Genomic DNA, 64,400 nt, shown 5'->3' on the forward strand with positions numbered 1-64,400 from the left:
GATGACTCTTGTGGGATCCAGCTTTGTCAGTGTCAGGGTGCTCCTGCAGCCAGCAATGCTCAGCAGCTCTTTGCACAGGCACCAGAATTTTGGTTGAAAGCGCCTTTGGCAGGCACAGGGACAGAGGCCACACAGCCTTGGGAAGCCACCCAGTGAAGCCTGTGCTTACCTGGAAAGGACTGAAGGGCTGTCCCAGGAAGGCCCTTGTAGAACGGGGACTGTCTCAGCCCTTAGGAAATCGGGCTGCAGGTGGCACTCCCCAGCTGCTCAAAGCCCCATTGTGGGGGGGCTGTGACTGAGGGCAGCGACCCTCCTCCCCTGAGCAGCTTTTTTCTTGCAGGCAGATCATAAGACCGATGTTTCTTGGGAATGTTGCTCCTTACTGCCTGAGCAAAGGACATCCCCACGTGTTCCCTGGCCTCAGAAAACTGCTCTAACCACAGCAGAGGTGTCCATCCCTCAAGACAAGCCCCAGCCCCCCAAGCTGCCAGCAGCAGGCACAAGCTCCAACACCAGCTGGGAGGTGGCCAGGACAGCACCTGCTCAGAGCTGCAGCATTAGTACCTTCTCCAGAGCGTGGAGAGACCTCTTCCTTCAGACTCCACCCGTCCTTCGGCTACCACTCGGTCCCTTCGCTGCAGCAGCCGCATCGCATTCTCAGCCCCACTGGCTGCTGTTCTCTCTTCAGGGTCAGACTCCACAGGCTCCCCTGTCAGGAACAGCAGCAAGGACAAATCACAGGCTCGTGCTCTCCACACTCCCAGCAAACCCCATGGCTGACCCCGAAGCTCAGAGCCGGGCCCACACTCTGGCTGACGTGACGCCAGGGAGGTTTCAAAGCCATCACACTGTTGACTTATTTGGAGGGAGGCTCCTGTCCCACAGCCCAGCTCCAAAAGAGCTGCCCAACCCAGCTCTGTTGCTGAGAGCTCCTTATGTGGGAAGAGACTCTCAGCCAAAGCCATCAGTCACCTACTGCTTTATGGTGAGTCCAGTTCCTAATCTCACAGCTGGGAAAATACCACACATGGTTTTTAAAGGAAAACCAACCCCCATGTGCTCCTTGCAGCTTTGCAACCCATGCGGCTGGTTGGAAGGGAACAATCCAGGAGCTCCTCACTTACAGGAACTCCCTTGGTTACAGCCCTTGGAAAGGGATGCTGGACTCGACTCACACTCCTGTTCTTCAGGGCAGTTCTGAAAGGAATCACAGAATCACAAGGTTGGAAAAGACCTTTAAGATCATCAAGTCCAACCATTCCCATCCTAAGATAAACCAGATCCTTAAGTACCTCATCTACCCTTTTTTTGAACACATCCAGGGAAGGTGACTCAGCCCCTCCCTGGGCAGCCTGTTCCAGCCCTGACAACTCTTTCAGTAAAAATTTTTTTTCTAATGTCCAATCTGCCCTGACACAGCTTGAGCCCATTGCCCCTTGTTCTATCTTCTGTCACCTTGCTGAAGAGACCATCGCCCACCTCTCTACAATCTCCCTTCAGGTAGTTGTAGGTGGTGTTAAGGTCTCCCCTCAGCTTCCTCTTCTCCAGGCTCAACACCCCCAGCTCCTTCAGCCACTCATCATAGGATTTGCCCTCCAGCCCCTTCCCCAGCCTGGTTGCCCTTCTCTGGACTCACTCCAGGACCTCAATGTCCTTCTGATGGTGAGGAGCCCAGAACTGGACCCAGCACTCGAGGTGCAGCCTCACCAGTGCCCAGTACAGGGGCACAATCCCCTCCACAGACCTACTGGCCACACTATTTCTGACACAAGCCAGGATGCCATTGGCTTTCCTGGCCACCTGGGTGCACTGCTGACTCATATTCAGCCTGCAGTCACCCAACACCCCCAGGTCCTTCTCTGCCTGACAGCTCTCCAGCCAGTCTCCCCCAGCCTCTAGCGCTGCAGGGGGTTGTTCTGTCCCATGTGCAGCTCTGCACTTGGCCTTGTTAAATTTCATCCCGTTGGTCTCAGCCCATCGGTCCAGTCTGTTCAGATCCCTCTGAAGAGCCTCCCTACCCTCAGGCAGATCAACGCTTCCTCCTAGTTTAGTGTCATCTGCAAACTGACTGAGGGAGCATTCAATCCCTTCATCCAGGTCATTGATAAAGATGCTGAACAGAACTGGACCCAGGACTGAGCCCTGGGGGTGCCACTCGTGACCGGCCTCCAGCTGGATTTGGTTCCATTCACCATCACCCTTTGGGCCCAGCCATCCAGCCAGTTTTTAACCCAGCTGAGGATCCACCTGTCCAGGCCAGTGGCAGCCAGTTTCTCAGTCAGAATGCTGTGAGAAACCCTGTCAAAGGCTTTCCTGAAGTCCAGGCAGACACATCCACAGCCTTCCCCTTGTCCATTAAGCGGGTCACCTTGTCATAGAAGGTGATCAGGTTAGTTTGACAGGATCTACCTTTTGTAACCCCATGTTGTCTAGGCCTGATCCCCTGGCCATCACTCATGTGCTGCATGACAGCTCCCAAGATGACCCTCTCCATGATCTTCCCCAGGACTGAAGTCAGACTGACAGGCCTGGAGTTCCCCAGATCCTCCTTCCGGCCCTTCTTACATGTGGGCGTAACATCTGCCAGTCTCCAGTCAAGTAGAACTTCCCCAGTCTGCCAGGATTGCTGGGAGATGATGGAAAGGGGTTTGGCAAGCACATCTGCCAGCTCTCTCAGTACCCTCAGGTGGATCCCATCAGGCCCCATTGACTTGTTAGTGTCTAACTGGCCAAGTAGGTCACTAATCATTTCCTCCTTAACCATGGGAATTTTGTTATTCTTCCCCTCCCTGTCAGCCAGTTCCTGAGGATGAGCACTCAGGGAATACCCATCTTTACTATTAAAGACTGAGGTAAAGAAGGAATTAAGGACCTCAGCCTTGTCCTCATCTCTTATCACTAATGTTCCCTCTGCATGCAATAAGGGCTGGAGATTCTCCTTGCCCCTCCTCTTACTGTTAATGTACCTATTGAAGGCTGTTTTATTCTCTTTTACAGAACTGGCCAGTCTGAGTTCCAGTTCAGCTTTAGCCCTTCTGACTTTCTCCCTACATGATCTCACTGAATTCCTATAGTCGGCCCAAGACACCTGCCCCTTCTTCCAAAGCTCATATTTTTCCCTCTTTTCCCAACGATCTTCCTGGATCTCTCCACTCAGCCAAGGTGGGAAAAGGAACCCCAAACCCATCACACAACGTACAGTGCTCCTGCACAGCACATTTGGGTGTGTTTGCTTGCTTGCTTAAGGAATTGTGAGGCAAGCCCTGCTCTCCTGCTCTGCGAGTTGATTTGTTTCTCGCTGCCCCCACAAGGATGTTTGTCACCCATCTATTTCTCCCCCTCCCTCCTCAGGACATCTGCAGGCCTAACACAAAGCTGTCACTCACTGAGCAGATTTAACCTGTCAGACAGTGAAAGAACAGCAGCAGCTGTAGCACCAGCAGAGATGTAAAAGCACAGCAGCTGAGGCGCTCTGGGAAATGCCATCTGCGGGACAAGACAGGTGCCCAGGCATCAGCCCTGCTAAGACACAGTCCTGGGAAACAGTCACAGAGAAGGCAGAACAGAGAGAAGTGCCAGAAGCAGCAAGAGCTCATCCCTTGGCTGAGCTGGATGAGCAGCAGCCACAAATAGCATGAGGCAGGTGAGGAGGGAGAAAACATGACCTGATGGCATTTGTACAGTTGCCACTTTAAGGACCTAGGACTAAACAGATGTTGCAGTCTCCTCCTGAACATGCTGTAGCTTACCATTTCAAATCCAGGCTCTGCTTTACTCATATGGTGAACACACTCAGCTCTGGATCTAAGAAGTGCAAGAAGAAAGAACTGAGTTTATAGGAAGTCACAAAAAGGAAGCAATCTTGCACCTGGCTACACCAAGCAGGCCGTTAGAAATTGGGATTTTAGTAGCCCTGGCCAGCAAGACAGACACCCTGAACCCATGTTTGTGCTCAGGCTTCAAAGTCTCTTCTGAGGAATGAAAATCCGTGCTCCTTCCAGCACCTGGCTTTCTGCTTTTTTCCTCAAACCCATAGGCAACAAAGAGAGGGGGAAAAAAAAGTGCTATACAACATGGGGATGAGCAGCCAGTGGGAAAGCTTGCAAATCCTACAAGGGAGCTGACACAGAGAGAAGGGCAGGCAGCAAAGAACCACCAAAAGGCCTGACAAGACTCAGCCATGGCACAAGACGATGCCAGAGGAAACTCTGGGCAGAGGGGCACGAAGTGGAGCCTGTGGGGAAAACCAGCCCTGGCTTTCCCCATGGGTAACATTAACCCCAAGGAGAGAGGCAGGAAGCCCTCTAGGGAATGGCACAGGAATCAGGGAGCATATGATAACTGTTCTCCCAAGACAGGCAACGCTGCTCAGATTCTGTCACCCAGGGCAGAGAAGGGAGAAGACACATGGGGCAAAGGACTACCCAGGAATGACAGGTGAGGGAGGTACCAGAGCCATCAAAACTATCAACACGTGCCCTGCACGACTCTCCTGTGCTCAACTCACCCGTCCACACCCGGCTGTGGGCGTGAGGTCTCTGCTGCCACTTCCACTCTTCTCTTCACCACCTCATGCACTGCAGTACTTTCCAACACTTCATTCTTTCTCTTGGTCTTCAAACCACTGCAAACCTGGGAGTGACAACACTTGATCTGGACCATTCTAGTCGAGAACAAACCTCAGACTGGTCAGAGGCATTCAGATTTCACAAAACCGCTCATGTCTACAAAACAGGAACCAAAACACCCTTCAGGAAAAATTAGCTGCCCTGCTCAAACAGCACATCAGCATGGAGAGGCCATATAGAGGAGGGTGCTTTCAACAAGCAATTCTGCCTTCTGAGACATCCCATTTGCTCTGTTCCTAGAGGGGGGCCTAGGAAGGGGATCACCAGGAATGGCATGCCAACTGCTTCTGGGGAATCTGCCCAGGACATCCTCAGCACTAACCCACTCCATCTTCAGGCACTTCCCCGTGCTGAGAACAAACCGAACCTGAGCTCTCATGGAGCAAAAGCTTTCCAAAGAAATCCTTTCGCTTTGTTCTTTACAACACATACAGCACAGAGGAAACAGCTCCACCAGCCGGTGGTGCTGACCTCAGACAGACTCTCCCAGTGAAGGAACCACGGGACAGCTCAGCTCAGACTTGTAGAAAACACCCACAGCTGAAGCCAGCAGGGCCCACGGGTCCTGAGGCAGGATGTCATTCAAAGGCCCAGGGAATGGCCAGGAAGATTTCTCTTCACCGGGATAGCTCGAGGGGAGAATTCAGTGCCACCCTGCACTGCCTGGCTGACACCCGCCAGCAGGAGGACTAGAGCATCGTCGACAGAGATTCGGCTCCTCCAGGCGGCCAGAAGGCAGCTTAAAGAGCACCGCAAAGCCACAGACTCACCAGCTCATCGCCGTCCTCGTTTACTTCTTTACCTGGAAGAGAGGTAACACAACCCTGGGTCAGTACGCAGACCGCACTCCCTAGATCCAACCTAGAAGTCCATTGCTACACTGCGTCTCACTTGCTGAGAACAAGATAAACTACTCAGAAACAGTGCTGGGCTGGCAGGTGACATGCTGCAAGGGAACAACTGCAAATGCAGCTCTTCTGCAAGCACGATTCCTGGCGGTGAATGCTGCATGTGAAGAAGCAAGGCAGGACAAGAGAGACCACACTGCTCTGCTCCCTCTGCACGCAGCTTTGCTCCCTCTGATTCAGAGACGACACAGGTGGTGAAGGGAAGGGCAGAAGCAAGACAGAGATGACAGGTGCTTCCAGAAATGACCCAAACACAACCAGAGCCACTTACCGTGAGGTAGGGCTTGCTGCAAGGACTTGGGTTCCAGATACAGAGTGCAAACGTAGGGGTAAGGCACAAGAGGGACGTTCTCGTGTCGGAATCTCACCTTCGAGACTCTCTCCCATTTACTCCAATCTGGGGGCGACGATAAGACTCAAGCACACGGCACCAACATTTCTGCCAGCTTCTGACAGAAGAGGGCAACTTGGGGACAGATCTGGACCCCGCTAGACAGGAACATCGAATCAAGCAGCACCCAGCAGGCACCAGTCCTCAACCCTTTTCTTTGATGGGTAGGAAAGGATACAGGGAAAGACAGTGAAGTGCTCTGTTGAGAATGGGTGCAACTGGCCAAGATTCCCAAGGACGACTCGAATCGCTTCCTGGAGAGGCCAAAACAACAGTGGAAGGCAGAATGTTAACAGCACTGGCACGATTTCCCTGCTGAATGGACTCAAGGCTTGGGGAAAGTTCAAAGGTATTTTACAGTTTGCTTGAGTCACAGCACAGCAGGTTCTTGGTGCCTGGCTTTTCCTGCTCCCCGTCCTCACCCCGCTCCCTCCCACCGCCTCAGAGTGCGCTGCCCTGACAGACTCATTGAAACTGAAGTGAATGAGCATCCTACTCCTGAATTTGCACAGAAGCCATGCTATGGAGAGTGGAGTTGTGCTCTGAGATTGAACAAGGTTTACACTTCAGAAGGCTCCTTGTTGCCAGCAAAATGCACAGTTCAAAAATACGCATATTCCCCTTCTTCTGGGGATTGACCTGATGCAGGTACAAAGGAACTGCAACTCAGCCCCAGCAAACTCCTGCTTTGCAAACGGGAAACTTCTCCTAGCAACACCTCTCAATAGTTTAAAAAGTGAAAAAGAGAAGTAAAACCACAGTCATTTCCCAAGTCAATTGAAATCAGCACAAGTTCTGCAATGACCTTTATAACTCGATTACCAGAGAGAACAGATATTACTCTGAACATGGTTAAAAGCTCAGTAAGGAGCATTGTTAAGCAGCCAGTACATGGGCCTCGTTTCCTCAGGAATGGCATCTTCTGTCTCAGCAAAAAGATCACAACAGCAGGTGACAACACTCAGTTGTCACCAGGCTTGGTCACAAAGTAACGGCATCATTAAAAGAACACCACTGCTTCCCACAGCTTTGCAGCTACGAGGAAAGCACCTGCAATTGGGTTTGAAAGTAGCCACTGCCAAGCCAGCTCACTGGTACTGCCACAGCTCCTGAAAATACAGGAGGCTCTGACAGCGTGTCAAGCCCGAGATGTTCAGAGCAGCCATTGTGCCTGTGCTGAGAGCCAAACCCAGGAAAGTGCTGCTGCAGAATCACCCTGAGCAGCACTGAGAGAGGAGCAGGGGGCCACCAGCTGCACAAACAGGACTTTGCATTTGTCCCCTTTGGACAAGCAGTAGCTTCCTCCAAGTGTTTCAAAGAAACACATTCCTCACCTATGCTCACGCTGCCTGCCAGGGACATTTTTCGTTTACCTCAGGTTCTCACCCTGCACAGAAGTTCCCCGTGATTCTCCCTTAAAAAGCTGCTGGACAAAACACCCTCAGTCCCGTAACAAACAAAAGATTTGCTCAGCTTAGCATTCAGCCAAGGTCCCATGGACCTGCTTCATCTCCTACCTCTAACTCTTTGGCAGCACTTCCAGTGCCGTGAAGATCGGGAGCGCTGTGAAACAAACAGAGAGAGTGAGTCCCACCCCAGCCAGAAAGCACTGCTGCTGCGTTCCTTGTGCAAGCTCCAACAGCAACAAAACAGCATCCACGCTGCACAGAGAAAATACTGAGCAGGCAGATGAATTCCCAACCCAGCATTTGGAAAAAAACACCTGCTGTCACACCAGGATGGTTTCTCATGACATTGCGATGGGTGGGAGAGCAGATCTTTCCAGTCAAGCCTCGGGAACCTCTGGGTTTGAGGTTTTGAACCCCCACACAAGCAAGCGGTGTGTGGAGCTCAGTTGCCATTGGGGTTAAACCACCACAAAGGCTCTAGAGCTTCACAGTTAAAAGCTCATCAAACTTCAAAGCACTGTCTGTCAAAATAGCCTCTCAAGCACTCAAGCACCCGACCCACATGTGGCAGTGAAACTGGGGTGCTTTTCACAGCTCCAGTGACTCGCTCAGGCCAGTGCCCAGCCTGTGCAAGCACAGTAGTGACTCCAAAGTGATCGCTTCGACAAGCAGTGAAAAAAAGGCAGGAGGAGCCCCCGAGACCTGAGCTGAGGGTCTCATCTGAACTCACTGCTGCACACCATCGTCACACCACAGCTTGCCCTTGCAGCTGCCACATGCTGACCTGGTGAAGCTGCCGCACCGGATTTTAAACTTGTAAACAAGGCGGCCTGCATGAAGAAACCTTGTTTCGGGCAACGGACAGGTAAAGGGCTTCAATGGCATCTTCCCTTCTGCCGCGATGCCAGCCTGGGGAAGCAGGAGAGTCAGAGGCACGTTACTAAAAGCCCGCGAGAAGAAAAGGTTCCCTGCCGGCTCCGGGGGGCGTTTGCAGAGAGAACACATTCCCCGCCAGCGTCTCCCACCAGCCAGACCCCGGCCCGTGCCAGCGCCCGCTCCCATCACGCCGGGGCAGCGGGAGCAGGGCCCGAGGACACACCCCGAGCTGACGGCTACCCCGCCTCCAGCCGGGCTGCGCCGGGAACGTCCCCGCCGCCCCGGCAGCCGCCACGGCCTCTTGCCCCAGGCGCTGGCGGCAAAGCCCGGGCAGGATGCCGCCGCGGCCCGTGCCCGACGCCGGGCCGGGAGGGGAACCCCCGGCTGCCGCGGGTCCCCGAGCCCCATCCAAGCCCGGAGAAACTCTTCTCCACAGCCGGTCGCCCCCGCCGGACAGCCCCCAGCAGCAGGCTGCTACTCCCACAGCCCCCGCCGGGCGGCAGCGAAGGAGAGGCCGGGGCTGGCCGGGCCTGCCGGGGGAGGGCCGGGCCCCGCCGTGGACAAAGGCCCGCCCAGGCAGGAGATGCCACCGACCGCTTCTTCAGCCCCGCCGCCAGCCCGCCAGGCCCTGGGCAGCCCCGCCGATGGCCACCACCGCACAGCCCCCAGCTCCGCCGAAGGGAAAGGAGACCCCGCCACAGCCACCGGCCCCGCCGCGACGGCCGCCTGCCCGCCCCTGCCTCAGGTGGGGACGGGCCGGTGCTGCGGTCGGAGCCGAGCCGACCCAAGCGGAGCCGAACAGAGCCGAACGGAGCCGAGTTCAGCCGGGCCTTCGGCTCGGCTGCGCTCGGCTGCGCTCGGCTCGGCTCGGCTCCTGTCGCTCAGGTCGGCTGTGCGGGGCTCGGTTCGGCTCGGTTGCGCTCGGCTGGGCTCGGCTCGGCTCAGTTGCGCTCGGCTGGGCTCGGCTCGGCTCGGCTCGGCTCCTGTCGCTCAGGGCGGCTGTGCGGGGCTTGGTTCGGCTCGGTTCCGTTCGGCTGTGCGGGGCTCGGCAGGACTCCTTGCACTGGGCTCGGTTCCGCCCCTGCGTGCCCGAGCCGGACCGTCCGGCGGAGCAGGTCTGGGGGCGGAGGGGACCGGGAGGGGCTGCCGGTGTCAGCGAGCGGGGTGCAGGGTGCCGGCAGGGCCCGGGGCCGGTTCCGGCGGGGTGTGGGATTCGCTCCCGGAGAGGCTGCGGAGACCCCGTCGGGGCCCGAGGGGTGGGGAACGTCCTCCCGGCCGGTCCGTGAGCAGATCCCCGCAGGAGGGAGCGGGCCGAGGCACAGCCCTCGGTCGTCTGACGCCGGGACCGGGTGCAGGGCCCGGGCCGGAGCGCTGTCCCGCGGGGCAGCTCCTCCTGCAGCTGCGGGCGGAGCCGAACAGAGCCGGTGTGGCCCGAGCGGAGCCGCACGGCAGCCCGGCCCTGGCAACCCCTGCCGCACCCCGCGGGACGGGCGGGATGCTGGCCAGGCTGCGGGGCCGAGGTGCGTCCGCCGCTCCCTCGGCGCAGCCCCTGGGCCGGTGCTGGGGGAGCTGCCCTGGGGCTGCGGCAGGGACAAAGGGGACCCAAGGAGCAGCTCCGGCAGAGGAGACCAGCGATCCCCTTTCACTGCAGGCAGGGCCGGGCGGCGAGTGCCGGCTCCTTCCTGACGCAGCATCGCGCTGCACAGCGGACCAGGACCGGCACAGGGTACGAGACCCCAGGGAACCGACTGCACGGAAGTCCTGGAGGTTCCTCTGCCACAGGAGCGCTGGGAAGAAAGGTGGTGAGATGCAGGGGACAGCTGGAGCGCTGGTGAGGGGCTGCTCCCTGACAATGGGAGTGATACTCAACCAGCTCTTCTAGTAGGGACATCAGATGCCATGTAGCAGCCCCAAAGTCTTTCAAGGAATTTATCCAAGATGTTTTTCCTCCTTCAGAGGAAACTCTCTCCCCCAGGATCCACCCAGACGTCCTCCTAGGCAGCTCCTGGGGTCTTTCTCTTTTCCAGAGGGAGCTGAGATCTTATGTAAAATTCCATGACTGGTAGAGAAAGGCTACCCAAAATCTTTCCCTCTCTTGGAGGTCACTTTATCCTCTAGGAACAACTGAGACTTACCCCAGCAGCTCCAGGAGTTTTTTAGCTTCACTAGTATGTGCCACACATCCTGGTCACTGTCCCACACTCTTTCAGAGAAGCTACCTGAGAAGTCATTCCTACGTTAAAGGAAACTGTCTTTGCTGGTATCCATCAGGACTCCCCAGGGAAGATCCTAGGGTGTCTTCAGCTTTTCCCATAGGTATCAGGGGAACCATCACCAGACTCCCCCAGGGAAGGTAGCTGAGATGTCATTCATCCTTTGGAGGAAAATCTGTCCTGTCTGATCCATGGCAACTCCTCTCAGGCAGCTCCCAAAGTAATTTTCCCTCTGAGAACAGCCAGCTGAGGTCATAGGACCATAAATGCTTGGAGCTGGCAGGTGAAGCCTCGAAAAGCTGGAATCAAAACTCACTGGCCTTGGTGACTATTAAGCAGGTATTCTTTATTGCAGTGCTGGGCACGCAGGGAATAGCTCCTCCTGTTGGTGTCATTATTTCACAGAATCACAAGGTTGGAAAAGACCTTTAACATCATCAAGACCAACCATTCCCATCCTAAGCTAAACCAGATCCCTGAGCACCTCATCTACCCTTTTTTTGAACACATCCAGGGAAGGTGACTCAGCCCCTCCCTGGGCAGCCTGTGCCACAGCCCCACAACTCTGCCAGTAAAAGATTTTTTTCTAATATCTGCTCTGCCCCTGCCCTGGCACAGCTTGAGCCCATTGCCCCTTGTCCCATCTCCTGTCCTCTGGCTGAAGAGATCATCACCCACCTCTGTAATCAAATTCTTATCCATGTAATGATAAAAGATTAGATCAGGATGCGTTTTTCATACTGGAGCAAGTGTCTAGGCTACATAAGCCTGGCACATAGTTGGTGAATTTTTATGCCTTGTGGAAGCAAGACCCAGTAATACCTTTTGAAAAAAAACCCAATCTCTTAAAATTTTTGCATGGTCCACAAACTTGCGGAAGGGTTTATACGCCCCATAGTCAGTTACTCCTGTATTAAACGTTGCAAATGGGCAATTACTTTTCTAAGTAAGTAGCTAGTAATCAGCCCAAACAGGGATTTTCTGTTTTCCAGGTTAAATTTTTAAAGTAAGCTGCCCAGTTTCAATGATTGCTATCAAAAATCCTTTTGCTAAGGAGGCAGCCTTGCTGTCAGTGGACAAACGCATCCCTGAACCCAGAACTGGTGTTTAAGCTGCAAAGGCTGAAGTAGCAGCGACGCGTTCCACTAAAGTGCTTTTACTTAATTTCCAGAGAGTTAGTAACGACTTAGCTTTGAGCTCCAATAGCTTCCCAAGTAGGTAAATCAAAAGCACTGTCAAGGCTTGTTATCAGTTTTCTTTTCTTTGCTCCATAAAAAGGAGGGGTTTTAAAGACTTTCCATAATTTTTAATCACTCTCTTAGCATATCGTGAAGGAGTTTCACTACAGCCTCACCTTTCCTCCCCGACTTCTGCCTTTCCGAACGCTACCAAACCTTCTAACTCCTTTTTTAAGGATAATGTCCTTTACTTGCCACTTTTCTAAAAAGCATAAGAATAAAATTAAAGCTACCTCGTGCTCCATGGAGATTCCATCACGCTGCTGACTCTTGGCAGCTCGTGGTGCTGACTCCTGGCAGCTCCACCTCATGCAGCTCATTCCGCGTTTGTAGCCCCGGACGGCGGGACCCGGCTATCAGGCCAGCTCACGATGAGCCCCTGTTATCAGGACAGTCCCAACCATTCGATCAGACGCACATGTCCGGCATTCACTGATCTGCTCCCCGGTCGCTGCTCCCGGTGCCTTCCCGAACTCTTGCCGCTCTGGATCCGTGTCCACTCCGGAGGACAGGTCCGTATGCACTCGGTGTTCCTGTCCTTTGTAGGGGACAGGCCCGTTCGGGTGCCACTTGCCGCGACGAGAGGGAAGATGCTGCCAATCAATGTGATTGATAGAGCACTTCAACTTCATTGCAAGCACACCCTTCCTTTGATACTATTCCTACCACGGGTTATACTTGTCGTATTCTAATTGGCTCTTAACTAAAAGTTACATTTACATCCTCCACCCATCTTGCAGCCTGGGAATCATGTCTTCTTCTCAGTCCCAGGAACACTGAATCCTTATCACACCTCCTGCTCCCACATCTTGTGACCGTGCTGTATGATACACAAAAATCCGCTGACCGATCATTGACCCTTCTGTTCTCACCAAGACAGCGTGGGGCCTGGTCTGACTGAGCTACACAGGCGACTGCTTGGACAACTCCTCCATAGGCCCATGGCCTTGCTTCTCAAGCCATTCTGCAACGTTAAGGAAACTCTCTTACTGACAAGTGGAGGAGACAGCACACAACACAGCCAGCACCAAAAATAAGGAATTTCCAGCCATGGACCATGGCTACACTTCTGTGGCTGCTGCCCCTGCAGCCAGCGTGTCCGTCTGCCTGACAAGGCAGGTGAAATCCTGACTCTGATGAAATTAAACCCAAAAACCCCACCTGGGCAGCCATCCCACTGACCATCTACAGCATAACCAACACTGTGATCCCCACCATGGAAACATCCCCACCAGATCAAGGTATGGCTGTCAGTGAAAGGGAGGAAGTTTGCCTTCTGTCACTGCCCAGGTGCCACCTCCTTCCCTCAGGACTTCTCTTGGCTCTTTTATGGAGCTCCCCCAGCTTCACAGCAAAAAGAGTCCTCTCTGAACCACCCAATAATTCTTTCAGGGATCATGGAAGTTTGGAATCAAGTAATCAGATATGCTGGTAGGATCCCAGAATGCCGTGGGTTTTTTGCAAGGTGTTATTATTCTGTTTGATTTTCTTACAGAACACCACTCAAAAATGAACTAAACACTAATTTAAACAGACGTAACTAAGCCGTGTCTGCCATTGTGGAAATGTTTCAAATTAAGTCATTCTAAATAGGATAGTGAGGTTTCTTTTCAGGGGATCTCCTAGGCAGAGCTATTTCTGAAGCAGCGCACAGCCAGGGAGTCCAGTCCAGAGGCAGTGGCAGGGAGGAGAGTGCACTGGCCCCAGCCTCCCTGGGTCTTCCTATGACCAGCTCCGATGACCCACATGTCTTGGGCCATCCATCATGCCCAAAGCATTTTGTCAGGCACAGCAACCCCTGTGGAAGAACACCTGCTGCCTGAGGACCTGCTCACCCCAAACTATAGCATCCCCAAGCCTGCCAACACCGTCCTTACAAGGCTGGGACCTGTGGGGAGTGCAGGGAAGGACCTGCCACTGTCCCAAGTGGTGGACTCACATCCATGGGGGAGGAAGCGGGGCCTGAGCACCTCAGCAAATCCATCCAGCAAGCGCAGGGCTCTCGCTGGCAGGACAGGGGTGGCAGAGTGGGAAGTTGAGCCAGGTCTGGAATGAGATGGAAGGAGGGAGGGGGGGATGGCTACGAGGGAAGAAATGGGGTGTATTTTTGGGTAGGGGGCGTAGAGTCTCATTGATGGGACATTTCTTTTGTTTTTTCTCCATTAAAAGCTCTTTGTTTTGAACCTCTCTCTGTCTCTTTGGGAGGGTGAGGGGACTCAGGGGGTACTGGGAAATGAGGTGCAAAAGTCCTGCTGAGGCCCCAAGTCACACATGGCAATCTCTGAAGGGCAACAAGCCATCCCCAGGGAAGTCACCATCAGCAGGGCAGGCAACGGCAGTTGAGGGTCTCTCCCACCATCTCCTTCCTCAGGGGAAGCAGCCCTTTGGCAGGGGAGCCAGCGTAGGGTAACAGCATGTGCATTGGGGACCATGAATTTGGAAGCACATTCAGGACAAGGCAGGACAAGGGGGATGGAGTGAAGCTGAAGGAGGGAAGGGTGAGATGAGATATTAGGGGGAATTTTTTCACAGAGAGAGTGTTGAGGGGCTGGAACAGGCTGCCCAGAGAGGGGGTGGGTGCCCCATCCCTGGGGGTGTTCAAGGCCAGGCTGGATGGGGCCCTGGGCAACCTTGTGTAGCTCCAGGCCTGGAGGTTGGTGTCCCTGCCTGTGGCAGGGGGTTGGAGCTCTGTGATTCTTGGGGTCCCTCCCAACCCCTGGCTGCCCCTCCCGGCCGCTGCCGGTGACGCACGCGCCGCGGGCGGGTAACGCCGCGCGCCGGCCGCGCGGAACGATCGGAGCGCGCGGAAGGGGAGGTGCTGCCCCGCCCCCTCCGTCACGCGGCACGCCCCCGTGACGCCACCCGGCACGCCTGAGCGCCGCTGCGGGCAGCGGGGCGCGCGGGTAGTGACGCGGCGCTGTGTCACGTGACGGCGTCCCGGGACGATGAGGTCAGCGGCTGGGACTCACGTGATCTTTGCCTACGCGCAGTGGGGCCGGGTGCAGATGGCGGACGCTGAAGCTGAGGCGGCTCCGCGGCCTGAGATGCAGCGGCTGGTGGCGGCGCTCCGAGCCCGCCTCTGGCAGCTGCAGACGGAGCTACGCGAGCAGGAGGTATCCGAGGCTTCGTCCCGGGCCTACTGCCGGGGCTTCTGCCAGGTAACGGCCGGGCAGGGGGCGGGCCGCGGCGCCAGGCGGGGGTCGGGCGGCGGGAGGGGGCCGGGAGCTCCGTGCTCGGGGAGCCGGGGTGTGGGGGGAGGGGGGAGACACGGCGCGGTGCTCGGGGGGTGTGGGGGCGGCTCTCCGTGGGGGGCGGGCTCACTGCTCGATGGGGGGTAGGTGGGGCTCCCCGCTCGGTGCGCGGACGCTCACGCTCCCGGGGAACGGTTCCGTGCTCGGGGTGGGGTTTCCGCGGCCGCTCCGTTCCCAGCCTGGAGCTGGGCCCAGCGCACCTGGGGAGCCGCTCTCCTCTGGGCTCTGGCGCCGCGGGCCCGGGCGGCTGGTGGCGCTTGGGGAGGTTCTCAGGGGCAGGCGGGCCACGCTGCGATTCCATAGCGATTGGGTGTTTGGTGCCTGTATGTCGGGTCTCCTTCTGCCGTGGGATCAAAAACTATGCGATCTGCCGTGGAATGCGCAGTGCTCGCTGGCCTACGAAGGCCTGCAGTTCACTTAAGTGACTGAATGAGCTTCTGTGCTCCTGTGATCGTGTCTGAACACTCGCTTCGTGCAGCTCAGGCTAAGGATCAGCAGCTTTTGAACCGAGTCACCGAGTTCCAGAAGAAGAGCTGAACTTGACTGAAGTTATTCTTCAGTAAACTCTTCTAGTGGTCAGCAAGCATCGTTTGCTGTGAGATCTGAAGCTGAATAATTGTTAGGTTGCTGGGGCAGAGAGCCCTCCATGTTGAATGCAAAGAGACTGTGGTTTCTAAAAAGAAAAATTAAAAATCATCTAGTTTAACCACCCCTTGGCTGATGCAGCCACTGCGAATGGTGAATAGGAAAATCAAATGCTGAACAAGACATAAGAATCCCACTGGTGCAGTACAGATAAGTGTTATTACCCTTCACAGTCTTCCCGTTTACGTGACCAGGGTTTGCTCTGCCGTATTGTGGGAGCATGTTTAGCTTATCACTTCCCAAAACAACAAAGAATTTAACTGTTAGGCTTCAAAACTCTTGCTTCCCACACTGTGGGATGCAGCTGCATGTTGCTTTGTATGTCCTGAGCTAAGCATGCCATTAAGATTTGTGACTTTGCATTTACATGGAACCCAGTGTAACATATGTAACCTTCGTATCTCAGGTCCATTTTCATTGCATCAGAACACTGAAATGCTCAGCAAACACTTGGTAGAGGTTGTTGACATGATCAAATTGTAGAGGTCCACTTGTCCAGATTAATTTGGTACAGATAAAGCTTTGGAGGTGCTTGATCAGTGGAGCTTGATGCAAGACAGTTCTGTTAGTTTTGTTAGAGAGACAAAAGCACCCAAAAAAATGTTGTACAAAAATTCAGCCCTCTCTAGATCTGAGTGTGATTATTAGATATTAGTCTTATTGTAGAATACTGGGATAGAGGGCATAAAAATAGGAAAAAAAAAACCTCTATCTTGAGTTGCCATTGATTTGGGCCACTTCTGATTGTTATGACTGTACACCAAGAGATACAGTGGAAAACATGAAATTACTGGTCTGTCATGCAGCAACTTAAATGGCATGGGAATTTGTGATGTCACTGTGCAGCCAGACCACTGTGGTTGGGATGTAGTTTTGTGTCTTGGTTTCTCTTTCTGAATGGGGATGTTCAGGGAAATTTGAGGACCTCAACTTAAACTCTATTCGTGTCTTGGAGGGTACCACTGGTATCTTGCAGCAAGGTTATTAAGCTACAGCAGAATATGCCTAGGGAGAAGCTGAATTTAACTGGGCTTAAATATGATCTTGAGAAATAGCTTAAATGTTTTAGGACAGTGATGGGTTTGCCAGCCTATGTATACATCTGTTGCATCATCCTGAAAGGTGCACTGTTCTGCTGTGGAAGTTACTGAGGCTGTTGGAACATGACAAAGTGAGAACCAAATCAGGAGCTTCCCTATACTTTGAGCTCTCTGGATGCTGCTTTTCAGTACCTGTGAACTTTTGTTGCCATATGCAGCTTTACAGTAGCTTTTCCTTGGAATGATGCTGGATGTCATGATTTCCTTGAAGATCTCTGGTTTTGAGCTGGGAGTAAGGTTGGTGTTCAGGATAACACAGCAGAGAAACTCAGGAAGCATAAATAGTGCTTTGACTCTGCAGGTTTGTATTGTACAAGCATGAATGCTTTGCATATTCACTTTAGGGAAAACATGTATGTTGGGAAGCTTGGTATGTGCCTGAAGAGCCAGCTGGAATGAAGAGTGAGTCTGTTTGAGGTGATGCTGTTGTAAACACAAAGAACAGTTATCTGTGGAGCAGAGTTTGACACCGAAGCATCCCACCTGCAATCCCCAGCACCTGTTGTCTTTCTGAAGTTATTAAAGGTGACATGGTACATCACTGTCAGCTGCAATTGTGTATGTTTAGGAAGAGGTGGGAGGTTTGTTTTTTTTCTTTAAACAGAGCCTTAAAGCTGTAATAACAGGTCAGGCAACTTGGACATGTTTAAATTCCAGGGGGGGGCTGAGTCACCTTCCCTGGATATGTTTAAAAAAAAGGGTTGATGAGGTACTTAGGGATCTGGTTTAGCTTAGGATGGGAATGGTTGGACTTGATGATCTTCCAAGGTCTTTTCCAACCTTGTGATTCTGTGAAATTGATTGGGATGGGGGGGAGGAGGCAGAGGATGGGATGGACACACCACCACCACCACCCCCCTCCAATCAAAACAAAAAACCTAACAAAAACACAACCAAACCAAACCAGTGCTTCAGAAGAAATGCAGCTAAGCAGGTATTCCAGCATTGCAGGACTTGAGAACCTGTGCAGTGCTGAGGGCCTGGGCTGGTCTGAGATTACACAGTGGGTAGATGTGTGTGGCCTCTGCTTTCCCCATTTGCCAATTACATGTGTTACTGTAGTCTAAGGAAGAAGGACAGCTTAAAGTGTAAGTGCACACATGCTAACCAGGCTTAAAATGTTTGAGCATTCCCTTCAGATAATTAGGCTGTAACATAGTAAATTCCTTATAAAGTTGCTACTTGACTGCTAGTTAACTATATAACTATATATTTCTCACAAGTTAAAATTTGTCTAATTTCATGTTGTATATAGACTGCCAGGAAGAGTCTGTAGTGGACCACTAAAACTACTTATATTGCTCTTGAAGTAGCAGGACGACTTTTGAGAGGCTCTGTAATAAAGTTACTGCATTTTGTTTGTTATTATCTTGTTAGTATCAGCATACTAACGTTCCAAGCTAATAATAAGTCTCTTGCCTTGAGTCTGTCTTATACACTGAAAACTGCCATTGCTTATCTGTTTGGGGAGAAGTTTCTGATAAATGGCCACACAAAAAAATGATAACATTAGCTGTAAGACTTTGACCTCAGTGCTAGGGTTGCACTCAACCCAGGGTGCATTTTCTTTCTAGCAAATTTATTTAATCCAAGGGAATACTCTGTCATGTTTTATGGTTTACACAGGCCAGACAGTCTGTCAAAATACTGAGTACTAAATTTAGCTTTTTTAATAGATTGGCTTTAATGGATGTATTTTTAGTGAAGTACAGAGATTTATGTGTTTGATCTCCTGTTTCTGTAGTCGCTGTAATGACAGCATTACTGCTGGGTTTACTGAACAGGTGACTTTATGATAGTCATCAGTTGAGCTTCTCTAGCTTCAGAGCCTCTGAATAGATTCTGTTGCCTTATATAATTTGAGTTATATTATCAACTCCTTCATGGATTTGTTGGAGAAGCACTTAGACTGGTTAGTTGTGAGTCATGCATTGCTTCTGCTAATGATCTTTGTGCTGCATTTTAGGATGATTTCTGTAAAATGACAATTTGCCCTTTCCCCACCCTCCTTACTCCTCGTGTTACACAGTAAATATTGAGTGTGGTTTTTGAAGAGTTTAACTTTCATTCATCTAGGAGTTAGATTACTGATACTGAGTTCTAGGAGAATAATCTAAAAATGATGGTGATTTTTACTGATTCTTGGTATTCCACTCATTTAATTTTCATTTATCACGGTTGTGCTATTCTAGTGGGTGTCTGCTGTTGGGTTGTTTTGGTTTTTTTAACTAGGATTTGCATAGTTAGATCACTGACAGAATGCCAGGTAATCCACAAAATAATGTGTGGCTGGCTGTTTATTTCTTGCTCTGTTCCTGGCCATGGTAATGACTGCACCTGGTTTTAGTAAGCTGGTCAGTGGTATCCTCTTTCCAATCATAATTCGATATGATCATGTCTTTGATTAAGGTGTTAAAATAAATCAGTAGTGTCAGAGTCCCAACTTGAAGTAATTTGAAGCCTAATGTGACCTAATCATCCTCTTAGGACAACTTGGCTGGTATTGAATTGTAGGGTGGGACACTCTGAACCTTTTTACCCAGTCAGTCTTGGCCCTACAGGCTCCACGAGGCACAGGCCTCTCCACTGCTGTTTGGTTTTGTCACAGCACGCCCTGATGAAGACCAATACCTTGTTTGGTTTAGGGAGGGTGCAACATGAGGAGGGGGTTGTAACTGGTAAGAACACAGACATAACTGATCCAGAGTTGTAGGAGGACATGCATACAGAGAAGGGATGTTGTGAAGCAAACTGTAAGTAGAGCTAAACTCTCAATACTACTTTATAACCACTAGGAAAAAAACATGGTAGTGTAGTGAAGTTTTGAAAGGGCTGGGAGATACTAGTGTTGTCCTTGTGCTGATTTTTGAAATGTGTTTTGATTTGTCTTAAAACTGGCTAGATTTTGCCACTGCCTCTTCAGTACTGTGCCTGGGTTATGTGGGATTGCTGGGGTGAAGCAGTAAAGTCTAGGGTAATTTTGCATTTGAAAAATGACTACGTAAGTGTCTGCTCTGGGGTTTGTATCCTCTTCTAATGGCTTCATGTTTGATGTATGGGTAATGCATGTATTTGCATAGTGTTACAGCTAGAATAATGTCATTCATCTTGAACTTCTTGCCTATTTTTCTGTGTTCTCACTAGTAAAAAAGATTCCAGTGTTACCTACATGATTCTGTCTCAATGCAGTTGGTGCAGAACTTCTCTTCAGGTTTCTGATGATTGCATCTAGCACTCTACTGGTTTCCCCAGTAGAAATTCTGATAACTTTATCAGAATAATAAAAAGAAATGAAAACATTTTTGACCAAAGGGGTGGACTTCTGTTGAGGAGAAGAGCTACTGTTTTTAAATCTTCCAGAGTAAAATCTTCTCACTTCTACAGTTCTCGCACTGTCTATGCTTGTTATTGCATGTTGATATTTATTCTTTAGATGAAAGCATGTTATGAGAAATTCTAATGATAACTCATTTTCTTTCAGACACTCCTTCAGTATGCTGGCAGTCGGGGTGCATCGGAACATATTTTGCCTTTTTTGGAAGTATATCGAATCTCCATCCAGAGCTTTGCTAATGCTCGACCTTACTTGACTACAGAATGTGAAGATGTTCTTTTGGTACTTGGCAGGCTAGTGCTGTAAGTTTTTAATATTAAAAAAACCAAACTGTACTTGATAAATGAAAGGGCAAGTTCTTGAAATAGTGCAATTTGTCATTTATTATTTACTAAATGTCTTCAGTACTTTTTAAAGCACACCACCAAAATGTACTTGGGCGTTTTGTTAATGTGATCAAGTGGTAAGGCTTCATTCTTCTCTATTTGGATAACCATGCAGGTATTAGGGAGGTTCTGTTCTTTATTAATCATTGTTAAAATTTATTTTCTGTAGACAAAGCTTTGTGTAGCTCTCATTAAAAGGGAGCTTTATTAGCAGAGCTTTGCGTGTCATTTAGTTAACTTGTATCACTTGATCTGCAGTTGCTACTTTCTTATGTCCTCTGACCTCTAATACAGGGTAGTTCTGAACATGTTCCTTTCTGGAAAGGAGGACCTGTCTTGTATTTGTGGCAATCTTAGGTTGTGTGTGTTGGCTTTTGCTGTAGGATGGCAAAACAGTCAAGTAATTCAGCCTGAGCTCTTCAACAAGTGTCGTGGTTTCACCCCGGCTGAGAGCCGAGATCCAGGCAGCTGCTTGCTCCTTAAAGGAAAAGAGCAGGGGAAGAGGGAAGAGGGGGGTGAGAGGCAAGGGAAGGGAAAAGGAAGGGGCAAATAACCCCAAAACCAAGAAACTAAGAGACCTGTGGGTTGGGATAAGGATAGTTTACTAAGATAAAAGAAAGATACAATATAACCATGCTGACAGGACTTTAGAGCAAAAATATATGAAACTGTTGGTACCCAATGCAGTTGGAACCCACAGCTCAGGCCGTGCCACCCAGAGCCGTCCCAGAACCCGACCGTCCCCCAAGAACCGCGCGTCCCGGAGCCGCCCCTGCTCCTCCTCCCATCAGCCCCCCGATATCCTGGGCAGGACGTGATTGGCATGGAATACTCTCTTTGGGCAGTTAGGTCAGCTGTCCTGGCTTCGCCCCTCCTTTCTCATGAAGAGCTGAGAAAGTCCTTGACTGTCTGACAGCAATTAACAACATCAGGGTGTTATCAGCACTGCTTTCATTGTAACTCCCAAACACAGCATCCCATCCGCTGCTACAGCAGAAGTGAACTCCATCCTGACCAAAACCAGGACAACAAGTGTCTGTAGACATGACTTGAAGCACAGCAATACTTCAAACAAAGGAGAAAATTATTTTACACTCCCTCAGCTAAGATAGAGTAACTTGTAGTTCTTCAAAGTCTGTTTTAAGTGTAGAGCAGCTATTTGTAATTGAAGAGAGTAGCCTGAGGGCTTTCACAAAGGGTAGAGTGTAATCAGCTACTACTCTCAGCCCAAGAAGCATGGCTTGACTTGATGCCCCTGGTCATTCCTTGCTGCTAGGGTTTCATTTGAGTGGGGAGAGTGAAGATCTAGAACCTTGAATACAAAGCTCATTATAGAATAAAAGCAATTCTGTGACAGTTTTTCAGTGGAGCCTGTTTTCTTTGTTATCAGTAGCTTACTTGCTTTGTGGCCTGAAGTCAGGTGTTCTTTTTGAGAAGGATTTTGCAGTGAAGTCCTCGGTCAAATGATTTTTTTGTAATGTACTAGCTTGCAATATAAATCAACAGCTGAGAAACAAATATCTCCATATGATGCCTTGACTTGTTTTATAAGTTATGAAAAATATGTGAACTCAGAATGATAAAAAAAAACAAACCCAAAACAGGTGTTTTCTTAATATCAAAATTGGAGATAGAAACTGCAAAATCACTTTACTAGTACATAGTACTTTTTTTAATATCTTAATTGCTTTTGTAGACTGTCCCTTTATGGATATAGTATTTGCATCTTCATTAATTAGCTTCTGCATTCTGTTTTCTACTCAGGTTGCTTAAAAAGTTTCTTTCACCGTCTTTGTGTGCAGGTTATACAAGTAGTCCATGCCTGGAGTATTTTCTGTCTGTTCTGCCACTGTTCTATCCTTTGGGGTGGGAATCCACATTCTCTGTCAAAATTGTTTTTTTCTTGTTGGGAAAAATCAGGATATTCTGCATCTGTTGAAGTGGCTTGTTCTGTCTTTGTGTGAGGAGTTGCTTTGATGTTGCTTGTATATTCAGAAAACTTTGTGGTGGAGGACAGCAGAAAGGTTGATTGGCTAGAATATCTCTTGTTGTTATGAGTACATTTGAGAGGCATCTAAAGAATGAGAGAGACAATGAATGAGGTCACAGATAGGGTGAGGTAAATGGCATACCTAACTGAACTGTCACACATTTTTCTTTTTTAAGGGTTACCAAAGGAGAGAGAGAGAAATTGGAGCTGGGAATTGAGAATAAAAGTTTAACTTTCATAAGGGAGAAGGACTCTGGTGAGGGAGCTGAAAGCACAGTGTTCCCTTGTGACTTTGGTTGGGTTTTGTTTTGGTGTTTTTGTTTTGGGTTTTTTTTGAGAGAGAGACAGTTGGGTTCCCCAGAGCTGTTGTACATGGTTTGTATTTTCAAACTTGAACCCTGAGGAGAAATGAAAGGAGCAATCTTCCTGTTTTAAAGCAAAAGTGCTCTACTTACTGTTGACATCTTCCTTCCCTTCCAACGTTCCTCCTGGAGAAGGGGAAGGAACTTCCTGACATCCTTCTCAGCAGGGTGAGCCAGTAACAGCAAAACTCAGTGTATTATGGGTTTGCCTGCCACCTGACCAGGCCAGTTGTGTGGTTACAGTGAAGCTTGACATGAATTAGAGGCTGTTTCCTATAAGAAACATGATGCTGATGCAGTGTGTGACCTGCTGGCTAATTGTAGAAAATAGGAGAGCTGGGAATGGTTGTTCTTGCCAAACCTTTTAGCTACAGATGATTGTGGGGGAATGGGAGTGTTGTTCTTGGCCATTGCAGTTAAGAGACATACCTGCTTTGGTCAAGTAAAACTTGACCAAAGTTTTTCTACTTGTTTCCACAGCCACAAAGCACAACACATTCCCCTCACCCCTCCAGGTTACTGTACCAAAGATATTGCCTCTACAGAAGAATTAATAGAGTTAATCAAAGGTATTTTTCACTGAGATTTGATTAGCTAGCTATCCACATGAATCTTAGGAAGGCCTTGAAGCTGAGCGTTCTCCCAAAAGCTTCTGTGAGTGCTTTTTCCCTGGAGATGCTGGGAGAGGCAAGTCTGTGTGTGCCATTCATGTTGCCATCAGTATGAACATTTGACTTCCATCTGGAAATGGTTTATATGGTCATAAGATTAGTAAAGTTAAGGTAGAAAGAATTGTTCCTAGTTCACATTGTGTTTGCCAGTAGCTAGTCTTTGACTGCTTTCTACTTTAGGCTGTTTGCTGTGCTGGCACTGGCTTGAGAGGGAGTTTAGCATTCCTGCATCTTGGAGAGTGTTTATCTGCCTTTTCAGCCATAAAGGAGATCTCAATGTCCTATAGTCTGTAGCAAAACTGAGCTCAGACTTCTTGCTGATTGTACACATGTTGCTTCCAGGAAGAGTGTGCTTTCTGTAACACCTCTGAGAGGAGGCACAAGTTCACTGCAGTTACTGCTCTGCTTTCTGTCATTAAGAGCCAGCTCAACTCTTAACAAATGCAGGATAATTCCTGGCAACACGTGAACTATTCCTGCAGCTCTTCTGTTGTATAATACTGCTGTCTAAATATGAACACAGTTCCAAAAGCTTTTAAAATTTCTGTCTTAAAATAATAGAGGATGAGGCAAAAGTGATTATCCAGTAACTCTGTGCAAATAATATGTTGCTTTTTGCCTAGATTTACTCCTTCCAAAGTAAAGAAACTGAAACTGAGTCCTCGAGGGTCTGTACTGGGACCAGTACTATTTAATATCTTTATTAATGATCTTGACAGTGGAATTGAGGGCACCTTCAGCACGTTGGCTGATGACATCAAGCTGAGTGGTGAGGCTAACATGCTGGAGGGATGGCAGAGGGACCTGGACAGGCTGGAGAAGTGGGCCCAGGGGAATCTCCTGAGGTTCAACAGCCAAGTGCAGGGTCCTGCACCGTGGTTGGAACAACTCCTGTTATCCATCATACAGGTTAGAGGATGATGTGCTTGAAAGCAGCCCTGAGGAAAAGGACTTGGGAGTACTTGTAGGTGAGAAGCAGGACGTGAGTCACCAATGTGCATGTACAGCCCAGAAGCCCATCCTGGGCTGCATCTAAAGATGTGTGGCCAGCAGATTAAGAGGGGATTCTGCCCCTCTGCTCTGGTGAGACCTCACCTGGATACTGTGTCCAGCTCTGGAGCCTTGAACACAGAAAGGACATGGACCTGTTGGAGTGTGTCCAGAGGAGGCCACAAAAATGATCCAAGGGCTGGAGCACCTCTACTGTGAAGATAAGCTGAGAGAGTTGGGCTTGTTCAGCTTGGAGAAGTGAAGGCTCCAGGGAGAGCTTGTAGCAGCCTTCCAGTGCTTGTGAGAAAACTGGGGAAGAACTGTTCACAGGGACATGTAGCAATAGGACAGAGGAAATGGTTTTAAACTAGAAAAGGGGACATTTAGGTTGGATATTAGGAAAAAATTCTTCAATGTGTAGGTGGTAGATCACCAAACAGGTTCTTGGTTCAGTCCAGTCCTGTGTTACTACAACAGACTTATAATAAGACTTTAATCTTCCCAGAGATCATAGACTTCATCTCACTCTGTACACAAATGCTTTGAAAAATATAATTTCAGAGTTTCTCATTTCTCAAGTAGCATCTTAAGGGTCAAGTAAAGAAAATTTATTTTGTAAAACCTTGCTTTGTAGGTTTTGTTTAAACCTGATGCTTTATGTAACCAATATAATATATGTGAAAGAGTAATATTCTAGAAGATGTATTTCCAGGAATTCAGAGTGAAAGTAGGTAGAACTGATTACTTTTAAGTTGAAAATGAGGTATGCTTCAAAATCACACTGACTGAGAGGTCTGCAAGTGTTTTGTTTAATGAAGTCTGTGTAGGGCATGCCTGAAAATAGGATTTACACCTTGTTACTTTTTTTGGTTGGCTGCTTTTTTGCTGATGTTAAAAGAGAGTTCAGCTGCTGTCAGACTTTGTAAGGTTGGTTTTGATAGTATAATAGCAGTTATCTGGATCTAGACATCTGGAATGGAGAATTACCTTGTATTGCCAAGCTTGAGTAAATCCAGGTATTTTTGTAGTAGCAAGATCTACCACAGTTGGGATATGTGGCAACTCTGCTGCCCACTTTTCATTGGCATAATAATGATTGAGATTCTGGTGCTAGAGATGTGAACAATTACTGAATGACAGTGATAAAGGCTGTCACATTTTGTGCCTCCCTAATAGAAGTGTTAAACCCTCATGATTACAGGCCCTGCTTGTGATGGGGGACTGACTACCCTGATGCTTGCTGGAAAGGTGACACTGCCAGGCACACACAGTCCAGGAGGTTCCTGCAGAACACTGATGATAGCTTTCTGACACAAGTGGTGGAGGAGCCCTTGAGGAGAGGGGTGCTGCTGGACCTTGTACTAACAGCAAATGAGGCTTGGTTGGGAATGTGATGGTAGAGCTGAGGATCCTGCCTGGAAGGAGCAGGATGATAGATTGGATTGCAATGCTGGAGTTGAGGAGAGCTAACTTGAGCCTCTTCAAAGACCAGCTTGGGAGAATCCCATCAGTTAGGGCTCTAGAAGGTAGGGGGTCCAAGACAGATGGTCAACATTCAAACACCACTTCCTCTTATCTCAGGATTGGTGCAATCCAAAGAGTGGGGAAGCAAGCAGAGGAGGCAGGAGACCTGCATGGACGAGCAAGGAGCTGCTGGAAAAACTCAAAAGGGATGGAAGAAGTTTACAGAATGTGGAAAAAGGGACTGGTCACTTCTGAGGACTACAGGGATATAGTCAGAGAATGTAGGGATGGAACAAGGAAGGCTAGAAATGCATCTGGCAAGGGATGTCAAGGACAAGGAGGAGGGCTTTTTCAAGTATGTCAGCAGCAAAAGGAAGACTGGGGAGAGTGTAGGCTTTCTGCTGAATAAGGTGATTGCCTTGACATTCACAAATCCATGTTCCCTGATGCACCCACAAGTGCTCAGGGAGCTGGCAGATGCTATTGCTAAGCCACTCTCCATCTCTGAAAGGTCATGGAGAACAGGCAAGGTGCCTGAGGGCTGGAAGAAAGCCAATGTCACTTCAGTCTTCAGAAAGGACAAGAAGGACAACCCAGGAAACTGCAGGCCTGTCACCCTCAGCTCCATCCCTGGAAAGGTGATAGAGCAGCTCGTTCTGGCAGGTGACAGTGACCGTGTGGAGGAAGAATAACCTAATGAAATTCAGCAAGGGCAAGTGTAGGGTCCTGCACCTAGAAGATTAATCCCAAGCACAGGTTAGGGGCTAACCTGCGGGGAAGCAGTGCTGCAGAGAAAGACCTCTGTGTCCTGGTTGAGAACAAGCTCTCCATGACCAGCAGTGACTTCATGGCCAAGAAGGCCAATGGGACCTGGGATGTATTAAGAAGAGGGTGGCTGAGGGAGGTTCTCCTCCCCCTCTACTCTGCCCTGCTGAAGCCACAGCTGAAGTATTGTGTCCAGTGCTGTGCTCCCCACTTCAAAACAGGGAACTACTGGAGGGTATGAAGATGATGAGGGGCCTGGAGGGCCTCTTGCATGAGGAAAAGCTGAGAGAGCTGGATCTGTTTATCAAGGAGAAGACTTTTAAGTGGGGATCTGGTCAATGCTTATAAATATCTGAAGAGTGAGTGTCTAGAGAATGGGATAGACCCTTTTCAGTGGGGCCCAGTGACAGGACAAGGGGCAGTGGGCACAATCTGGAACACAGGAAGGTCCATCTCATGAGGAAAAGCTTCTTCACTCTCTGGGGCAGACTGCCCAGAGAGGTTGGGGAGCCTCCTTCAAAACCTGCCTGGATGCAGTGCTGTGCATCTTGCTCTAGGTGATGTTGCTTTATCAGAGGGGTTGGACTATATAAGCTCCAGTTGGCCCTTCCAACCTTTATCATTCTGTGAGTTTTGCAGGTCTGAGCCTCTGTTTAAGGAACAGGATTTGGCAGCAAAGGCAGACTTCTTGAAAGTGAAAAAGATGGCCAGGATTTGTTCATTTGATCTTGTTTATGTGTGTGATGGGTGAATCTGGTTAAAAACTGGTTAGGTGTAGCATTTTGCAGGTAACTGTTCACTGTATCAAAAGTCAGGACAAAGGGAAATAAGGAAAGTAATTCTTTCTGGGTACTAATGCAGTTTTGAAACTCATGTTTGCTTCATGGTCATATCTTTCTCTTCCTTTTCCCTTAAACTCAGCTCTTCTGTCTGTTGTAAGACTGAATGTGTTATCCTGTCATTCTCTGTAATATTGGAGAGGTTTTGAAGAAAAAATAGCACGAGTTGGAACCATCTAACAGTGTAGGAGCAGCTTGCAGCAGTTATTCAGTGCATTTATTATATGTGGAACCTTAGACCAGTTTTCTTTTGTCATGATTTGTGAGAACCTTTTTTGCTGTGTGTAAATCCTGTGAAACCCTAGAGAGTGTCATAGTTGAGATTAAATTTAGCTTGATTAGGTCCAATTGTTGTGTGCAGCAGTTGGTGTTTAATCCCTATGTTCTGTACAAGGCTAGATACTGTTCTCAAAGAGGGGCCAGGGCTGGTACTCATGCCTTTGTTTTGTCTCCTAGAAAGCAGGGATTCTTGTTCTTCAGAGCTTTTCCCTGAAATGAGATGCTTGTGCTAAATACATACAGTTGTTTCCTTTTTGTTTCTACAAAGGGATAGCATTGAGCTGATGGGCTAAAGAAGGGAATAGCATGTAGGTCTTGCTTTCCTCCCCTTCTGTTTCTGCAGTCTGAACCTGTGTATGGAATATATAGGTCTCAGATTTGCAGGGTGTTTCAGAACTGTTAAAGCTTTCTGATCCTGTCCCATGTTCTTGAATTGTCATTTGGAAAACATGATACACAGCTGAGGTTCATGTGGCCTGTGATGGGCCTGGCTCTTGCTGACATGAATTGTCAACACAGGGGAAATAGGATATAGTGTCCTATTTTTAAGCAGGAACTTGGTTTAATGAAGAAATAAGGGGATGGTCTCTACCTGTTTTGTGTAAATAATGGAGCTACACAAATACTGAATTAACTAACTGGGAATCTTATCTGATATTTTAAACTCTGATTTTAATCTGGACATCTTTGAGATGCATAAGATGTGTGTGGGGAGGTGTTTTTGTTTGGTAAGCTCTTGAGCTTGTTGCAATTAGCACATTCTATCTGAGTGCCTCTCCCTTGCTCCCCACTCCCCCCATGCTATCAAAGCCTCATAAGGTGTTTCTAGGAATCTGTTTTGTGGGTCCTTTTTTATGCTGATATATGTGGTGTTGCCTGCCCAGCTGTTCTTAGGTTTATTTTCCTATCTGTGTCAGTACTGAGACTTGAGGTTAGGTAAAGTTGGCTCTCATTCTCTCTCTAGGCAGAGAGAACATGGTAGCATTGAATCAGTTTTATTCAGGTGATGCTAGGATTCCTTTGTGAGAGAGAGAGCAACAGAAATTCTGTACTGCAATGTTCCTGAGCCACACTAAACAGATGAGCATGGGTTGTACCAGAATGGATCACTCTTTATGTACCATGACCCATGCCTGATTCAGGGGCTGTTTCTGGCCTTTAACTGATTTGTGCAAAGGTGTTTCAGTGTTGCTGTCACTTCTTTTCTGAAAGCTCAGTAAGATATGCCACAAATGTTATTTAACATAACGACAGAATGTGTTAGGGTAGCTTCCTTACTTCCTTTTTACTTTTCCAGGAGTTGTTTTGAGCTACTGCTTTCAATACCTGAAAGTGAATTGCCACATGAGGTGTGGTTAGGATTCCATCAGTCAATACAGGTAAGTGTTTTAAATTTCTTCTTTCCAATTTATGTGTATTTAAAAAGGCTGCCATTGTGCTCCTCTGCTTCTACCCTTCCTGTGAATTCCACCTGTCCTGTATTGCTGTTTCAGACAGCAAGAGTTTCTGAGCAGCAAAAGATTAACTGCAGCAACAGTATTGGCAGCCTTAAGCCCAAGAGTAGATTTATAACTAGATGATCAATGACATCTGCAGTGTGGTGCTTTGAGCCTGGCTGGAGGCCAGAAGCCCACCAAAGCTGCTCTGTCACTGCCCTTCTCAGCTGGTCAGGTGAGAAAATACCTATTGAGAGCGTCAGGAGTGGAGATAAGGACAGGGAGAGATCATTCCACAGTCAGAGTCACGGGCAGAACAGACTCAAAATGGAATTAAAAACCCATCTAATGTATTACAGACACCACAGACACCTCCCCAAGAGTCAGGTAATGAGAAGATCTTCAACACCTCCCCCTCCTTTCTTCACAGACTTTATTCATGATTTCTCTCCCTTCTTCCCCCCAGGGGGACATGGGGAGAGGAAAATGGGGGTTTGGGTCAGTTCCTCACAAATTGTTTTTCTTCTTAGTGGGGTGGCAGGAAATTCCTCACCCCCTTCCCCTGCTGCACCATGGAGTTCCACCCACAGCAGATAGTCCTCCACCAACTTCTCCAACCTGAGTCCTTCCCCACAGGGCTTCAGCTCTTCCCCAGCTGCCCCAGAGTGGGTCCCTTCCATGGGGTGCTGACCTTCAAGCCCAGACTGCTCCAGCCTGGTCCCCCCACAGAGTCACAAGTGCCCCCAGCAAACCTGCTCTGATGGGGATCGCTCTCTCCACGGGCTGCAGGTCCTGCCAGGAGCTTGCTCCAGCACGGGCTTCCCATGGGGTCACAGTGTCACCTCTTGTTCCCCCAGAGGCGCTACCACTGTCACTGAGGGGCTTGGCCTTGGTCAGCAGCGGGTCTGTCCTTAAGCCAACTGGTGTTACTCTGACTCTGTTGGACCTGGGGTCACAGTGTCCTTCATGTGTCTCCACCTGCTCCAGCGTGGGGTCCTCTGCAGGCTGTAGAGGGGATACATGGTCCCCATCATCATCCATGGGCTGCAAGGTGACAGCCTGCTTCACTGCTCTTGGGCTGCTGGGGAGTCTCTGGCACTTGGTGTGCCTCCTCACCCCCTTCTTCACTGACCTTGATGTCTGCAGAGTGTCCTACCTTCTCACTCCTTTTTCTGGTGGCAAAAAGTGACTGCTTGTGGGTTTTTTTCTCTGAAGTGTGATTCCCAGAGGTGCTGTGACCATGGTTGATGGGCTCAGCTTTGATCAGCAACGGGTTCAGCCTGGAGCCCAGCTTGTATTTTCTTTGTTGAGCCTAGGGAAAGCTGGCTGCTTCTTGCAGAAGCCACCCCTGCAGTCATGTCCTGTCCCACCCCCTGTCACCCTCTACACCAGAACCCCACCACACAAAACCACAACATGCAGCAACTGAAGCAAATTTAGATGTCTAATGGTTTGTGTGACAGACTGGGGTGGAGTATAACAGCTTTGAAGTATTACTTTGAGGGTGACTAAAAAAGCTCTTGTGGAGATCTGAGTGGCAAGTTAGAGTCTAAATCTGATTTGAGAGGGATGAAAATAGGGTACAGGTCTTCAGCCTGAGTGGTTCCTGGAAGTGTTTCTTATGAGATGGTGCTGAAACAAGCTCGTAATACTCTTCCTACTTTCACATGAAGATGGCTGCTGTAGACTGTGTGGGAGGAAGAGGTTTTTTCAGGGTTTTCATCTGTAGGTAGTACCTAGTTGTCTGCAAGGACTTCTGCTCCTAAGGGAGCTTCAAGACAGGAGCAGTAGTCTTGCTGTGTTTACACTAATAGACCCTTCCAGGACCAGGGACTAATCTGTTGCTGCTGTTGCCTGTTATAGCTTTAATTGTGACTGAAGTTGGAAGCTAATATCATCTACAAGTTACTGAAATGAAGACTTTGGTAGGAAGTAGATGGGAGGAAGTGAAATGAGACTTTACAGCTGTCCACAAAACCATATAACCTTATGACTGGGGATTTCCTCAGTCCCTGAGGGTTGGCTGGTCTTGCTGCAGTAATAGTTCTGAAGATGCAGATGTGGAGGTTCTGAAAGAACTTCAATTTTTGTTTCACCAGCGGTCAGGGAAATGCATTGTTGATAAAATCCTTCTCCTAGTGATAAAGGAGCCAATGAGGAGAGAGAGAGGTGCTATGCTGGACCCTGTTCTCCCCAACAAGGAGGGGCTGGTAGGGGCTGTGAGGCTCAAGGGCAGCCTTGGCTGCAGTGACCATGGAATGCTGGAGCTCAAGATCCTGAGGGCAGCAGCAGGGCACACAGAAAAATCACTACCCTGGACTTCAGGAGAGCAGACTCTGGGCCTCTGCAGGATCTGCTTGGTAGAGGACCATGGACCAAAGCCCTGGAGGGTAGAGGGGCCCAAGGACAGATGGGTAGTACTCAAGGATCACCTCCTCCAGACTATGTTGGAATTAACTTACTAAATTCTGGGGCTAGAAAATGACACAAGCCCAGATCTTTCACATCAACTTTTAGAACTAAAGGCGTATTCAAGATAAAATTATAGAATCATTTAGATTGGAAAAGACATTTAAGATCAGCAAATCCAACCATTAACTTAGCACTGTCAAGTCCACCATAAAACCTGAGGCCATTTCCTCTTGTCCTGTCACTTATGTGAGAGAAGAGACCAACAGCATCTCTCTACACCCTCCTTCTGGGTAGTTGTAGAGAGTGATCAGGTCTCTCCACAGCCTCCTCCAGCCTAAACAACCCCAGTTCCCTCAGCCACTCCTGAGACTCGTTCTTACAGATCCTTGACCAACTTTATCACCGTTTTCTGGACACACTCTAGCACCTTGTCCTTGTAGTGAGGGGGCCCAAACACAGCACTCGAGGTGAGGCCTCACCAGTGCCCAGTCCAGGGGCACAATCCCTGCCCTGGTCCTACTGGCCACACTGTTTCTGACACAAGCCAGGATGCTGTTGGCCTTCTTGGCCACCTGGGCACACTGCTGGCTCATACTCAGCCTGCAGTCACCCAACACCCCCAGGTCCTTCTCTGCTGGGCAGCTTTCCAGTCACTCTTCTCCAGGCCTGTAGCATCGCTTGGGGATGTTGTGACCCAAGTTCAGGACCTGGCACTGAGCCTTCAGTTGGCCTTGGCCCATCTCTCTGGCCTGTCCAGCTCCCTCTGCAGACCCTTCCTGGCCTCAAGCAGGTCAGCACTCCTGCCCAACTTGGTGCTGCCAGACGTAGTAATATAGTTCACTTCTGTACTGACTTTTGGAAACTGGCTCCATACTTGTCTAATGGCCCCTGTAGTTCTGATAGTAAAAGATTTGGGCAAAGCTCGTTGGACACAGCAGGACTCTGAAGCCTTGTGGACTTGTACCAACAGGCGCTTCCAGTGGGATTTTGAAGTAGCACTCTCAACAGAGAGAGGAACCCACTCTTACTTGTAAGAGAAGAGAGTTTGTAGGGGAGTATGGAGTCGTGGAGGGGGCAGTATAGGCCCTTAGGCAAGGATCACTTGTAGGTGTAAAGCCTGTGCCAGTGTTAATGTGCGAGGCTCCAGGCAGTGAAGCACCTTGGAATTACCTGTTAGCACAGGCCCCACATTGACAGATGAGAATGTGCTTACTTGTTTCCTGTGAAAAGGTGCCAGTGTGGCTTCTGAGGAATAACTAGTGGCTGTAGAAAGTGTAGGACAGAGGTGTTTCTTTCAGAGCTGCCTGCAGTAACTGCTGCTCTTTAACAATCTGCACAGGTAGTCAGAGGGAAACTTTTTTCATCCCTGGAGTAAAAGGGGCCAGGGCTGCATTTCAAAGCAGCAAGGTGCAGGGACTGTTCCAAAGCTGAAAATGGAGCATTGCTGATACCCAGCTTAAACAAAATGCTACCAGAAGCTTGCTTTGGTGTATGAACCTGTTCTTTCATCCTAAATAGTTATGCCCTGCAGTCCCCCATGAGTCCAGGTTTCCCTATCTCTAAGCAAGATGTGAGGCAACTGGTGCAAAATGAAAGCACAGGGTGAGATTGTGTGGCAGGAGTCTCAGCAGGAATTTTATACAGTGGCAGCAGGCAAAAGGATGCACCCAGGGGTGGGGGAACCCTGTAAAATAGGAGTGAAAGGATTGGGGCACAATGACAACAGGGCCCTTGATAAAGGTGTGCTCAGTTAATCTGCAGGAGGAACTCACTGGGGTGGGACTTTGGGGATGGGTGTAATCTGACCAGTTGAGAAAGATAAAACAGTGTATTAAAAGATGGTTTTAGTGGGAATAGAGATGTGTTGTTGTTGGAATTGAATATGGATAGCAGAACAGAGTACCCTTCAAGCCTTACAAAGAGCCAGAATGCTTTCTTTAGAAAAGTTGTATATTGAAGGTGAGGAGTAAATGAAAACTCTTGTGACTCTGTAGTAGTTGCTGATTGCTTTATATTGCAAGGACTGAAAACCCCAGTATGCTCAGTAAACTGTTCCAAGGATTCTATTTTCTCCTGCATTTTATCCATAGGCTTTTACTATGTTATTCTTTCCTGACTTCATCTAAAATGATGTGTCCCGCTCTTCAGGTCCTGTTTATGGTGGTGTCCTAATTTAATGAGATCTGTATACAGAACTTTTGCATTGGATTTCTTCAAAGACTTTTAAAGTATTCATAGTAGATTTTGATAAATATTTACTTTGATGTTAGCTTTGTATTCCTCAGTAGGCCCAGCTAAAACTGTCAGCTAAGCATCTCCAATAGAAGTTGACTCTATTGTGAATAGTTACTTACTTATGCTACTTATATTGGTGAATTTGTAAATTGATACTTGGTTATTTCAGTATTGATACCCCAAATCTCAAACACAGTGCAGACACAGCAAATCTGTTGCCTTTTATAAGGCCCCTTTTTTCTCACCTTCTAATGTTCTTCTTTTAGCTCCCAATATAAAAGTGCTGAAATGTTAATAAACTTCATAACTGAACTGGGCTCTGTACTGCATCCTGAAGCCCTTGAGTTAGGGAAGAGCTGTTGGGGAAATGTTTATTTTGGATGTCTGGATTGCAGAATGTCATCATCTGCTGTACTCAGTAGTAGTACCTCACACTTGTCCAACTTGCATGATAATTATTGTTCTTGTCAGCTCTGCCTTCTGCCAGCACAGAAGTGATCTGTTCTGTGTTTCTCTGAGGCAGTGGCTTCTGGCACTTCAGAACATGCAACTCAGTAGTACAGGGTCTTGGGATAAATAACACCAAGAGGCAATGTTTCTCTGCTAGTATAATGTGCCATTGCAAATCTGCTTGTGTGGGCTTTGGTGTGGTTGGTTGGCAAGTGCCAGGATGGTATAAGGGTGTCCTGTCAGTAGAGAGAGTTGGCACCAGGACTTGGTGTTTCTCTTTCTTGGCATTTAAGAACTGTGCAGAGCTGAAAATCCTGTTTGTAGTTCAGTCATCTTCACTGATGTAGTGGTTTGACCCTGGCTGGAGACCAGATGCCCACCAAAGTCACTCTGTCATTCCCCTTTTCATGTGGACAGGGGAGAAGTGGCTTAGGAGTCAAGCTAAGGACAGGGAGAGATCATTCAGCAGTTGGTGTGTCAAGCAAAACAGACTCAACATGGAATAGAAAACCCCATCTAACTTATTACACACACACACTGAGAACAGAAGTAAAACCAGATCTTAAAACACCTTCCCCCACCCCTCCCTTCTTCATGCACTCAACTTTATTCATGATTTTTCTCCTTTCCCTCCCCCTCCCCCAGGCTGCATGGGGCAGTGGGGAGAATGGCAGTTGCAGTCAGTTCCTCATGAGTATTTTCCTCCTTGGGAGGAGAGGATTCCTCACACTCTTCCCCTGCTCCAGCATGGGGTCCCACCCATGGGAGACATTCCATGAACTTCTCCAACCTGAGTCCTTTCCCACGGGGCTTCAGCTCTTCCACAGCTGCCCCAGCGTGGGTCCCTTCCATGGGGTGCTGACCTTCAGGCCCAGACTGCTCCTGCCTGGTTCCCCATGGGGACACAAGTCCCCCCAGCAAACCTGCTTCCCTGTGGGCCTCTTTCTCCACACGCTGCAGGTCCTGCCAGGAGGTTTCTCCAGCGTGGGGTCACAGTGTCCTTCATGTGTCTCCACCTGCTCCAACTTGGCATCCTCCACAGGCTGCAGGTGGAAACTTTGCTCCCCATCATCATCCATGGGCTGCAGGGGACAGCCTGCTCCACCATGGTCTTCTCTGGGGGTTGCAGGGAAGTCTCTCCTGGAGCCTGGAGTTCCTCCTCCCCACTTCTTCACTGACCTTGGTGTCTGGAGAGTTTCTCACATCTTCTCACTCCCACCTCTGGTGGCAAAAAGCAGCCACTTGCAGGGGTTTTTTTCCCTCTTAAATATGTTCCCCCAAACTGTCCCTTGTGGGCTCAGCCTTGGTCACTGGTGGGTCTGTCCTTGAGCCAGCTGGTGTTGGCTCTGTTAGACCTGAGGGAATTTTCTACCACCTTCTTCAAGAAGCCACCCCTGCAGCCCCTCCTCCTTCCACCAGAACCTTGCCATGCAAAACCACAACTGATGAATACCTTAGTGGCTGGAACAGGTATTTGAGCGACACCTCTATATGTAATATGTGCTGAGACCTCTCTGACTTCCTGAAGTCATGTCTCTTGAGGTCCTGCAGTACATTTAAGTACATTGAAGCACTGGGGAATTGAAGAGCTGATTCTCATATTTGTTAAACTGTTTTTCAGCAGTAAGATCTGGGAATGTCTGGGGTGTAGCCTTGTATTGAAGCAATAATGCTTTGTTGAAGTGCTTTACAAAAGAATATATAATACCCTCACTGAGTTAAAAATGAACTTCATTTTCCAGGTAAAATTCAAAGTCATAGGTTGTTAAATGCTGATGGCTTTTTGAACTTAGTCTTTGACCTGTTTTCTGCTGGGACTGATACAGATTAAAGCTGTAATGTTAATGTGTGGGAGGGGAATGCACAGTGGATACTCTGGACTTATTTGGATGCAGGTGGAGCAGCAAATTGCCAACAGTTTTGGGGTTCACTAGGAATGTATCATTACTGAGGTCACAGACCTCCAACTTGAGGCCAGTAGGTGCCAGAGCCCATCAACTGTGTTGAAGACAGAGCCAAAGGCAGCATTAAACGTCTCTGCTTTGTCTGTGTCCCTGTTAGTGAGGTGACCATTCTCATTGAGTAACAGACCAATGTTCTCTCTGGTCGTCCTCTTGTTGTTAATGTATTTGAAAAACCCCTTTTTACTGTGCCACAGTGTTGGCAGCCTCAGCTTTAACTGGCCACACAAACTTTCTCCTTTCTCCCTACTACAAAGGTGGGCAGTGTCCCTGTAGTCCTCCCACGTTGCTTCCACTGGCTGTTTGCATTTGCCTGTGTTGAACTCCAGCAGGCCCTTGTCAGCAGAGTCCTGTTGCCTGTTGAACACCTTTCTGAATGGCATTCTGTCCTCCAAGTTCTTCAGGAGCTGTGGACTGGCACAAAATGTTCTTTGTCCCAGTATTCAGACAGTTAATAAAGATGCTGAAAGTATCAGCTCAGTGTTGACCTCTGAGAAGTGCCACTAGGAGACAAGCTGCCAGTTGTTTTCTGTACAGTCTGTCACAAGCCCTTGGAGCCTGGTGGTTGACCTGATTTTTCCACCTGCATTATTGTCCACTCATATTTTAACAATTTGGTTTTGAAGATAGTCTGGGAGCCTGTCAGAAGCCTTGGTAATGCCTTCTACAGCCTGTTATCACAGACAGTAGTCAGGTTGGGAGAATGTGAGTAGTATTTGTCAAGTTCTGGCTCTCCCAAATCTGTTTTTGTACTTGAGGTGCCTGGATGTGGTCTCCAGGAGTATTTGCCCCATGGACCTTCTGGGGACAGGTCATGCTGACTGGCCTGTAGTGCCCCAGTCTCCTTCCCCTTGGTCTTGAAAATGGGCATGGTGGTTTCTTCAGGTCACTGAGAACCTTCCCCAGTGGCCATGACCTTTCCGAGGTAGTACTGGTCTTGCAGTGGCACCTGTGATCTCCATTGACGCACTTGGCTCTGTGGATGCCAGCGTGATGGTTTTAACATCTGTTGTACTGTGTCATGCCCCTTCCTTGCCCCCAGCTCTGGCACTAGTCACAGGGCTCAGGAAGGTTGGAGTACAGACCTTAACAGCAAAACTTGAGGCAAGGTTATTGATACCTTAGCCACTTCAGTGCCCTCTGTTACTTGATGCTTTGTCCTGTTGAGCTGGTCTTCCACTTGCCTTGGCTTTCCTTTTGCTGTCAGTCTTATATTTTCCTCAGTGAAGTGAAGAAAACCAGATGGATGCTGATGTCCTTCAGCTTGGCCCCCAAAGCCTTGTATTTCCTTTGGATGCACAGTGTGTTTGGTGTCCAGGCATGTAGACAGCAAGTTGTTGTAGCCTGAGGACAAGCCTTGGCAGCTTCTCTGTAATATCCCAGGTCCAAGTCCCTGTCAGCACCAAACCTTGGGAGATGTGAAGTCTGATTAGCAGCTGCAGGTGACAAATGCTTAGATAGGACTCTAACAATGGCAGTGGTTAGCTTGCTTTGTTCTCCTTCTGCCTTTCCCATCTTGCCTACTAAAACCCTAGCTGTAGCTGGCACCCTGTTTATTGATAAGCTAGTTGGGATAGCACTTTAATGACTAGTGTAGGAAGATGAGCCTGGCTATGGAGCACCATGGGCAAGTTTCTGGAATCAGGAATATGTTTTGTACTGTCTCATCTTAGATCAAAACATAACAAAACATGCTGTACTCCTGACTTACCTGTGCTTCATGTGACAAGAAGATCTCCTCTAGTTACTCACCACCAGTGTTGCAGAACACCACCCAGTGTTCCTGCTTTGAGTGCAGTTTGCTGCAGTATTAGAAAGGAAATTGCACTTAGAAGTGGTAGGGCTTTGATCACTCCTGGGTTTTGTGTTGTGTATCCAGATTTGGTGGATGAACTTCAGCTGGAGGCCTGTTTGGTATAGAGGGTCTCTGGATCAGTCTTCACAGCATTAAAACGCTCAGGGTTGGAAATCCCTGGATGTGAGAGTACATTGTGGATAAGGAAATGGTGTGTCTGGGTCCAATAGAAGGATGCTTGCATGTTAATGAAAGAAATGGTTACTGATCCAGTCTGGGTTGGGCTGTGGTGTTATACAGTAGCCTCTGCTGTGTGTATGTTCTGCTTTCACTCAAGTTCCCTGAGATTTCTTGCATCTCTGCCTACCAGGAAACCTTCTTATGACCCCAGCCTCACCCTTTTGGTAGGTGAGGGTCCTTTCTCAGCTTCTCCTATTGCACAGCCTCTTGTGTAGCTTCCCCAACTCGCTTTCCTCAGGTTAGTGAGTGATGGTAATAACTCTCTGAGAAGGGACTTTTCCATCTCACCTCACCACTGATAACATAAATGTAAACTTTTACACTCCTGCCGTTTTATTGCTAGTTTTGAAAACTATTTGGTCTTCATTCTGTTTTCTTAATGGCACTAAATGCTTTGATATGAAATCATCCTTAGTCTTTTATACAGGAATTCCTGTAACTTTGTGTGTACATGGAGAAACAAACATTGCAGAAGAGTTCCAACTCCAGAATAGGCTTTTTGAGTGAAGTCAGTAACTTTCAGTACTTTGAAATTGGGAAGTTTTGCTGGAGGTTTAGAGAAGTGAAAGGACATTACACTATTAAAATCCCAATGCATGCATGTCAAAATAATAATGACTTAGAAGAATGGTACAAAATTATTAGAAGACAGTAAAACGTTGGGATAGATAATGTAAAATGACATTGGTTTAATTTTTAGGAAAGACTTTTAATACCTTTTTTTTTTAGGATTCCCATGATGCTTTACTGGAATTTGGAAATAACAACCTCCAAGTATTGGTGGATATTACAAGGGAAGGTGTGTGGAAAAATCCAGTTCTTCTTAAAATTCTGTCCCAGCAACCAGTAGAAACCGAGGAAGGTAAGAATGTGATTTTAAAGTTGATAGGTGGTTATTAAGAAATAATTTGGTGGAGTTTTGCTAAGGAACCACGAGTTTGAAGCCAGAAGAGTTTTATTTTAAATTGCATTGTGCAGTAGTATTTGTATGTTGGTAATCAATATTTATAATTAATCTGTCTAACTGGCACTCTGACTAAAATGCTCTTGTTAAAGCATCTCTGCTTGGACTATACTAAGCATCAGTTCTAATATTTTGAAACTCCATTTTTAAAAACAATTAATTCTTTTTCCATCATTAAAATACAGAAATTGTGCTCCCCAAGTGGTTTGTTCTTCATAATTCTGTGCTTTTAAATATTTCCCCCTATGCTTCACAGGGGTGAATTGTGTACCTCCACACCTTTCAAAGGTATAAAAGGTGCATGTGGAGGGGTGACAGGAGTGTGGAGGTTTCCTTTCAATAAACTTGGGGCTGGGAAGTTCATTATGTTTAGACTATGGAAATAAGACCTTGAATGAGAAAATATTGAGAGGTGAGGAAAAGGTGGGTTTAGTTCCACTTATATTTGTTTAATGTCATCTCTTGAACTCTCTTTTACTCAGTGAAATGTTTTCATGTCTCTTAGTGATACCATCAAGTTCTCCCAGCACAGGAGACTGCAGTTTCCCTCAGTGGTAATCTAAAGATAAAAATAATACAGAGGAAAAGAAGAGATTAAAATACTTTTTTAAAACTTAAAGGTTCATAAAAAGGGATTTTAAGTCAAGATTTCTTCCATAGCAGTATTCTTCCTTTCTTTGGGTTGCCTGAGCTGTGCTGTTAGTACTTTGTAATAAATACAGGAGACACACATTAAGGTTATCCAAGAGGATATGTTACTTCTATGGGATAGAAAGCATTAAAAAAAGCAGCCAAGGGTGGGCTGCAGTCTTTGCTGGCCTTCACTTCAGATGTTCAGTAGTATGGAAGAAACATTTCAACTCCAAACAGCATTTAATCCCATTTCCAACATGTCTTGGCAAGGATTGCATTCCATCCTGAAGTCCTGCCTTGGAGGCTTTCATCTGCATGCAGTGGTATCCCAGTGAGGGCTGATGGTTAGCTAGCTTTGACATGGTTCACTCTGCCTTTTGACTTCAGCAGGAGTAGGACAGTAATAGTTTGTTCAGTCCTTTGGCTTTTTATTTAGGTTGAATTTTCTGCTGCCTGCCTGACTGACACATCTCTGACCATGATAGATCGGGCTGAGGGTAGGTTCCCATTTCTGAGTCACTTGAAATTACTGATTTCTTAGTTTTCTGTTTAGGTAGATCTGAGTATATGCCAGAAGAGTTGCCCTCACTGGTGTTTTCCCTGTGATCCAAGCAGAGGCAAGAGGGCATTAATTAGAGCTCTCTGTTTAACTGCTCCAGTGCGTTCTCATAGTCTGGAGTAGTTCACAGGCATGCTTCAACAATTCAGATGGGACTTGGGAATCCCTTGTTAGACCAGTATGTCAAAGGAAGGGTTCTCCAGTAGATCACAAGGTAGAGAGTTAGACAATTAAAATAAAAGGCAGTTCTGTGCTTCTTACAGAGTGTCCTGCTTTTGTGGCAGTCTTGGAAACCTTGTTAGGTTCTTTTTTTTTGCTTGCTTTCAGGGTATCAAAGGACAGATACACTGAGTAAAGTATCATTCTGGTGGCTTGACACTGCCTGGAGGCCAGATGCCCACCAAAGCCACTCTATCACTGCCCTGCTTACCTGGATAGGAGAGAGACAATATAACAAAAGGCTCATGGGTCGAGCTGAGACAGGGAGAGGTCACTCACCAATTCCCATCATGGGCAGAACAGCCTCAACTTAGCAAATAAATTAATTTATTACCATTCAAAACAACAATACTTGAACAGTGAGAAATACAACCAAATCTTAAGCCCCCCCCCGCCTTTCCTTTCTTCTCTGGCTCAACTTTATTCCCTGTTTCTCTCTCTCTTTCCCTCAAGTGGAACCGGGGGATGGAGATGGGCACTGGGGTCAGTCCCTGCCACTCCTTTCTCCTCAGGGGAGGATTCCTCACACTCTTCCCTGCTGCACCATGGGGTCCCACCCATGGCAGACAGTCCTCCATGAACTTCTGCAACCTGAGTCCTTCCCCACGGGGCTTCAGCTCTTCCCCAGCTGCCCCACTGTGAGTCCTTTTCATGGGGTACAGCCCTTCAGGATCAGACTGCTTGAGCACAGTCCCCCTTGGGGAAACCTTAGCAGCTTCTCACAGAAGCTACCCCTGTCCCCCACCCCCAATCTTGCCACACAAACCAAAAATAGCCATCTTTGTGGCCTGTTAACACGCAACTTAGATATATCTAAAAGATCTTTCTATGAGCATTACAAGCTCTTTGAAAGTGTCCATGGGAGAGTGCTCTCCTGTGCCTGCTGTTCTGGTCTGCAGCAAGTACTGTGGAAGTGACAGATCAAAATAATAACATTATTAGTTATGGAAATGGGAAAACATTGAAGGGGAAATGGGAATACTTAATAGCTACAGATATAAAGTTAGGCCTCTGTAGTTAAATAATTCTGTGCCTTTACATTACAGAGGTTGGATGGGGGTTTATTTGGTTGATTTTGTTCTTGTTAGCTTCCTTGGACACTAAGAGCATGTTGGACATGTAGTGAAGGTATGCAGAGGGTTGTAGTAGACAATCTAAGCCTAGGAAAATCAGTGTAGGGCATAGGATTCTATTTCCTGTTATTTTTGCCAGGTCTTCAAGAATATTTCAAAGAAATCAAAGTAACACATATTATGAGTCACTGTGAGTCATAAAACGAAAATGTTACAGGAAAAGAGAAGTAGAGTGAGGGCATATGTAAAACTTATTTTTTTCTCAGAAAACAAGATGTGTGTGTGCCAGATCTCTACACAGTGGTGCAAGGCAAGATGAAAACCTAAAGAAATCTTGCTCTCTGTGCCAACAAACTATGGTGTTGGAAATCTTTTGACTCCTAAGCTGTACTGCAATGTAATGGGTTTATCTTCTTGACATCATCAGACAAGGGTAGTTCATTGACTCCAGAAGTTGTTGCTGAAATACCACCTGATGCAGGAAGCTGTATCGTACTGTGTGTAATGAGTGGTGGAATCTTCTTGTTTATTTTTAGTTACATTGCTTTGTTTGGTCCCTTCTTTCCCCTCTGCCAGGAAGGCAGATGCTGCTGTAACACTTGGTTTGCAGACATCTAGGTAGCTGGACTCTTTTGGCTTTGTTTGAGGTCCCTTCCAAACCCTGACATCCTGTTATTCTCTGTAGGACATAGTTGGAGCTGGGATTAAACAACTATCTCTAGATGACTGCAGGATTAATTTAATCCTTTTTTACCTTCAGAATCATATCAAGTAAATGCATATAGCTGTAATCAGACATGCAAATCACAGATTAATTACCAGGTTTGTCTGCCTTTAGCTTGTCACTTTCATCTGTGTGGTGTTCTCTTCTGACTGCCAGGCTCTATTTTATAGCAATAGCAGGAATCAAAGTGCACTTCTGACAGGTCACAGCAGGGGTGGCAGTTCTGCTGGTAGGCATGTTGAGTCAGGGTTGCAGAAAGAGCTCTAGCACAATATTTTTTCAGTTGTTTTGGACAAACTGCCATCTTATCCTTCAGTACAGCCAGAGTTTCCCAGAGTATCTTCTGCAGTAGTGTAGGAAATGGATGCTATTTCAGTCATCTAAAACTTACTTTCTTTGAATAGTTTGTATTTGTGCTTTTTCTGGTGTGTGTCTGAGAAGTATCCTCAGCTTCTGCTGGTTTGGGTCGCTGGTAAGTCAGATGTGACAGTAGCTCAGTGTGCCCAGCTGGAGCTTCACTTTGTGAACTGGTTCATATTAATGATCATCAGAAGCTTACTTGAATCGAAGATCTTGAAGATGTGGCATGTTCTTGTCTCTCTTGATTAGAGTTCTTCATTTGACAAAAGAAAAGAAAGAAAACCCAACCTTGCAAAGGATCTGACATCAACTCTAAACATGGCTCAGCAAACTGGCTCCACCAAGAGTTTCCTGGCAGCTTAGATTCTGCCTGCTGCTTTGGTGGCTGCTAAGAAATTAAACTGTTGTGTGTCTCCAGTGGTTGTTGCTGGTTCATACTGTCAGCTGGCTGATGATGGTTGGTTTGGCCATGAGTATTTGCTTGAGGAAAGGGCTGCAAAAGATCACTGCTGCTTATGCCTTTTTAGATGACCAAATGATGGAAGCATCCCAAAATGATCATAAATGCTGTTCTGCAATCTTGACCTCTGGCATTCTTCTCTGCCTAATGAAGTTATTATTAATGCTCTTACTTCAAGAGTATAGGACAAGAATGGACAATAGCAGGAGGTCTAAGAAGAGAAGAAACCAGCAAATCTGTTCATGGGCATGTGTGGAAACAGCAGATTTAGAATTGAGTGCAAAATTAGGTTCTCTGAGGGGAAGGACAACTCTTCTGAGGAATAGACAGCTGGGAAAGGGAGGTTGTTGCAGGCAGGCTGCTGGAAAAAGAATAGACACAGTTCAGAGGAAAACAAAGTGCTAAGGGGAAGCTTCAAGCTGCTTCTTCCAGAAGCTGCCACTACAGCATCCCCCCCCTCTACCCTCACCCCAAACCCCGCCACACAAAACCACAACAGAGAAATAAATCAGAAGTCAGGTATTTGACTGTTGCTCCTACCTTCATCACTCCCATCTGCCTGACACAGGAGCTCAGTTCATCATTTGCCTCCTCTGCAGAGCTCAGTACACACCCACTTAGGTGTGGAGGAGCCAGCCCAGGGGCACAGCCCTTCCACCTGCCCACTCACAAGGACTGCAGCAGTGAGTCCACCTCCTGTATATCATTAGCAAGTTTCTCTTGTCTTTGCTTAATGATAAAACTGTGGCTGTTCACCTAAACCATTGAATGTGTCTGGCAGACTGCAGGTGCTCTGAAACACTTCCATGTCTTGACTAGCTGGCACTGACATGTCAGTAAAAGCTTCATCTAAGCAGTTGCTGAGTGCAGGTCCAGCTGAGTATTAAGAAACAAGAGGAATCTAAATCACTCTTAGGGCAGGTAAATTTAATATCTAACTTTTTCCTAGTGATTGATTCTTCTCTTCTTGTCAAACTGAAAAAAAACCATTTACTATTCTGTGAGCCAGGAGCTGTAGAAGCAGGAGCTACAGAACTGCTTGGAGTGCTGGCAGGCACTAAAAGCCATCACTGCTGTGTCCATGGGTATGCCACAGGGGTAGGTAGCTTTGCTCCCATGTTGAGTATCTTCTTGTGGTAGCAGTCTCTTAAAATTTTATCAAGAAAAACCACTATCCACAACAGAGAAAGAGAGGAGTCTTGTTTCCTAGCAACTGAAGATCTTACTGCAGACTCTGTCAATGTGGTAGTTTAGACCTGGCTGGAGGCCAGACGCCCACCAAAGCTGCTCTGTCACTGCCCTTCTCAGTTGGACAGGGAGAAAATCTATATTGAGAGGCTCATATAGCTTAGTGTTGTGTGAGAAGCAGGGAGTTGGGCTTGATGATCCTTATGGGTCCCTTCCAACAAGACATTTTATCCTAAGTACCTGGGAAAAGAGTCAAACTAAATTTGTGAGGGTCTTTTATCAGAATAAGTAAATTTTGCTAAGTACTTCTAAAATAAGTTCTTGTTGGATTAGTTCATCAAGTCTCATAATGGTTTGGATGTGTTTGGTTCAACATTTCTTAACCACAATTCTTCCAAACTCCTGCACAGATAACGCTTCTGCCCTCAATTGCATCTTTACGTGGGGTTTGTAACAACTTGGGTAGAAAAGTCTCCAGTTGAAAAATGCCTTGTTTGAAATGTACCTTCACATTCCACAGAACACTTAAAAGTTGAAGATTTTTGAATCTCTGCTAAACTACTGGTATTTTGTTCAAAATAATGTGTTGTCTCATTAGTGTCCTTTAGCCCCTGCTGGGATATAAATCTTTATTGCCTTAATGGGGGCTCTTTTGGTTGGGGGTGGTGGCTGTTTCCCATAGCCCAGCATTCAAGGCCAGGTTGGATGGGGCCCTGGGCAACCTTGTGTAGTTCCAGGCCTGGAGGTTGGTGGCCCTGCCTGTGACAGGGGGTTGGAGCTCTGTGACCCTTGGGATCCCTTCCAACCCAGACCAGTCTGAGATTCTGTGATTCTCTCTCTCCACACTTGGCCTGAATTTGTTTGGAAGAAAATATTCCTGTCACTTTTTATCCTGCTGAGAGTTTCCTAAGGATGCTGGCCATACTCCCACAAGTTTGTAATGAAATGAAGTGTGAATGTAGTGAGACAATTGCAGTTGTCAGCTGTAAATTGGTGTGTTCTCAAAGGCTTTTTTCTTTCCCTAGCCAATAAATTGATTACCCGAGAGGGGCCTTCCTTTCTGCAAATGAGAATAAAACACTTGATGAAGTCAAACTGCATCCCACAAGCAACTTTCTTGTCAAAATTGTGTGCAGATTCTCCAGAAATAGCAAATGTTTCATCTTTTCGACAAGCTTACATCACGTGTGTGTGTTCTATGCTGCCTAATGAAGACTCCATTAAGGAGGTTAGTAATCCACGGTCCCTTTTGCATGTGTATTTATCAAACCTTTTAGAATTTGTTTCTGCAATGCTAAAAACTGAAGCTGAAGGGTGAAACTGTTGCTGCAGAGTTCCAAAAGAGGAATGATCTACTGTAGACCTCAGCAGGGAAGAACGTTTGTTATAACTCCTGGTGTAGATAAGTATGTTTTACCTGCTTGAATTCCAGGTGTGTTTGAAAGCTCAAAGTAAAGCTTTAAACTTCAGTTCTCCTTGTAAGCAAAATGTAATTGAAAAGCTGTCTTGTCTGACTTAAATACACTACTAGTGTGGTTAGTTGTCTTCTAATCTTTCTCTTACAGGAAAGGGTTAAAAAACCCCAACACAAACCAAACAAAAACACCTCCAGAGTTACTGGCCCAGAACCCTAAACCTGTTTCAGCAGTTAGTCTTTCACTCACAGCAAGAGGCACAGTAAGGGTTCTGTTAACACATTGCAGTGTAAACGGCAGTCATACAGCTCTTGTCTCTGTTGCCTCTTGATCTCACACATCTGTTATTTTATCAGGCATGCTGTTCTTTTTAGTTATATGGGTTTGGTGTTTTTAATGTGAAACTTGAACATTTTGAGTAAGTCTGTGAAACTGGGGGAAGCTTCACCTATAAAATAAATGCAGCTCTGATGTCTGCGGTTCCTGAGGGGCAGACTTGTTTGGAGTGTTCTTGTTACACATGTAAACTGTTTGAAAAGCTTTCCTTTTCAAATATTTATTTTTAAAGATAAATATTTGGATAGGTGTACCCTTGTAACAGTATCTTCAGTTAGATTAGAAAAGCTTAGAACACATCTTGATGAATTGAATCAGATTCTGGCAATCAGTGAATTAAACCTGTGGGAAAAGGAGGAAACTGAGCATCAAAGCAGTGCCAAGAATTGTTGACTAAACTGGACCTGCAGCAAACAGTGTGAAAAAGCATCAAGTCAGTGGTGTAACACTGCCAGAACCTTGACACCTCAGTAATTGGCAATATGAGGATTTGTATGTAATGTTTCTTTGCATGCTTGGTCACAGGTGCTGTGTAGTTGGCACTCTTTATAGTCTTGTTGAAATCTAAGACATTGAAAACACTTTTGGTTCCATCTGTGTTTTCAGGAGGTGAGGATTGTCTTATATCTTTGTATTATCTATGGTCTTCCTCAAGTAGAAAGTTATCAGGTCTAATGGGAAGTGGAGAAAAGAGATGGAAATAAGATGAAGAGGTCAAAGAGGGACAGCTGGTGAACAAGAGGTGGCAATGATTGAAAACACAGAAGGTGGAAGAGGGAATTAACTGTAATAAAATAAACAAGGCTTAAATGTAATTTGAAGTTCAGAGGAGGATGGGGTAGGTGGAGGAATAGGGCTTACCTAAGAACAAAAAGGGTGAATATAAGTGAACGTGTGTTGGGAAGGATGAGAGTAAGAAGTTGTTTCAGAAGAGCAGACTATGGGTAGTCATCCCTTTCCAGGAACTGTGAGTGACTGGAATGGCTCAGTCAGGCTTGGAAGTTAAACTGCTGAGCTCCTGAAGTTGAGGCTGGTGAACTACTTCTGTCTGTGTCTATAGGCAATAACATACCTATATACATGTGTACATGTACGTGCATGTGTGTATATATACAGTTATTACTCTGTATATACCCTGTCTATGAAGTTGTCACTTGCATTTCTGGCACCTTGAAGTGATCCTGAGAGTCACAAGTAACAAATAAAACCTCTGTTATTACTAATTAACAAGATTCTTGCACTGCTTGGTGAGAAACAAAGGGGCAGAACTAAGAACTGCTGTCCTACTGATTCCATTGTGTGGCTTCAGCTTGCCACTTTCATTGAACCAATGAAAATGGTAACTGCAGAGGTTCTTCTGCACAGGACTGGACAAGGGGTTAACAATGCCCTTCACTCTTGCCAAAGGCACGAAGCCCCACAAGTTCCACAACCTAAGATGGCTTTCTTTGCAAGGCAAGTGCCACCACATGTAGCAATAAAACAGGGTTTTCAATGAAACAGTCAGTTAAAATTAAAGCCAGATTGGTAGTTTCAATTGTAACTCATCACCTTTGTGTAGGGTCAGGGTGATGGTTTGCTGTGTTGCATCCGAGCACCCTGTAGGCACCATGATTAGTCATCTCTCATAATCGAAGTAAGTGGTTTGGTTTGTTACTTAGTTCAGACTTTCTTCCAGAAAGAGCATTCCAAAATCTGAGAGTTGAGAACTTCAGGAAGTTTCAATTTAAGAAACTGAACTGGCAAGATTAAGAACTGCCATCTTTTGAAGGTCCTATCCAGAGCACTGCCTGCAAAATAAGGCATTGTTCTTGGGTTGTAAGCTTAAAAGAGCAAGAGAGAAATACAGTGAAGCTTGCTGAAACACCAGGAAGGGTAGTTGTTACCAGGAGTTTGCTTGCAAAAATATTCTTAGTTGCTGCATTGTTTCCATTGTCAAGTTAAAGCAAGTGTGAGCTTCCCTCAGGAACTTCAGTTTGATTGGGAGATTACAAGAACTTAATCGAAGTCTTCCTTGCCTTGCAGACTTTCTATGCTTAGAGAAATATTTTTGATGTAAAACATGTTCTTTTCTTAAATTTTGAGGCAGCAGCTCCAAATTCTCGAAGCTGTAAGCAGCATTATTTAATGTAAACAAGTGCTATGGTGCAGAAGGGATGCCTGCACTTACAGACTCATGAGGATGTTGTCCCAGCTCAACTGAGGGGAATTTACAGTCTCAGAGCTGAACTAAATCCCTTTGAGTCAGTTCATGGAGTATATCTCTAGCTCCTGAATAGAGGGCAAGTGCTCTGTTTTAGGAGTGTTAACACCATGTCCTGCTTGAACTGGGGGAAGGCTTAGGTTAGTACTAAAAAGAATACTTATGATGATGATGTAAGAGATTAACTATCATTGTAATGTTAACTTTTTTTCTTCAAACACAAATGTCAGGAAATCAGACAAGTCTTTCATGGTTGGGTGCTCCATGGAATAACTCTGAGGGGTAAACCAGCATCCTTGGTACTGGAACCTGGGTGGGTGGTGTTTTCCAGCAGTTCTGAATTGCCTTAGTGCTGCTCGTCCTGCAGTCTCTGAACTTTCATTCAGCTGTTGGTCTTGTTGGGATTCTGACAGAATAGGAGTGGTTAGCATTCCAGGGTCAGTTACAGACACTTTCCTTTAGCAGTGTTTGTCACTGAAGTGACACAGAGAAGGGATGGGAAGTTTTAGCCTGTTGCATACCTCTATAGAAATACTCTGCTAAGCTGCCCAAGGTGGCAGATGGTCCTAAAGAAAACGTAACACCCAGAGGCAATCAGACCTGACGTATGTGAACTTCTTGTGCCATCCTGTAACTGATAGGTGTGGTATGAGCTCTGGATATTAAAAGGAGACATAGTCCTTTGATCTTGTGTTTGCTAGACCATTTTCTTTGATACTGTAAACCTGTGTTTCCTTAGTAAATATGCTACAGTTAAAATGCCTTTTCTTCCAATTGTCTTTTTTTTTTCCCCTCTAAGATTGCAAAGGTGGACTGCAAAGAAGTACTGGACATCATATGTAATCTGGAGTCTGAGGGACAAGAAAACACTGCATTTATTCTTTGTACAACATACCTTACTCATCAGCTTCAAACAGCAAACGTGTACTGCTCTTGGTAAGAAGTACTACACCTAACATTTCCTCCAGTAGCTTCAGTGCAAAAGGATGGAGCTAATGTAGTACAGAAATATGCTGAGTGTGTCATTCCACAAGGGATGTTGTAGTTGAGTTCTTCCCTCTTGAGTACTTAGACTCGTGAGCATTTGGTGTCTTTTTTCACTTCTTTCACATGGATGTAAGTCATAGGAATGTGCACAGGCAGCACCCTTTAACTTCCACCCTGCACCCTTTAACTTCCACCCTGCACCCTTCTAACTTCCATCCCACACCCTGAGAGCTTTTTTAATATTTTTCTAATCTACAAAACTTCTCCATCCTCTTCACTGGCTGGAGATAACAAACCTTTGCATCCCTGTTTGAGCAGTGACAAACCAGCAGGGGTGAAGCAGGGAAGTTGTTTTCTGCCCCTTACAAAATGAGTTTGTAGTTAAGGCTAAATGTGTGGTTTTCTCCTGTTTAAGTGCTGATTTGGATAAAGCTTCACATTACCAGATGTCTCAAGTATATCTTGGTTATTTGGATTTGGTCACCTCTGGCATTTTCATTTACTTACTCCACACAGCATTTAAGTTTCAGCAGGATGATTGATAGTTTAGTCTGGTCCAATAATCTGTGCAAAAATGCCAGAAGTATTTACTACTCATGTTTCAGGCTGGAAGTATTTACTGCTTCTGTATCAGGCTAGAAATGTCTTTTTTGAGCAAAATCATTCCTTGTAGAGAGAAATGAACTTGTGGAGGACTCGAGAAGGTTGGGGCCACCACACTTGGAAGTTCTGGAGACTGACTGTTTCTCACCACTGAAATGTATCATCTGAGATTAGATAAGAGCCATGTCCAAAGAGAGATGAGGCTGAAGTCCATCTCATGATCCCTTTTTAAAAAAATAAACAAAACAAATTAACAACTACTGGCATTCTTTCACAGTGGACTAAACTATTTACTCTTGTCCAAAGAGACTTGTTAAGCAGTTCTATCTAAAAGCTGCATCCCTAAGGGCTAAATGAAGAGAGATGGATTTATGTGTTGCTGAGACTTTTAAACTCCTGGGACTGGAGAACACACTTCAGTGATGGAGCATTTAGTGTTGCAGAATAACAGTTATTTTTTATTTTGTGACAACAGCTGTGGGTTGGTGGGTTTTTAATGATTATTTCCCCCATGCATTTCAACATCTGGAATGGAACTATTTAGAATTGGAATGAAACCTTCAGGTCCTGTAACTCTAACCTATGTTTTGTCCTGACTGATGAGTCAGGAAAGATCAATTAGAGCTGTAGATTTCTCATATCCATGAGAACACCAGAACTGAATGGTGACTAAAACATTTACTGCAGGTCTTTGGGAGGACAGTGGGGAGTAAGGACAGAGGCCTTCTGGTCCAGTGTCATCTGCAGGTCAGCTTCCCTTGGTGTTGCTGTGGTTTCAGTTCAACAGGCAAGCCCCAGCATATACACTTGGAAATGTTCAATTCATCTGGATAATCCTTAAATGAAACTGTTTGCTGCAGAATTTTCTGGATCCTTGATTTTGGGAGTAGCTGATGAAATGTTTTCTACTGGCCTCTGGCATTAGCAGACACTGTGAGCAAGCAGTGTTGTCCAGTACAGTCCTGCTTGCTGCCAGCCACACATTCCCATTACTCTGCTCCAGATCTTGCTTTCTGTGGTGTCAGAGGGAAGCAGTGTAAGTGATCCAGATAGTCTAAACCAGAATACCTTCAAAGGAAGACGTGTTGACAGGTGTGAACAGGTGAAAGTGAGGATGCTTTTGAAACAATATTAGTGTGGATGAGTGTCTGACACAGTGGGTGAAGATGGAGCTTTGGTGCTGTACTTGTCCTTGAACCAGTCCTAACAATTTGCCACTGCCAAAAGCAGAAGATGAAATCTTGCTACATGGTGGTTCTGGCTGCACCAGTCTGCCTTGTCTGTTGTTCTGGCCCACCTGACTATGGCTAACCCCTGGGTCATCTAACCCAGCCAAAACTGTCCATAGATTTCTACAGATTAATGCATCATTAGCTTACCATGTGACCAGAAAAGTACCAGCAGAGAAGTGCACCACTGTTCTTTCTGGAAGTTGTAAGATGTTAAATCTGCTCAGCTGTAACATCATTCTTCCATCCCATCTTCACTCTGTGGCACCTGCCTGATGGCACAGTGCTAACTCTCCAACCTAGCACGAACCTCTTCTTATTCTTGCATATTTAGAGGGGTTAAGCTATTTCATTAGCTTTGCTCAGCATGTTCTGCAGCTTCAAGTCTGTACCTCCCAGGAGCGATCAGTCACCCAGGTATGTGTGTGAATTAGTGCTGCTGGTTCCAGAGCCTCACTGGCCATGCATCTGGAAACCTGGGGGTGTGATTTGGGGCATGGGGTGGTTAAGTTGGCAAAGGTGAGGTTTGGTCTACTAAAGGAAGAGAAGAAAATCTTTTTGCAAATGATCCAGAAGATACAGATATTACCACTGCTGCTTTTCTTTTGCAACTGTTGGGATGGCAAAGCAGCCCAGAGTGACTGATGGCACCACTCAGCAGCTGTGCTGCTCTGGTTATAGTGCATTGCCTGACAGAGCAGCTCTGTGCACAGATGGCAGGAGCAGTTACATCATTTGAATGCTGATGTCAACATCTAAGCTACTTGCCTGATGGGAGAGAAGTGGCTACTTTGCATTATGATTCACCTGACCTGTTTCAAATTTCTATGTGAACAGCTGAGGCTCTGCAGGTGAGGGCTCTTCTCACCTAGGAGGGCAGTCTGTGCAGAGAGAGATTCCTGCATTGGGTGAGGTGAATCCCACTGCTAGTTCTTCTCCATTGAGTAACAGGTGATCACCATTTTGATCTGATGCTTGTGTCAGAGTAAGGTACAGTGACAGCTCTCTTGAGTGTCTCTTGGAATGGAGACCTGACTGAAGTGTCTCCTGTTTTTAACAGCACTGAAATTGTGGCATCAGCTCTAAACTAAAGTGTGTGGACTCTGGAAAAACTGTCTCTGTGTATCTGCAACGTTCTTACATTTTGCTTTCAACTCTTTGCAGGGAACTGACACTTTTCTGGAGCAAACTGCAGAGAAGAATAGATCCTTCTTTAGATTCCTTTTTGGAGAGATGTCGTCAATTTGGCATCATTGCCAAGACACTACAGCACCTCTTTTTCTTGATAAGAGTCATACAGTCTGAAGTAAGTACAGCACGGTCCAGAGGCTTTGGACACGGGCAGGAATCATAGAATCCCAGAACTGTAGGGGTTGGAAGGGACCTCCAGAGCCCATGAGGTCCAACCCCCTGCCAAAGCAGGGTCCCTAGGACAGGGCACACAGGCTGGTGTCCAGATGGGGCTGGAATCTCTCCAGAGGAGGAGACTCCACACCCCCTGGGCAGCCTGTCCCAGGGCTCCCTCACCCTCACTGGGGAAAAGTTCTTCCCCATGTTGGTGTGGAACTCCCTTTGCTCCACCTTGCAGCCATTGCCCCTTGTCCTGTCTCCACAGACACTGATGAAAAGGGGCTGCCCATTTCCCACTGTGTCTCACCCTTCAGATATTGATAACCATTGATCAGATCCCCTCTCAGGCTGCTTCTCTCCAGGCTGAACAGCCCCAGCTCACTCAGCCTTTCCTCACAGGGGAGATGCTCCAGGCCCTTCATCATCTCTGTATCCTCCTCTGGACTCTCTCCAGGAGATCCCTGTCTGTTTGATCCCTGGGAGCCCAGAACTGGACACAACACTCCAGGTGGGGCCTGAGCAGGGCAGAGCAGAGGGGGAGGATCCCCTCCTGTGACCTGCTGGCCACGCTCTTCTGGATGCCCCCCAGGATCCCATTGGCCTTATTGGCCCCCAGGGCACACTGCTGGCTCATGGCCAAATGTTGACATGAATTTATTGTTTTCTTAATAATTCTTCTGAATTATTATGAAATGTGGCTTATTTCATTTTTCATAATTAAATGCCTTATAAGATACTAATAGACTAACAAAAGTCTTTGAAAAATGCCTGCCACTGTAGTTTTGTCAGCTTGACACATTGAAATCACCTTCAATCAGTGTGGAATGGTTTGTTTGCTATTCTGAAAATAGAGACTGACAGCATTTGGCAAACAAAACATACCTGTGTTTGGATCTGATGTGTGTTTAGAGGTGATGCATAGTTCTCTGCAGCATCTCTGAGCGATGGAGGCTTGCCTGAAATGCCCTATATTTTTGCATTCTAAGAAAGTACAGGTTCCTTAAAATGCATGAAACAATCACATCTGGACATGCCAATCTTTAGAATGTTGCAGGAAGAGTCAAGAAATGCTTAACAGCCATTTTTATAAACTTGCAATCTCTGTTTACAGAGTAACATGCAGACTTTAATTGGTCCATCTACATAGCAGGCAAATAGAGCATCTTCTTTATAACTTTCTGCTTTGCTGCTTCTGGATGGCTGCTCAAGAGGATGTTCCTGTCTTCCTTTGATGGCTGCTCTGATTCTTGGAGCTGGTTAGACTGAAATTTCCTGCCTCTGGTCAATATGTGAGAGTAGATTTGTGGAGGGCATTTATGAGTGAAAATTAATCACTCACACTTTAATGGAGGAAAAATAAACTAGCTAATAGTAATAGGATGTGAAGTGTTTTAGTAACCATATAGCACTGTGGGCCTTGAATTAGATAGGGATTTTCCCTTAAAAGTGTCACCATTTCCAGGAAGATTTCAGGGTGGGTTTTATTCTGAAAAACAGCATAGCTTTGCATGTGTAAAGTAGAATCTGTCTACTTACTCATGGACATGAGTTAATTCAGAGTTCAGGTATCACATGGATTATGGATAAAACAGACAACATTCCTTTTTTCAATTGAATTTCTCCCCAGTTACAGGCTTGTTTGCCTGAGAGTCTTTCACTGACTGGAGTTAATCCTGTGAACCAAATGAGCTACCAAGTGTGATTTGCTGAAGAGGTAGAGTCAGGTTTTTGAGACAAAAGTAGAGATCAGGTCATGGCAAAGAGTCCAGAACTATAATTTGGCAAAGATGAATTCCAGTAGTGATCACACAGAGAGACTTCTGCTCCAGTTTGTTTAAAGTTGGTCTATTCCTACTTTTCAAATGGGAATGAATGCTCACTTCATACAGCATAACACACTGTTAACTCTGTGCCAGTTCTGTCCTTGTTTCCTGCTGAACTGTCTTAAAATATCTTCTCCTACAGAAATAGCTTTTTATTGTTACCCATCAAACACAGTTATTGAATTAAAGCAGCACTGTCTGACTTGCAATAGGTGCTGCAGAGTATCAGAGCTTGCTAATACCATCTGAACTGGTGTGGATGTGGTTGTTGGCCACATGTTATGTCTCTATTCAGAAAGACCTTAACTGTTAGTTATTTTTACTAATGGTGACTAAACAGTCACCTCATGCATTTAAAATCAGCATGTGAATAATAATAGTAGGTGCCTTCCTGATACTATTGAGCAGCACCTCAAAGTTGCTTAAATGCCTGAGCAAATGTTTGGAGGTGAAATGGCAGTTACCTTCATCTCTGCATCTACCACTGTACTGCTGGTGCTCTTGAAGGTGATTTTGTTTCTGGGTGTGAATTTACATTAATTTAAGGAAATTGCTCAGTGCCAATAACCTGTGTAGTGCTGCAGGGAGAATGCACAGAAAGACTGACACCATTCTCCTGTAGACATTGACTTAGTTATGAGTGAGAGTGACTCAGTGAAGAGACAGATGAGTTAAAGGTGGTTGGCATCATCTAATGCCTGAGCTAGCTTGTGTGACTCCTCCACAGAGTGCACTAAACGTGAAGTGGCTCCTTTTGCTTGAAAAGTAAAAGAGGTTCCTCACAACATAAGCTACAAGTTTTTAGAGTATATTCAGTCACTTGAGCTTTTAACACTCAGAAGCCCAAATACAATCTGAATGGGCTGTAGCCCATGGAATGCTCTCATGCACATTCTTTCCAGAGAACAGCTCTAGAGAGGATGTTCTTACAAAGAAGACGTTTGTGTTGTGGCTGTTTGTTCATTTTTTAATCTTTTTTTTAAACAGGCAGAAGAAGCAGGACTTGCTGTGTCTGTTTTGTTATGTGTGAGAGCCCTTCAGATCAGATCAAATGGAAGTGATGAAATGAAGACATCAGTCTGTAAAACAATTGCATGCCTTTTACCAGAAGACCTGGAAGTTAGGAGAGCTTGTCAGCTCACAGAATTTTTACTTGAGCCAACTTTGAGTGGATTCAATATATTGGAAGAGCTCTATATGCAACCAGATCAGAAATTTGATGAAGAAAATGCACTGGTTCCAAACTCACTGCGTTGTGAGCTGCTGTTAGCTTTAAAAGCATATTGGCCCTTTGATCCTGAATTTTGGGACTGGAAGACTTTAAAGCGACACTGCCTGAAGCTGTTGGGGAAAGCAGCTTCTGATTCTGAGGATGATGCGAGTTGTAACATGTCAGTTAATGAAACAGACATGTTAGAGACTTTCTTTAGTGACTATGATGAGACAAAAGATCATAAATATTATGATGGAAAAGACATGATAAACCACCCCAAAGAAAAAGCAAGAGTAAAAAAACCAATTGGTTCTTCAGAGAGATACCAGAGGTGGCTTCAGTACAAGTTTTTTTGTGTGCTTTGCAAAAGGGAGTGTATAGAGGCCAGGATACTGCATCATTCCAAGATGCACATGGAAGATGGTGTTTATACCTGCCCAGTGTGTACCAAAAAATTCAAGAGAAAGGAATTCTTTGTACCACATGTAATGGAACATGTTAAAATGCCCCCCAGTAGAACACACAGACCTAAAAAGAAAATAATACTGAAAAAAGAGAGATCACCACAAAAGACACCAGCTTCCAGCAGCCCACTGCCAGTGTATCAGGAGAAGCCACACCAGCCACAGCTCCCCGAAAGCTTCGAAGAGGACGCACAGGAGTACGTCACCTTCAGCCAGCTGGAGAACTGCCAGCTGCAAGACAGAGACATCTACCCGTGCCCTGGAACAGATTGTTCCAGAGTGTTCAAACAGTTCAAATACTTGAGTGTCCACCTGAAAGCTGAACATCAAAACAACGACGAGAACGCCAAGCACTACCTGGACATGAAGAACAGGAGGGAGAAGTGCGCCTTCTGCCGCCGGCACTTCATGACCTCCTTCCACCTGCGGGAGCACGAGCGGGTGCACTGCGGGCCCCAGCCCTACATGTGTGTGTCCATGGACTGCTACGCCAGGTTCGGGTCGGTCAACGAGCTGCTCAACCACAAGCAGACTCACGATGACCTTCGCTACAAGTGTGAACTGAACGGCTGTAACATCGTGTTCAGTGACTTAGGGCAGCTTTACCACCACGAGGCCCAGCACTTCAGAGATGCATCCTACACCTGCAACTTCTTTGGTTGCAAGAAGTTTTATTACTCAAAGGCTGAATTTCAGAAGCACCTGGCGGTGCATAACCTTGGCGTGTCCAACGGGGACGTGAAGCAGGAGCTGAAACTGGAAGAGTCCGTTCCAAAAGACAAGTGCAGCTTTCTTCCAGAGTCTCAGCTGCTTGAACAGTCTGAAAATTCCAGGCTGAATGATAACTTGGATCCCTCAGGCTCTCAGGAAATTCCGCAGATTAAAGAAGAAGCTCTCTCTGACAGTGAAGATCTAGACAGTGAAAGCAATTGCAGTCTTCATTGTGGGGACAGCAGCACAGATGCTGCAGTAAACCAAGGCCAAGTGTCTCCTCTACTGATTGAAGCAATGGCTCACAATCAATCGGTTCCAGGTTTTCTCATGTCCCAGGAGGGGGTTTTCCATCCAGTAGATGTGAAACAACCATGTTCCAATGTGGCACTGTGCTTTGAGGAAAAAAACCTTCCCTGTGGCTTCGAAGGCTGCTGTTCCACACACAAACATTCTAGAAGTGCACAGAAACACCTCCGCAGGGCCCATCCATATAACTTCAAAGGCAAAAGAAATGTGGAGATGAAAACTAAAGATTTTCTCAATCTGCTGAGTGATGCTCCAGACAATAAATCTCCTACAGGCATCAGCACAGAGTTAGATCATAATTCAGATACAAATGCTGACTCTCCAGAAAGCTTGTATTGTCCTATAGATGCTAAAGGAAGCAATGGCCTGAAGGATGAAACTTGTCCTTCTTCCCCAGAAACATCTTTTTATGACAGTTCTAAAGAATCACATATTGAAGATAACATGTTGGAATTAATGTTAGGCTTGAAACATCTAAGCTTAAAAAATTCTAACATTCAGAATTCTTCAAGACACAAACCTTTTTTGGGTTCTTCACAGACCTATTCTAGGGATGTCAAGTGTCCTGAGTCAGTACATGAAGCTACCTCAACACTTCAAGAGCAACAAAATAATTTACCCAGCCAGTACCTTACTCAGCTTGCAGCTAAACCATTTTTTTGTGAATGTCAAGGATGTACATGTGAGTTTGTGACCAGAGAAGCTCTCTTAATGCATTATGTTAAAAAGCATAACTACTCAAAGGAAATGGTCCTTCAGTTAAATATGTTTCAGCATCGGTACTCCCCGTTCAAGTGTCACATTTGCCAAAGATCATTTACAAGGAAAACACACCTTAGGATCCACTATAGAAACAAGCATCAGATTGGCTGTGAGAGGGTAGCTCACAAGGTCTGTTCTAATGAAAAATTTGATCATGTGGGTTTATGTATAGATGATATGCATAAAAACAGCACTGTGGCAACACCTGTCTGTGCAGCCAACGTTGAATTCATCGAACATCCAGACCACTCTGAGCCGCTGTGTCATCCTAAAAAAGAGGACTGTAGCTCTGAGACAGATGTAGAGTCCAGTGAAGAGACAGACAGCAATGGAACAAGAAAAACATCCAACATCGCTTCTCTGGACAGCCATAGGGAAGAACTGGAAGTAAGGCAGGGAAGAGGAAGCAAAAGAACAGTTGCTAAAGGAAACTTATGCTATATACTGCATAAATACCACAAACCATTTCATTGTATACATAAAAGCTGCAACTCAGCATTCACCAACCAGAAAGGTTTGATTCGCCATTATAGAACTGTGCACCAGTACAACAAGGAGCAGCTCTGCTTGGAAAAAGACAAAGCAAGAACAAAAAGGGAACTTGTCAAATGTAAAAAAATATTTGCATGCCAATACAAAGAGTGTGGGAAGCGATTCTTGTGTTCCAAATCTCTTGCTAAACATTGCAGTGACTTCCACAACGAACACATAGAAGATCAAAAACTGCTTTCTGAAGCTGAATCTGCAAGATTTGCTTGTAACCAGGCCCAGTGCCCTGCTGTATTTTATACCTTTAATAAGCTTAAACAGCACCTAATAGAAGAACATGCCAATGAAGAAAAGTTAAACAAAGATTTTGAAATCCATTGTGACCTTAATGGCTGTGACCGAATCTTCACGAATTACAGTCACTACTCTCAGCACGTGTACTTCAGGCACAGTGAGTATTACCACAGCCTCTTTGGAAAGCAGAAGGAGGAGGAAGATGAGAAAGAGAAAAATAAAGAGAGTTATTTGAAAGATGGGCTTGACACCAACAAGCAGAACGGGAAGCAGGTGAAAGGAAAACCTAAAAAAATCAGCAGAAGTAGAGAAAAGCATTTGTTGAGTTTCAAAACAAAAGAGGAAGCTCTACAAATGTGCAAAGAGAAGTCTAACCAGACCCAGTACCCTTGCATGGTTCAGGGGTGTCTGTCTGTAGTCAAACTGGAGAGCAGCATCGTGAGGCACTACAAGCGCACGCACCAGATGACCAATATGTACATAGAGCAACGGCTCCAGAACCTTGTTGTTTGTGTTAAGTGTGGCATCATGACTGAAAAGCAGTCCTGCTCTGAAACAGCTTTAGACTTGGATAAAAAAGGTGTAAAAGTCCCTGAGGATACACCAGCTAGTTCTGAGTGTGTGCAGGAAAGTGACAAGCCTCCTGCTGCAGATACTGACTGTGAACCCCAGGGTGGCAGCGGTGAAGACCAAAAAAGGTGTCCGTCGAGTGGTGTGAGTTGTGATGCAAGTGCCTTTACCTATTCAGGCACTTTAAAGTATAACCACACTTCAAAGAACACCTGCTTTGAAGAGCAAAACATCAGGGAGACAGTTGTGTGTAAAACTGAAGATTTCCCCCAAAGCAGTGAGAGGGAGAACAGCTCCTACCTCTCCAGTTTACCCCTAGAGCTGCCAAGGGAGAAAGACCCAGAAGGATGTCAGCATAGTGCACTTCATCAGCATGCAAAAAGAAATGTACCTTGTGCTACAAAAGACAAATTTCAGAAGCCTCCAGTGTCCAAACCATTTGATTTAAAGACATATAAACCCATGGGGTTTGAGTCTTCCTTCTTAAAATTTATTCAAGAAAGTGAGGGAAAAGAGGATGACGATGATGATGAGTTGGATGAGGTAGTAGAATGGCAGCCTCCTGAGCAGCTGCCAGTAGATAAAACCTTGCAGAAAGAGGGAGACAGTCAAGAGGATACACCAGTAAACAACTTTTTAACTGACAAAAATGTAATTGCTCCCCAAAATAATCATGAGCCACTAACAGAAATGCAGCCCTTGCTGACAGAGTCGTCATCTGCCCCTTCGTTAGAAAATCTGAGGGCGATCTTGGACAAGGCGCTAACGGACTGTGGAGACCTTGCCTTAAAACAACTTCATTACTTAAGACCAGTAGTTGTTCTTGAAAGATCCAAGTTTTCCACATCCCTCATAGACTTATTTCCAACAAAAAAGGCAGATGAGCTTTGTGTAGGAAGTACATAAGTAGTTTGTGTAGAGCAGATCGCCTCCACTACTGCCACATGGGGAGACCTTCAAACTAGAACAGTAATTCTTACAGTTCACACTGTTTAGGTTAGTTTAGACTGCTTAATTCCATGAATGTATAATATCTGTCAAAAGTATTGGTCAAGTTAATTTAGCTCCCTATTTTTTTCAATGGACTATGCTGATTTTGGTGCTATTTAACACATGGAACACTGGGGGCTTCCTCTTGAAGAGTAAACGTGCATGATTGTATATGGAACGTACTAGGGTACCAGGGTTTGGGGGGCGATGGAGTTCTTACTTGACTTGAATGTGCACCCTAGGGTGCTTTGTGTAACATATTGTACACTACAGCATCTTATATTTTTTGAGTTATGAGTTTCAATAAATTACAGTTTTTCACCCATTTGTTTACTGGGCAGTAAATCTTTGCTGTGGTTTTACTTGTGACTGAATCGAGGGCTGTTCTGAGGGCACTGGACAACGTTGCTGGAGTTTTATGCATTTCTAGATAATGTCTCAGAGTGGTGAAACAGTGTAGAGACAGAAAAGTATCACATGTTATAATATTCTCTATGCTTTTTTCAGACATAAGAGTTATAATTAGTACAGGCAGAAAGCACCTGCCACTTAAAGATGAAGAAGCCTTAGTTACCTTTCCCTTTAAAGGAAGAAGATGCTTCTGAGAGGCTATGGTACAACCTGAGTGTTAGAAGAGCATTGCCAGGCTTCCAAGAGAGTTGTGTCACATGCAAGTGTCGCTGCACATTTTGGGTTCCCTGGTTAGCTTTTTGGATAATAAATAAAACCTTGCTACAAGATCCACTAGAAGAGTAATCTAATATTTTTAAGATCTGGGTTTTGTTCTTCTGTGGCTCCTTTCCTGCTGTACTTGTGGACACATCATGAGGCCCAGGATTGGTTTCCCCTGTAAGAAGTGGTATTTCACAGGCTCGGTGAGGATGATAATGTGCATGCAGCAAGCACAGCTGCCTTGTGAGCACTTGGAGTGTCTTGGGGTGGTTTGGGATTTGCTGTGACCTGAAAAGTAGGAGTGGAAAAGAAACGGAGAAAATCTTTGGGAGATCTTATGTAAAATAGATTAATAATGGCTGGATGCAGGATTGAAGAAGGCTATCTAAAAAAGATCTGGAGAACAGTGTTATGACTAAAACTAAGCACAAGTGGCATCTTCATACTACACTTAGAATTGGGTATCCCTAAAATAATAGATCACAGAATCACAGAACCATAGGGGTTGGAAGGGACCTCCAGAGCCCCTGGGGTCCAACCCCCTGCCAAAGCAGGGTCCCTAGGACAGGGCACACAGGTCGGTGTCCAGATGGGGCTGGAATCTCTCCAGAGAAGGAGACTCCACACCCCCTGGGCAGCCTGTCCCAGGGCTCCCTCACCCTCACTGGGGAAAAGTTCTTCCCCATGTTGGTGCAGAACTCCATGTGCTCCAACTTGAGGCCATTGCCCCTTGTCCTGTCCCCACAGACACTGAAAAGGGGCTGCCTATTTCCCCTGCATCCCATCCTTAAGATACTTATAGACATTAATAAGGTCCCCCCTTAGTCTTCTCAAGACTGAACAGCCCCAGCTCACTCAGCCTTTCCTCACAGGGGAGATGCTCCAGGCCCTTCATCATCTCTGTCCCTCCTCTGGACTCTCTCCAGGAGATCCCTGTCTGTTTTATCCCAGGGAGCCCAGAACTGGACACAACACTCCAGGTGGGGCCTGACCAGGGCAGAGCAGAGGGGGAGGATCCCCTCCTGTGACCTGCTGGCCACGGTCCTCCTGATGCCCCCCAGGATCCCCTTGGCCCTCTTAGCCCCCAGGGCACACAAGCTGTGGCAGGATGCCCTGTCTCATCAGGCAGAGAGACATTAGAGAGGAATGCAGGAATGAAATGAGATACATGGGTGTATACATGCCACAGACTGGAGAAATGGTGAGACACAGGCAGCCTGCAAGTTTTTGCTTTGTGTATTCCTACAAATGTACCCAAAGTTTTTAAAACCCATTTGTGATGCATTTCACTGATCCTACAGCTGAATTTCATGAGTGCAGTCAGGAAAGTGGAAACGATTCAGTTCAAGACTGATGTGGTGATGAATCAGCTGAGTCATAAGAGGCCAGTAAAGAACTTTTCTGCATGGGGAACAGCAGAGAAATAGATCCCACTAAAGGGACTTAAAAGGTAGGAGACAATGTTGTGATGACTCCTCCTTAGGCTGCCTGCATCCTCTTTGAAGGTAACACATCTTCATGTGTCACAAACAATATAGATCCAGTGCAGATCTGAGCTGACCCCCCACCCCCCCAATGCCTGTGTGTGGTGTAACCTGAAGCTGGACAAGATTTCACCTGAACTCCCCAGACAGGCTTCCCTCCTCTTTAAAACTTTTCACATTTCCCAGATAATCAGGTTTGTACTTCACCTTTCTTCAGGTGGTTTTCTTCTGTTGCCTCCTGGAGTCAGCACTGGCAGCTTTCTGCTCAGTAGGAAGCAGTGATTCCAGACTCCCAGGGAATGACCCAGTGGTGCCTGTGAATTGATTCTTTTCCTAATCAAGGAGCAATAAGGAGCAGAAGCCTTTCTGCTGCCATGGGAGAATCACTTTAGTGTGAAAGAGAAAAACCTGACGAGTTTCCTTACAGCTGCTGGATAAATTGCCCCTTTCTCCCCTGGCCCTGGTGTTCTCAGAGTGTCTCACATCTCTCTCCCCTTTCTGGGGGCCAACAGCAGCTGCTTGTGGTTTCCTTCTTCAATGTGACTCCCAGAGGTGCTGTGACCATCGCTGATGGGATCTTGGTCAGCAACGACTCCAGCCCTGAGCCAGCTACTGTTTTCTCTGTGGGGCCTGCAGAGAGCTCCTGGCTGCTCCTTGCAGAAGCCCCTCTGCAGCCCACACCTTCTCCACCAGAACCCAGCCACGCAAAACTACACCACCTCTCATTCATGTGAGTAAATTTTTGTTCTGTACTTCTGTTCTTACTATCTTAGCCCTGGGGATGGTCTGTAGTAGCTGCTGATCTCTGTGGCAGATCCTTGGTGGCCTGACCAGGAGGGGCCAATTACCTTGAATTCCTCCTGGTTTTAAAAAGGAAAGAACCCACGTTCTTGGAATTGCTTTGCAGCAACAGGTGTCTGTCTGCAATAGAGCAAGGAACCAGCAAATGACTTGATGAAACATGTGTTGTACCAGCCTGATTTATTTTAGAAAGGTCTTAACAGAGATTACTCCAGTAGAATTCCTGATACAGCGTTGCAAGGAGAATAAAGGCAGCTGTTAGGACACAGTCCAGTGTCACCAAAACCCATGACTAAACCTCACGACACCAGCACAGCGTTAGAAGGTGGCTGTTCTCTGTTGTGGTGCAGGGTGTCACCCCACCTGTTGTGCATGTTGCAGAGTCAAAAGCATCCAGGTTATATAAAGTTATACACACTCATTGTATGTCTTGCAAAAGGCCATCTTACCATAAGGGTTTATTGGAAGTTGTTTGTATATTCTCCTCGCCATCACACATGCTCAAGGAGTGGAGTTGGTGGTCCTTGAGAGTCTCTGGTGGTGTTGGTGGTCGCACTGCTGTGCTCACTAGATGACCCTTCCCTGGGCATGTGCCGTGTCGTCAGCCTTGTGCAATGCAGCTCAGAACCACCTCCTGCATGCCCAACATTCCTCCACCCACCATTAAGATGGGGCAGGGCTGTACCAGGAGCACAGGACACTGTTCAGAGTTGATTCCACCCCTGTGGCTACAGAGTTACCCACAACTCAATCACTTTGGTTACATTTCAAATGTTCACTCTTAAATTTAACCTTTAAACCGATTCGGTTTGCTGGTTGTATAATCTTCCCCATATTCTTAACCTAAACCAATCATTGTCCATTTCTACTTTACTGATGGAACTCTTGACACTAAAATCGGGGTGGGAAGGGGATTCTTAGCAGCCTGACTGGTAAGTGATAACTTCCTAAAACAAAAGACACAGTCATCTGATTGTTCCTTGGGGATGATGCTGTGAGTCCCTCCTAAACCTCTGCTCTAGTTTGGTGCAATAGCTGCTCGTCTATTGATCCAGATGACCCTGGAGCCAGTCCTGCTGGGTGGCCCTGGGACACTATGCCACATGATGCTGGGAGGGCTTCCAGGGGGTATCCTTTACCCATCATGGACAGCTATGAGCCTCCAAGAAGGAAAGTCCTTATTTCCAGGGCTGGGCTGCTGCTCAGTTTCTTTTACTTCGGTATGAACGACACCAACGCCTCCGGTG

At 46.6% G+C, this 64,400-nt stretch overlaps 2 protein-coding genes across 2 annotated transcripts in view; one reads left to right on the forward strand and one right to left on the reverse strand.

The window, feature by feature from the left end:
• MAJIN (membrane anchored junction protein) overlaps positions 1 to 8,221 on the reverse strand; it is a gene marked incomplete at its 5' end in the record, with an annotated part of 8,881 nt that extends 660 nt beyond the window's left edge. Inside the window, 8 exons of the mRNA XM_084274137.1 lie at positions 565 to 709; positions 3,750 to 3,804; positions 4,508 to 4,632; positions 5,399 to 5,430; positions 5,808 to 5,933; positions 6,106 to 6,181; positions 7,445 to 7,490; positions 8,067 to 8,221. Coding sequence (XP_084130263.1) covers positions 617 to 709; positions 3,750 to 3,804; positions 4,508 to 4,632; positions 5,399 to 5,430; positions 5,808 to 5,933; positions 6,106 to 6,181; positions 7,445 to 7,490; positions 8,067 to 8,221 — 708 coding nt within the window. The 3' untranslated portion in view covers positions 565 to 616. The remainder of the gene's footprint in view (positions 1 to 564; positions 710 to 3,749; positions 3,805 to 4,507; positions 4,633 to 5,398; positions 5,431 to 5,807; positions 5,934 to 6,105; positions 6,182 to 7,444; positions 7,491 to 8,066) is intronic.
• A 6,414-nt stretch (positions 8,222 to 14,635) lies between these two features.
• RLF (RLF zinc finger) lies at positions 14,636 to 60,515 on the forward strand. The gene is made up of 8 exons (XM_084274166.1): positions 14,636 to 14,821; positions 20,141 to 20,295; positions 29,037 to 29,118; positions 38,998 to 39,130; positions 45,474 to 45,676; positions 49,202 to 49,338; positions 52,386 to 52,527; positions 55,382 to 60,515. Exons 1-8 carry the CDS (start codon positions 14,669 to 14,671, stop codon positions 60,110 to 60,112), a joined length of 5,736 nt encoding a protein of 1,911 aa, XP_084130292.1. The 5' UTR covers positions 14,636 to 14,668; the 3' UTR covers positions 60,113 to 60,515.
• Positions 60,516 to 64,400: the final 3,885 nt, after the last annotated feature.

The sequence above is a fragment of the Gallinula chloropus genome (genome assembly GCF_964237585.1).
Source record: "Gallinula chloropus genome assembly, chromosome: 22".
NCBI classification, from domain to species: domain Eukaryota; kingdom Metazoa; phylum Chordata; class Aves; order Gruiformes; family Rallidae; genus Gallinula; species Gallinula chloropus.

What these genes read in the sequence shown, in the direction of transcription:
- RLF (XM_084274166.1), top strand. Translation starts at nt 14,669, where the DNA reads ATGGCGGACGCTGAAGCTGAGGCGGCTCCGCGGCCTGAGATGCAGCGG. An exon ending in GTACTTGGCAGGCTAGTGCT is followed by an intron (nt 20,296 to 29,036) that starts GTAAGTTTTTAA and finishes TTACTTTTCCAG; the next exon opens with GAGTTGTTTTGAGCTACTGC. An exon ending in GATTCCATCAGTCAATACAG is followed by an intron (nt 29,119 to 38,997) that starts GTAAGTGTTTTA and finishes TTTTTTTTTTAG; the next exon opens with GATTCCCATGATGCTTTACT.